This window comes from Cricetulus griseus (genome assembly GCF_003668045.3).
Source record: "Cricetulus griseus strain 17A/GY chromosome 1 unlocalized genomic scaffold, alternate assembly CriGri-PICRH-1.0 chr1_0, whole genome shotgun sequence".
Taxonomy (NCBI): Eukaryota; Metazoa; Chordata; class Mammalia; order Rodentia; family Cricetidae; genus Cricetulus; species Cricetulus griseus.
In genome coordinates this window covers 209,434,843-209,506,931 of record NW_023276806.1, presented here as the reverse complement: position 1 = coordinate 209,506,931, position 72,089 = coordinate 209,434,843, and the positions used below count along the sequence as shown (strand labels likewise).

Below are 72,089 nucleotides of genomic sequence, written 5' to 3'. Positions count from 1 at the left end.
CTCAGGCCATACATATCCTGGGGGGAATTCTGTTCTCCCAGACAATGGCTTTGTTGCTGATGCCAAAGGTAGCTTTAAATCTCTATTGTTCCAATAAAACTTGAGTTTCAAAGGCTAGAGTAAAAACCTGCAAGCTCAGAGAGATAGAGTAGCAACTGGCTAACTCTCGTTGCTGGCTTCTCTGGAAGCCTCCCTCCTTCCACACAGCTCCAACTAAAATATCCACACCATGTTCCTCCCTGCTACTTCCTGTCAACTAGTTGCTAACCCCACCTTTCTGAGCCCAAGTTAATTTCATTTAACTAATGCAAATGCAACACTTCTTTGCATAGTTAAACCTTTGAAGCATAAACAAATGAAACACATCCTTGCTTAGTTAAATATTCCACAACAGAATAAGCCAGCCCCAATTAAATTTTTGTTTTCCTTTATAAGAGTTGCTGTGGTCATGGTGTCTCTTCACAGCAATAGGAACAGTTATCACTTTTTCAGATAAATTCTAAGTCCCTCTATAATCAAGCTTTATTAAGCTATTTGTCTATTCCTCATTACTCCCTTATCTAACTGATCATCCAGAAAGAGCCTTTAGTCTTTTCATAGAATGTACTTTCACACTTCGATTTCTTATCTATGTTGTTTTTCTCCTTCAAAAAGTAGATATCATTGTCTGATTCTATCAGACCTGATTTCCTTACATTTATCTCTTTTTTTTTGAGTGTGCAGGTGCATATATGTATGTGCATTTACATGCATGTGAGTGCACATGAGTGTGAAGGTTCACACGCACACATGTGCACATGCTGTCTGCCAAAGGTTGACATCAAGTATCCTCCTCAGTTATTCTCTGCCTTGCGTATTAAGGCAACATCTCTTGTTAAACACGAAGCTAGCTATTTCAAATAGTTTTCCTAATCATCTTGTTCCAGGGAATCTCCTGTTTTCACCGCCCAAGTGCTAGGATGACAGGGAGGCTTCTCTTCCAAGAGTGATAGAAATCTACTGAGTCATTTACCATGCCCCTGCTGCTTTGATAATTGCATAACATCCTATGATATAAACCTAATTTCTATGAGTAGTCCCCTACCAAGGGACAGTTGGCTGTTCCCAATTATGAATAGAAGATTGCAGGGGGTGGTGGATGCCATTATTTCTATGGGTATGGACTTCTGTAGGCTAAACTCTTTGTATAAGAACACTGAGCAGAAGGGAAATCTATTTGTAATTTCCATAGGCACTTCCAAATTGTCCTTCATCAAGAATCTGCTATTTTGTACTACTCTGATGATGGCTACATGAGTGACTCTTTCCCCTCAGATTCACTAGACTTTTGAGTTTTAATAATCTCACAGCTGAGAAATGTGAAAATCACCAAATTTGAATTTGCGATGCTTCTGTTGTAAATGAAGTCCTGGCTTTACTACAAACCAGTTTTTCATGGCTTTGCACAATTTTCTCTTGGGCTAATGATACCTTTAAAGATTCATTTCTAGCTTCTTACTTCTGAAGAATTACCTACTTGCTGACTTGCTTGTCTTTTGACTTTGCTCATAGTAGTTTTATCACTAGCTTTTTGAAAATGTAATCAGTTTTGTCAACTTGAAAATAGCTCCTGCATTTTTAAAGAAATATAGAACTCTGCCAATCTAATTTTAAAAAGAGATGCTCTTATTTTTTCCTTAATCTAGTAATTAAATGATTTTGTTTAAATTGATGAGTTTATGTTGGTATATGTTATAGGGAAAGGATCAAATTGCATCATTTTCTAAATAGAGCTGTTTGGGTGCTCTGCAGTATGTATGTGTCCTAGTTTGATTTTTGTTAATGTGATAAACGTATTTTTTCCCTCTAAGTCATCTGAGAAAGAAGACAATGCAACATCTTTGGGATTCATAACATATTCACTGGGAAATGAATAATCTCTCAGTAGAAAATGAAATGATATGTACATAAAAATTAATTTTTATGTAATTAGCATCTTGCTATGGGCCAAGAAATGCAATATGAAGTGAGTTTTTTTATTAATTCACCAAAAGTAGAACCAAGAGGTTGAAATAAATTATACACGTATTTCTTATTATCTTCGATGTGTTTTAATTTTATGGTTACAGAGACACTAAACCTTAACATCCCCTCCGCCCTCAAAAACAGAACCAGCCAAATCAATTGACTCACTTGCCTTTGATATTTTGGAGCATCAGGTATATATGAACAGTGATACAAGTTCTGTAATAAATTAAAACATGCTATATGATAAGAAATTTGTTATGCAATTTCTTTTTCAGGAATCCCAAAAGAACACATAGGCCTTATTTGGCATATCTTTCACATCATTAAACTGACTAATTCATATGTTTAAACGACAGAGCCTTACACGTTTCTACATCCTTGTATGGTAGAGGCAAATGTTCTGCCTTTCAAAGTGCATTCACAGAAAGGTTTCAGGGATTAAAAGCCTGAGTTTTAAGTGGATGGAATCCACATCTCCTTCTGAACTGTAATTGATTTTCTTTTTTACCCAACTATCACATTAAGAGCTACACTAAAACAGTCACCAATAAGCTGGAGCTGTCCCCTTTTAGGACTGATAGACCCCATGATAAATATGTTAGGAGCTTTTGCTTACACTGAGGCCTACCAAAGATTCAAATTTATATATAGTTAGGAGGCAATCTTAAAAGTATGTTCTATTAACCGTAGCCTCCTGTGCTCTCAGGAAAGACAATGCTTAAAATGGCAGCTTTTTAAAGTAAGGAAATTTATTATATGATAACTTCATAGATAGAAGAACCTTCTGTCACAAAGTAAAATTACTATTTTGCTGTAAGTGGTATACACAGTAAAGAAAAGAGTTTCTGTTACAATTAATATAGAATTGAAATATTCACGAGCTCTGAGTCTTGAAGCAACATCATCCAGCATGTATGTACAACATTAAAGCTGAGTTCTATTTTCATATGCAGATTCACTGTGCTTACTGTTTTCCTACAGGAAGAATTATAATTACATTATTCAGAAAATAAGTTTCTACGGTGGTGTAGAGGATGTAAGATGTAAGACTTGGTGACATTTGTTTAAGCTTGGTTTTTTTTTTCTCAAAGTATTTCCATAGCTACTTTGATTACAGAATAAAACTTTCAAAAGCCCTCATTACTTATTTATAAAAGATATTATTCTACCCAGGGAACACAAGGCTGTAGACAGTAATTCCACAAATATTACTAAGCACTTACTCCATTTGCCCACAAGGAAATATTTGTTTTAAAAATAATGAGAACTTCCAGGACACACAGGGATTCCTAGCCAATTGCTTCAGTAATCCCCAAAGTATGTCTCAGACTTTTATTTTATAATTCTATTTCTCACATTGTTTACTAAAAAGAGAAACATATACTGGCCATTATTATTAAAATTTAATATCATCTTTTAAGAGAAACAGACATTATTCCTTTTAGCTTTTTTTTTCCCTTTTAAACATTGCTTCTAATCTAAGCCAGCAATTTATAAGGAATTATTTCTTGCTCTGGGTTTATATTAAAAATAAATCTTAGTATATTTTGGTGTAGTAGTATGCAGTCTTCTCAATCAAAACAAACAAAAGGATTGTATTCTTAGAATAAAAAAAATGAGGATTTTGAGCTACCATTTGCCTCCAGGTTATAAAGGACAGGAGTAACGCATGGTACTGGTGGCCTCTCAGCTTGCTGAGAAACAGTGGTGGCTCTCAGATCATGATGAGGATGCTTCAGACTTGAATGTGTGACTGTGCTTTTCCATCTGCTTGGAGGAGATGAGACCCAGAACTGTCTGTAGCCATTTCTCCTGTGATACCTGGAGGAGAGGAGCACTGCAGTGCAGCAAATAGGCGGGTAGGGATGGAAAGAAACTGTGAGTTAGTTCTATTGGTGGTCAAGCCTTCTCTGGTGTCCACAGCTGCTTTCATTGCTCCATGCAGCCAACAAAACCTCACTCAGCTGGGTTAGATCAGTTCAAATTGTGCCCCTGAAACATGCAGTGAGATCACGAGACCGACATCCCAAATTAGAATTTTTCAAATTAGAGACCTTAACATGTGGAAGAGGCAGGCCACTTTCATGAGATAGTGACCTGTTGAAAGATTGAGTTAAATCTTCCTTGGTACACAGTATGTGTACCAAAGCTGTGACTTCTGAGCAGTCTGTACCTAGTGTCAGGGTATAGAATGGGCTGGTGACTTCTTACAGCCATCACTGGTCCCAAGATCAAGAAGAACTATGATTACAAGCACAGTCGTTAAAAAGAAAAGTCATTCAGATGGTCAACAGTTTGAAGAAGAGAAGCCCTTTCCACCTGTGTCCAGAAATTCAAGTTAATGGAGGGTTAAAAGGCATGCATCCTGCTTGATTATAAAGGCTGGATACTGTCCTATACTAGTGCAGTATGTGGTTTCAAGTGCCTCTTCAAGAGTTGGAGGAGTATGAGTCACCAAATCCTGCCCAGTCCCTTTTCAAAAAAGTCCTCAATTAAAAAAAAAAAAAACAGCAATGGGTCAGCCAAGGGACATGATAAAGTCTTCATTACCTCAGTCTGCAACAGTGACTTCAGTTTTAAAAGTACTTAAGTGAAGGTGGATAGAGACACAAACTTACTCCTGTGCAATTGAGTCTAGTAATGCAAAAATTCTACTCCGCCCACACATAATAAAATAGTGACTAAAATACCTCCCATCATCTCTTTTTCCTTTATGATGCTGATGCTTCTCCTACTGCACAGTGTGGTCTGTGCTCTCTTTGATTCCAAGTGGAGCCTGATGAAGTCCATACAGAAGAACTTTCACCTTACTTTCTAGGCATGTATTAGAACCCAGGTACCATGACATCCAAATGTGTAAATCATCTCATGTAGAAAGAACATACAATAACCACCATCAACTAGGGGTATGTGAACACACCTCCAGATAATTCCTGTCTGACCAGTGAGGGAGTAGCCTTTCTCAACTAGGCTTTAAGTCATTCATCTAAAACCCCAGAACAGAAACAGGTTTTTCTTTTGTATGAGATTTCCATGAAGTCTGTGAGATCCAAAAAATGATTCAGTAGTTGGACAAACAACATTCAGAAATGCTTTTACAGTCATGTTATGGTTCTTATAGTGAAGGTCATAGATAAAAATTAGCAAAGAAGGTCCATGTTGGAATCAGAGAGAGAACAGCCGTGAGCAGCCCACAATCTACCCGGTAGAGCTATGCACTCAACATTCAATTCTCCTAGCCATGATATGTTACCATTCTGATAATATACTGCCAGCCAGGACACTCACTTGGGTTTTTCTGGCAAGGATTTTCATCCATACATTCATACCTACATGGCCAAACCTACTCCGCCCTTCATCACTCAAAACGTCAAACTGATAACCCTATTTTGACATTGTTAGTATGTATTATCTGGTGTGGCTTAGGATCTTGTCAGGGTGGGTAAGCTGAGGGTTTAGAGGTTGTTCTCTAGAAACCAGTCAAGAGGTTATCTTTGATTTGGGATATAGAGGGTTTAAATCCCCAAAGTCTGTAAGTTAACCTTCTATGGCACACAAGTCTAGTCCATAAAAATGACACAAACGTCCACCTAGCGCTCTAGAATATGTACTCTTATAATCCAGATACCATACTGGGACAAGGTTCAAATTGGTTCATGAGAAAAGAACATTTACAGAGATTCTTGGTCCTGACTAACAGCTGGCATCAAGCAGATATGTAAGGTCACCACTAGTTGGTTTTGGCCCCCAGCCAGATGACTGGGACATTCCCAGTCTTTAAGACGTCTGGCTGAAACTCCACATATCAGACAATATTACTTTGCATTGCGCTCAGTCCTAATTCCTGGACCACATAATTTCTAAGCATACCCACATGGCTGTTTTATGCTACTGGCTTTGGGGTGATTTGTCTTAAGCATTACACCAGTGGTTCTCAACCTGTGGGTCCTAAACCCTGTGGGGTCACATATCAGATTCCTGCATATCAAATACTTATATTTCAATCATAGCAGCAGCAGAATTGTGGTTATAAGGGAATCAATGAAATCACTTTATGGTTAGGGGTCACCACAACATGAAGAACTATTCTAAAGGACCTCAGCATTAGGAAGGTTGAGAACCACTGCCTTATAAGTTCAAGTTTGGTATACCAAAGTACAAAGAAACAGAGTGCCAATGGGCAGGACTAAGAAGGATCCCACAAGGTTTTGAGAATTCTATATGGAAGTCTAAACAATTTTTGGGAAAGAGTTGTCTACAGCTAAAATCTCAGGGAGACTGTTTGTAGGAGTTTAAATTTTGGAGAACATTACACAGAGCTGGGAAAGGAAAGAAATGTTAGACAATAGCAATTAGTATGCAGACATCATTGTTTTCAGTGATATACATGATAAGAAAGATGCCCAGAATTTGACTATTACACAGTGTGTCACCTGACTGATTCTCATCACCTGTGATAAAATGTGAAGAGGAAAAAAAGTTAAAGCATGAACTGCTTAAAATGGAGTACTACATTCTGTTTCTTTCTTCTTTCTTTTTATGTTTGTTTTGCTGTTTTGTTTTATTTTGTTTTTTCAAGATGAGATTGCTTTGTGTAGCATTGGCTGTCCTGAAACTCACTCTCAGGCTAACCTCAGATTCACAGAGATCCACAAGCCTCTGCCTCTGGAATACTGAGATTAAGGGCATGCCCCATTGATGGGGGAATTCCTTCTGTGTATATGTTTGTCTTATTGGTTGATAAATAAAGTACTGTTGGCCAATAGGAAAGCAAGATAGGTGGGACTATGAGTCAAAGAGGATTCTGGGAAATGTAGTAAAAAAGAAGTCTTGTGATACAGGGAGGAAGTGACATAGCAGGCTGACTCATATATAAGCAGGAACAAGAAAGAAGTCATCTTCTTGCTCTTCTTCTTGCTCCTGCTCTCTGCTCTGGAGCCGCCATGTGATCCCGGGAAGAGGACACCAGCAGATGAAATAAGTCTTATGATTATGGTTGATAATTAAAAGTAAACTAGCAGATGAGAATTCCTAGTTTTTGGTCAAGCAGCATTGTAAACTAATATAAGACTCTGTGTGTTATTCTGGGCTCCCATGTGGTGGTGGGGCTTGGGCAGATGGAGTGAAGACTTATTGTTACACCCCATCAATGCCTGACTTTTTGTTGTTGGTTGGTTGGTTGGTTGGGTTTTTTTGTTTGTTTGTTTGTTTGTTTGTTTGTTTTTGGATGTTTGTACTTTTTGTTTCTTATACTCAGAGTTTAAAAAATGACTTCAGAACAAACTCAAATTGAGGATTATTAGGTACATGATTTTGGTAAGACACAAGCAATAGCTAACCCAATATTAACAAAATGTAACTCAAAGAGAGGGTATCCCAACGATCCCCCGAGTGTGTTTCATAGATAATTTGCATAAAAAGAAAGGTTTTCCAAGAATATTAATGTGCTAATCCATGAAAGTCTCGCACTGGAAACACAGCTAGGAAAAAAAGATAATCTGACAGAGACTTGTAGGTGTGACCTGGACGCAATAGAATTAGTTATACACAAACACACAAGAAATCCACAGGTTTCAGAAGTAATTGTAACAGCAAAATTTGAAAGGGACTGGGTCAATATGAATCGCAGAGGACTTTGACCCCCTGGCTTCTGAAGTAAGAGAATGAGAAATGGAGTACTTTTGATAGAAAAGCAATGACTTGGAGAGCAGAAGCAAGAACTATACAGAAGAGGAGGCAGGAAGATTGTATGAGTCAGAGAAGGCGGAGGACACAGAGGAAACTCTACTTTCCAAACTCAACAGGAAAAGGACTGATGCACACATGACCTCACAGAAACTGTGGCAGCACACACAAGGCCTATACAAGTTAAAGTCAGACCGGTCCCAGTGCTGAGAGACTAGACATGACTTCCCATCCCTAACCAAGAAGCTGTCCTAGTGACAACTGTTTGCAAAGGACTTCATTTTCTCCTATGGCAGGGATCCATACCCTGTAATAAACAGCCAACACAAAACGAACTCAATGGTATTTTTGGGACTTTTTGTCTCATATTCCTTTCCCTGAGCACTTTTGTTTTTGTCTTACTGGTCTTTTGCTTATATATCATGATTTCTGATTGATTTTGTGTTTTTATGGGCTTTGTTTTGTGTGTGTGTGTGTGTGTGTGTGTGTGTGTGTGTGTGTGTGTTATGTTTTTCTTTTTCTTTTTTCCCCCCATTTATTTCTTTTTTTTTCTATTTTATTTTTTGCCTGTTTGTCTTTTAAAGGGGGAGGAAAGGCCTGGATTTGGTGGGTAGGGATATGGAGAGGATCTGGGAGAAGTTGGGGGAGGGGAAACCATGATCAGAATATATTGTATGAAAAAAATTCAATTAAAAAAAAAAAAACAGCCCAGCAGCTTGACATTATCTAGAGCAGGGAGAGGTGCTCATTGAGAAAGAAGCACAATGCTTGGTGGATTTCAGAATTGCTACAGAGCAGTGACTGCCGCACTCACTTTTGCAAGCAGATTCTAGGACTGTCTCATAGAGTGTGTGTGTGTGTGTGTGTGTGTGTGTGTGTGTGTGTGTGTGAAGGACAGGTGACTTTACCTTTTACTTCAGAGCCTTTCCAATCAAGAATTGCATTCCAAAGGCCCCAGCTAATTAATCACGCCTGAGGATTACCTACACCTTGGCTTGACTTAGATGTTACATATTAGAATCCAAGATGTGGGAATTTAAGGAACTTAGTACAGAAATGATACTGTATTTGACATTCAGGAAAAAAAAGTTAGCCCCTGTGTTTACAGCTGAGCAGGCTAAAGGTCACATTTTTCCCATTCCTCACACTCTTTTCCCCTTGACTCTCATCAAACTGGGGTGATGAGAGTCTTTGTCTTTTCCTCTTAAACATGGGCAGGTCTTTATGATCATCCCAAACAATAAACACAACAGATGAGACAATATGGGTTGGGGGAACAGATCATTAGTGGATCATGAATTCCACTTCACTTACTTCGGATATTTTCTTTTGAAACCCAGCCACCACGCTGTGAAAAAAGCCTGGTAACCCCCTAGGAGAGAGCAAGTCACTCCAGTATCACTTGCCAGTCCAGCAGAGCCCTTGTGCAGGATCTCAGTGCTGCCAACAGACAAGACATCCTTTCCTTTCCTTTCTTACTGAAGAGCTGTCAACAAGGCAGATGCTTTTTGGTTGTTTTCATTTACTGTTTGAAGGCAACTGATAATACAAAATAGATTATGGGATCCTGTCCAACAATGATTCTCAGCTGGAAATGGTTTTGCTTCCCAGAAGGTATTTGGCAGTATCTAAAGACAATTTTAGTTGTCTGGTGTCTGGTAAGTTGACTTCTGAGACTCCTATACACAGCATAGTCTTCTACCATACATGCCAACTGTTTCAAAGCATACTGATTGAAGTTTTCCCTGACATAAGAAATGACAGACTGTTACTGCAGTCTTCAAGTCCTCCCAAAGAACAAAATGGATCATTTCCCTCTAGCATCCCAAATATTTCAGCCTCCAAATGAACTGCTTTCCCATAAAGAAAATCTCAAATGTTTCCTCTGTGGAAGATTTTCATAGAGGACAACTCATAAGAAGAAAAAAATCAAATCAACCCCCACAAAACTTCTGAAGTGAAAATTCATTGCCTCTAGACTGTAATACCAAGGAATCAGCTCCACTGGAACTTGTTAGTTCTGATGATTGAATTCTCCCAGGGTGTAATTTTGCTGTAGGACATTGTGAAACATAACTGATCATTTCTGTTTTTTTTTTTTTTATTATTGAGCTTTATTTAGTCTGGCCTGCTTATTGCTCAACCCAATAGCAGTCAGTTCATTTGCAGTAGGTCAAATAGTAACCTCCAAAGTTCATAACCATCCAGAACCTCAGAATGTGACCTTATCTGGAAATAGTCTTCTCAGATACACTTAGGATGAGATCACACAGATGTGGGTGTGCCCTGAGGCCAATGACTTGTGTCTTTATAAAAAGAAGGAAGAGATTTGACCATCAGCATACACAAAGAGAAGATGGCCATGGGATCGGGGAGGGGCAAACTGCAGGGATGCCAGAGAATGGTGGGGATTGCCAGCAGATACTCAAAATCAGGAAGACAAGGGACAATTCCTTCATGGAATCTTCAGAGAAAGGATGGTCCTTTTAACACTTTGGTGTTTGTGTTTCCAGTTTACAGAACAGTGAGAAAATGCATTTCTGTTGTTTTAAGCTACCCAATTTGTAGTCATATGTTCTGGCATTCCTACTACAGACCAACACAATCCACTCTATATGATTTGAGTATTGGTTATATATTTAACCATTTAGTGAATTGTTAAGGGATGGAGAGATGGCTCACTGTGTAAAGCTCCTTGCCACCAAATCTGATGATGACCTGAGTTCAACCTCAGAGAGAGAACATGTTCCTCCTGGAAATTGAACTTTGTCTTCCAGGAGCACATAGAGGCACAAACACACCTACACCCTCCTCCCCCCAAAACAATCACTCATACAATAAAAATAAATGTAATGTTTTATTTGGTTAGTTTTGGGTTTTTGTTTGTTTTTGTTTGATTCTTCAAGGTAGTGTTTCTCCATGTAGCTGGATTGTCTTGGAATACTCTTTATAGACCAGGATGGCTTTGAACTTAGAGATTCACATGTCTCTGCCTCCCAAGTTCTAGGATTAAAGATGTATGACATTAAACAGAAAAGACTTGAGTCACATGTAAATCAAATGAATTTGGGTCATCCATAGAGCTTGGGTTTAGAGCCGGATGCAGAAGTTTTATTTGGTTATAAGACATACATTTTGTAAAGGTAGAGGAGAGACATTTTGGAGATATATGCATAGAGTTATGTGAATATCAGAGAATAGACATAATTGGCACTAGTTATTATTTTTGTTTCAAAGGTTTTCACGAACCATTCTGGACCTCTTATTCTGAGGAGTTTGGCGGTACTAAAGGAATCCTATCTTTGTACTTCATCCCATCCATTACCAACTCTTGTCTTCAGAAATAATTCTCACCTTCATTTTAATGGTAATGGTAATCATGTGTTTTCTTTTAGAGTTTAACAGCTCAAATGTATGTTCCTACATTGTATGACCAAATCTTGGTGTTGTCCTTGACAAACAAGTGAAATGCTGTGTGGTTGTGTGGTCATGGTGTCTCTTTGCATCAATAAACACTCTGACAGAAGTTGGTACCAAGGACTGGGTTATTGCTGTCATAGGCCTGACCGGGTTTTTGATTGGAGGAATTGGGACTTTGGTACTTTGGGCAAGGAAAGCAGTGAAATGCTTTAAGCAGAGCCTAAGGGCCATACTAGAAGGAGCATGGAAGACAATGGCGCTGATAATGAATTGAACTGTTGGGAGGTAGCTCAAGAGGTTTCAAAGGAGAATTTTAGTATGTTGCCTAGAAATTGTTCTTCTGATATGTTGGTAATGAATGTGGCTGGTTTTTGCCCTTGCCAAAGAAGTTTGCCTGAGGCTAAAGTGGGGAGTTTTGAATTAATTTCCTTGACAAATGAAATCTCAAAACTGCCAAGTATAGACTCTATTTTGTGGTTACTAGTGTTAACTCTAATGAAGATATATACTGAAAAGGAGCAAGCTGAGCACAGAAAAATATTTGAGGAGAAAAGGAGTGCCAAGAATTGGAATGGAGCTAAGTCCTGTATTCAAGGAGATAAAGAGATTAAGAAATGGAGAACTCAGGGCAAAATCCCACCCAACTAAATTTCCAGTTTGTGAAAGGAATTAAAGTAAATCTTAGAGCTGGATGTGGCAGTAAATTCCTTTAATCCCAGCACCCGGAAGGCAGAGGCTGGCTGATCTCGGAGTTTGAGGATGGCCTGATCTACAGATCCAGTTCCCGGACAGCTAAGCTTAGGCAGTGAAGGACAGAAAGCTGGGGAAGATGTAATTTAACGAAGGGGCCATCTTCTAGCCCCAGCAAGCAACAGAACTTGTCAGCTTCAGCCACAGGGTTCTGGCTTTAGAGTCAAGTATAGAAGAAAGGCATCATGGACCTTTCTTCTATGACTAAGGAAAGCTGCTGAGGCCAGGCATGTGTCTGGGGTGTCCCTGAATGGAGAGGCCATTGTGTGAAGCTGTGAAGTTGAAGCCTGGATTGCCTTGGAGACCTCAAGATGTTAGAGATGCAGAGCCATGGGATACCTGCCAATGAGAGCTGTTAACAGGGAGTGGAACCAACCCAGGAGAAAGAGGTGTGTTGCAGTCAACAAAGCTGAAAGGAGTTGGAGATCTGAAGAGTGTTTTGACATCAGGCATGGAGATACAGTGTTTGGAGTCTGCCCAGCTGTTTTTGGTTTTGCTTTGGTTCAGTATTTCCTTACTATGTGCCCTTTCCTACATTTTGGAATGGTAATGTATATACTGTGCCATTATATGTTGGAAGTATGTGATCTGGTTTTTTATTTTGATTTTATAGGAGACTACTTAACTTTAAAAAAGATTATATGAATCTCAGACTTTGAACTTTATTTAGACTTTTAAATAAGTTTGAGACTGTTACACGCTATGAAGATTTTTAAAGTTAGACTAAAGGAATTTTTCTTTTTTCTTTTTTCTTTTTTCTTTTGCCTTTGATATGGCTATAAGTCTTTGTGGGCTAGGGAGTGGAAAGTCTGTTTGGAAAAAAATGGCCCCAAAGGGAGTGGCAATATTAGAAGGCATGGTCTTATTGGAGTAGGTGTGGCCTTGTTGAAACAAGTGTGTCACTCTGGAGGTGGACTTGAGGTCTCATATATGCTCATATACACCCAGTGAGGCAGACCACGCCTGTTGCCTGCATATCAAGATATAACCAGTATCCATGTCTGCCTATACGCTGCCATGTCCCACCATGATGATAATGGACTGAACCTCTGAAAACGTAAGCCACTCCCAAGTAAATATTTTTCCTTTGAAAGAGTTGCCATTGTCATGGTGTCTCCTCAGAGCAATAGAAACCCTAACTAAGATATGCTGTCTTAAGGTCCTTAATGAATTCTCTCCCCATCTTGTTTTCCCCCTTGTAATTTTTCCATTGAAACCCTGGTTAATCTGTACGGTAGAATTTTCCCCAGTCAGTCTTGCTGCTTTGACATTCATTATTGAGGAGAATATTTTCTTGTACCCAAGTTATTTACTACCAAGTAGGAGCTGTGAAAGAAGACTAGAGCAAATTTAGGTGTTATCCTGCTGGAGCCCTTGGGGAGAGTGTTTGGAACATAACATTTAACTCTCTTGAGAGGGTAGCAGTCAGTAATGATGCATCTGCTCACTGCATGTTATGGAATGATGGTATTCTATTCCTTCTGTATTAGTTCAGCATCTTCTGAGACACTTTGTAATATTTAGTTTTATAGAATATTGAAGTTTTCAGAAAGACTGGGTAAATCCTGAATTAACATCTTTACTTGTTTCTTTAAATGATTATTGGGTTCCCTAGCATTCTCTAAAGATAGTTCATCTAGATTTATGTATATATTATATATTATATATATAAATATGACTAACATTATTAATCTATATATATATATATAGATTCATTGATTGAAAAATATTTGGTGAACTTCAAACTTCTGTAATTAATATCATTATTAAAGATCCCTTTTGGCCTCTGGAAGACACTTCCAGCTGTCTCCTGACATTGTTTTTAGTATATTTATATTCTGTGTGTACATTTGGATGAGTATATTTTCACATGCATGTAGGAGCACTATACCCACACACAGAGGCCAGAGGAGAGTGTCTTGTGTTATCCCTCTGCCTATTGCTTTGAGACAGGGTTTCATCCTTGAACACAGTGTTCCCAATTTCAGCTTGGCTGGAAGCCACATGCCCCTAGAATCCTCCTGTCTCCACTCTTCTCAGACCTGGGGCTATGTAAGCAGTTATGGTGACCCTGGATGTGTTAGCTGAGGGCCGTGACCTAAACTCTGCTCCTTATGATTGTTGAACAAGTATTCATAACTGCTGAGCCATCTCCCCAGCCTCCCACTTCTGACTTCTTTTGGAATGACACCAGAAGGCTTGCACAACTCTGTCTTCTATGAAATGTTCTCAGCTTATCCCCGATAGATATTTTCTGCTGGGGTCAGTTATTTTTCCAAGAATCTCCAGGTTTCATTTACTGAAAATTTTTATTTCAAATTCTTGGTCTGTGCACTGGGGATATTTATTATCAGTAGGTTATTGTTTGTAAGCCTTTTGTGGGAATACAACTAGTATACATCAGATAAGTTAGATAATAACAGTCAAATGCTAAACTATTTTAGTTTTAGGATATTGACTTACTTTTTCTTTTTAAATCCATACATACAATCCCACTTCTTTTTCTTTTTTATTTGTTCTTCTGTCATTATATCACAACTGCAGTCTCCTCTCCCCCAGATCTTTTCCTCCTCCTTTCCCTTCAGAAAAGAGCATGTCCCTTAGGAATATAAATCAAACATGGCATATCAAATTATAATAAGACTCTGCATATCTTGCTGGACAAGGCAACCCAAGCTTGAGGAAAAGCATCCCAAAAAGCAGATAAGAGAGTCAGAGACAGCCACTTGTTCCCACAAGAGGAGCAAGATAAACAACCACAACATATATGCAGAGAACCTAGGTTAGACCTATGCAGGCTTCCTGATTGAAGGTTCAGTTTCTGTGAGCCCTTATGAGCCCTGGCTAGTTTATTCTATGTTTTCTTGTGGTGCCCTTGACCCTTGTGGTGCCTACAATCTTTCCTTGACATTTTCTGCAGGATCCCCTAGGCACCACCTAATGATTGGCTGAGGGCCTCTGCATCTGCTCGCATCAGTTCTGGATGAAGCCTTTCTGAAGACAATCATGGTAGGCTCTGGTCTATGAGTACAGCAGAGTATCATTAGGAATCATTTCATTGACTTTTTCTCGCCAGTCTTGTTTAGTTCTATCCTAGGTCTTTGGGCCATCCAGCCTCTGGTTCCTGGCAATCCAGGTTGTGTCAGGTGTGGACTCCCTCCCCTGGGGTGGGCCTCAAGTTGGAGCAGTCACTGGTTACCCACTTCCAGAAGTCCTGTCCCACCATTATCCCAACACTCTTGAAGGCAGGACAAATTGTAGGTAGGTTTTGAGGCTGAGTTGGTGTCCCAACTCCTCCACTGGAAGTCTTGCCTGGTCACAGGAGGTGGTCGGTTCAGGCTCCACATCTCCCGTTACTAGGAGTCTTCAATGGGGTCACCAGCATAGATTTCAGGGAGTTTCCATTACACTAGGTTTCAACACCACCCTCAAAATGCACTCCAGTTCCAGTCGTTTCTTCCAGTACACTCAATCCCTCTACCCCACTCCCACCTGACCCTCTTCCCATCCCCACAGTCTCCACCTACCCCCAGTTCACCAGGGAAATCGATTCTCTTTCTCCTGTATGTCAGTCCCTTCCTAGGCCCTCCTTGTTACTTAGCCTCTCCAGGTCTGCAGGTCAAAGCACAAGAATCCCATTTCCTTTTCTTTCTTTTTTATGTTGGTTTGTTTGTTTGTTTTTTCAACAGGGTTTCTCTGTGTAGCCCTTGCTATTCTCAAACTCACTCTGTAGACCAGGATGGCCTTGAACTCAGAACTCAGAGATCCGCCTGCCTCTGCCTCTGGCTCTTGAATGCTGGGATTAAAGACATGCTCCAACACCACCCACCGAATCACATTTCTTAAAGTTGCAGTAAGTGATAAAATTATATGATCCCATATCTACATGCTGTATTTTATGTTGTGCATATAACAGATTGATGCTAATACTATCAACAACAAGCATACTAAAAACTTTTAAAATTCTATATACTGTATTGCCACTTGCTGTGTAGGCCATCTATATTGTCAGGTCAGAAGGGGTTAGTGTACTCTTCACTTCCTGTCAGTAAGTCTTGGAGATCAGTTTATGGCCAGCATCTCCCAAGAACTTGGCTGTTAGAAGCTCATTCTGTACAGATTCCTTAGCAACACTTGTAAAAGTCTCCCAAGTTCTTGGATGACAGTAAACACTTTTTCTTTTTCTTTCTTTCTCTCTTGGTGTGTGTGTGTGTGTGTGTGTGTGTGTGTGTGTGTGTGTGTGTGTGTGTGTATTTGTTTTCCAGTATCTTGCTTGAATATCTTATTTTCTTCTGGTCTCAGGGGTTACTGTGGAACAGACTGATGGTAGTTTCCATTCTCCAATAAATCAAATGCTTTTTTTTTTTTTCAAACTACCCACAGACTCAAATAATTTGTTTTCCCCACTGTTCAAAGATACACCCCCCTCCATGTTTCTATGTGCTGGTTTTTCTAAGTCGACATTTTCAGTTATTTCAGTTATAATAGTTATTTATTATACTAGCCCAACATCTAGTTTTAAATCATTTTGTTATCATCATCATTATAATTATTTAGTAAAGCTTTCTTGATTTATATTTGGGGTTATGTTCTTTTGGTTTGACTTTCTTCTCCTGCGATTCTGATCATTTTCAACACCTTTCATTCTTACCTCATTGTCTTTCTTTTCAGTATCTGTTACTTTCTCTAGAATGTTCTAGCCGTATAAAAATTTATTTTTATGCACTTTTTTTTGACCAGGGCTTGGTGGCACATGTCTGTAACTCCAGTAACTCCATCCTCTTGGAAGGCAGGCAGAAGCAGAACAGCAAATTCAAGGCCTTTCTGAGCTACTGAGTAAGTTAGAGGCCACCCTGAGCAAAGACTATAAAAGTGCTGAGATACTGCTCAGTGGTACAGCACGCACCTCACATGAGTCCTCTGACCTCAGTGTACTTTCCACAGTTCTTAGATATATGACTCTTGTATTCTTGTGAACTTTTCACGTTATTCTCCACTTACATAGTATCATTTATCTTTATTTTTTTTCCTGAGTTCTATTACTTTTTTCTTTTGGGGTTGCTACCCAGCTCCCAAATCAAAACACAGAGACTTCTTATTTGTTATGTTAGGCCTTATCTTACGCTCACTTTTTGCTAGTTCTTATAACGTAATCTAACCTATTTCTCTTTATCCACCTTTTGCCTTGGGGCTTCTTACTTGCTTTCCTTCTGTATATCTTGCTTTCACTGCTTCTCCATGGCTGGCTGGCAGCTGATTGGCTTCTAGCCCCCGGCATTCTCCTCTTTTTCTCCCGAATTCTCTCCTCCTTTTGAGCCTAGATTTCATCTATTACTTATTCTCTCTTCCCAACAGTCCCACCTATCTCTCTCCTGCCTAGCTATTTGCTGTTCAGCTTTTTATTAGACCAATCAGATGCCTTAGGCAGGCAAGGTGAAACAAATACACACAACTTTACATAAGTAAACAAATGCAGCCTAAATAAATGTAACATATCTTTCCATTGTTAACAAAGGCAGCATAAACAAATGCAATGTATCTTTGCCTGGTTAACATAATATTCCACAACATTATGCCTAAGGTTTTATAATAATAGTTCTTTACATATATCAAGTGTTTCATTACTTTGATCTTGTTTACAATAATAGATCACTGGCTGGGAAGATGGCTCACCAGGGCCAGAGCTCAATCCCAGGCACCTGTGAGATGGAAGGAGAAACTGACTCCAACAGGTTGCTCTATGACCTCCATCTGACGCTGTGAACTCATGCCCATTCCATTGCCACAAGTTAAATACATAAGTAAATGTAAAAAATGTCTTGAATTAAAATAACAGCTCATCATTTTGTTCTGCCCTTATAATCTGTAGCAATGTTTTCCTGATGTATTTTCCTTTTTTTTTCTTTTGATGAATTTGTATTGATTTTTGCCTTCAGAATTTACTGCAGCTCATTTTCAGGCAATACTCATTGTTTTTGTTTGCAATCAGACAAGGTTTAGAAACATTTTTGCCAACTTCACAGAGCCTAGTCTTAGTTTTTATGAAGTGTTGAGAAACTCAGCAATGTTTGGGGGGTGGGCTAGTGCTACTAACAGGGTAAAATGTAAATTTATAAACACGCTTTAAATATTTTAATTAGAATTTAAATAGCTACATGCAGTTAGCGTCCACCAAACTGGATACTATTTTCTTTATTGTCTCTTGTCTAGTGCTCACTGTTGACGTCTCAGGAAGTAGTTTCCTATTATGGATCTTTATTAAGAAGGGATAGAGGGAGAGAGAGAGAGCGAAAGAGAGAGGAGAGAGAGAGAGAGAGAGAGAGAGAGAGAGAGAGAGAGAGAGAGAGAGAGTGTCCTGGGTCCTAGCCATTAGTTTTGAGATAGTGCAAGGGCTAGATGCCTTCAGCCCCTTGAAATTTCAGCTGCCTGGAAAAATAAACAAACAAACCAACAAAAACTGGCCTGAAATTCTTCATAGTAAAAGACCAGAGAACGTTCCAGTAACCTTCACCAGAGAACGTTACCAGCCACTACTTCGTTATCTCCTCCCTTCCCCACAGCACAACTGTTTATATGTATATATCCAATGCCTCTTGATGCCTTGGCCTCATCTCTAAGTTTTGGTTTTTATGAAATAATTTTTTACCTGCTTTTACGATACATTGTCCCTGGACTTTTGGCAACTAGCTGATTCATTTTTACACTGGGTTCATCAGTGTACATTTTCAAGTAGATTAAAGATTACACTGCTACTGGCTTGTCTTCCTCAAATGCTTTAGAACATGTATTATTGACATAAGGTTTTTCCATTAAGGAATATATCATATACATCATGGGATATGTTTTTAAAGGAAGAAAGACCATTGACTCACCCACCAAAGACAAATCACTACTGACATTTTATATAGTTCTTTCGTGACCCTTCTTTGTGCATGGTATTTTTTTCATGGTTGTGAAACTATTGGATATACAATTCCATGTTCCCCTTGTTCCTATGATGTAACTGTTACCAAAATCCCTGAGTACCATAGTTTCATAGCTGCGCTAAATCTACTATGTGGTTCATCCATTACTGGCTAGTCAAGCTCCAGTGTTTGGGCAGTTTCAAAGCATTCCACATGACCATTTGTTCTGAGACATATGGGTGCCTGTTTCCTATTGAAGTATGTCTCCTATAGGACAGCCTGGAATGTTGTCCAGGCTGCTAATGAGTAATAATAGCTATAGCAGGCTCACAGAGTCATTCCTGTGGGAAGTGTTAAGCAATACTTAACTTCTCTGTGGAGGCTCCATGTTAACAATTGAAGAGAAAGATGCAGTCTCCATTATCTTGAAATCTTACCTCATTTAATTCAGAAAACTTTGCAGGCATTCCTTTTTGTATTTAAGTGTGTTCAATATGTATATTATTAGATGCACACATGGGCAGAGTGGTTGTGAGCAGGTGTTGGAACCAAACTCAGGTCCTCTGAAGAGCAGCAAGTGTTCTCAATTACTGTTCCATCTTTCCAGTCCCATAGGCATATATTTTTGTGCATGTAAACCTGTGTATACATCACCTGCATCTTTGGCCCCACCCCTTTCTGTTGGTTACTAGACCCAGACGCCACTGGCCTTGCAAGTTCGGTACATATAAAATTGAACTTCTTGGTTTTCTCAAGCTTTCTTCCTTGTCCTCTTCTGTTTTATACAGAAGGAAGGTGTTAGATCTCTATACCTGCAACACAGCACAGTCCTAAGATGTGAAAAGAATTTCTTGTCCCCCTAAGTCCAACATGACCTCCCTTTTAACATCACTTGCAAGTCATTCCAACTCTCCGGTCGTGTCTCATTTGGGCCTTATACTAACTAGTTCATATAGAATTTAGCTAGGATGGTTTTATCAACCTTCCCTTCTACTGCTTTGCCTTTGGAGGTGTTTGGGAAATTCTCAACCCTTCCTCTCTGTGACATCTGCCCTATCTTTCAGTTTGAGCTTCAGTTTGTGTGTCCAGAGGAGGCCTCTCTACTGGCATTGGACTAAGCTGATTGGATCAGGTGCCCAAACTCCAAGTTGGGATAACAAGAGTCTTTCTATTGCCTGGTTTGGAACCCCATTCTAGGTCTTTTGTTTAAACTGAGAAGATATCCACCTGAGAGCCAAGGCTGCCTTCTTAGAGGTGGGGAGGTACAGAAGACAGTTTTAGAAGGAAAAGAAACAAAGCTGATCCAGGAAAGCAGAGATGAGAGTCCATATGCCCCTGGAGGTCATATAGTGTCTGCATCTACTCACTGCCAGATATATTTAACTGTTAAATTTTGTAACAAACCCATATCCTGATAATATAATACCATCTTGTTTTTAAGTTAACAAACTAGCTCACCCGGATTTCTGTTACTTGCAATCAAAAAGGGTTTAATTACAACATAAGCTCCAGCTAAACTTAATACCAGCATGGGACAGTGGGGAGGGGCATTCCTTCACTAGCTGAGGAACTATTGGATTTGATAAAACTTCTGGGAGAGGAAAAGTCAATTATCTTTAATGAGCTGATACCTCATCAGAGACTGGAATGAAATAACCCACTAAGTTAAAGTGGAAAAATATTACATTTGGCTTACATAGAGAACTCTCTCTCTCTTTCTCTCTCTCTCTCTCTCTCTCTCTCTCTCTCTTCTCTCTGTGTGTGTGTGTGTGTGTGTGTGTGTGTGTGTGTAAAATCTAGAATATTTGCTATTTTTTTAAGGATAGACTTTCAAATACCAGTGTATTGACGTCTCTATGTGATTGATTTCTCCTCTGCCAGAGGTCATGTGTTTGGCTGATGTTCCATGAGTTTTGTGGTGGAGCCAAGCCAAACATTAACCACAGTACTTCAGGAGGCACAAAGGGAGCTATGGTTAAATAATATCCACCCCACAATTCACCAACAACGCACCTCCTGGAAGTTACCAGTGAGTGTTGTTTAGTACATTTCACTCTTGATCGTCCTCTGTAATTTCACACGTTAGCTAACCCTCCCTGAATTTCCTTTCTTGGTTGTATGGATTTGACTCCTTCACCTCTGTCTATTCTTTGCCTAGCTATTCATCTCCTTTCTGTGCTGGTCCTGGCTTATTGGTTGTCTTCCATATCTTCTATTTGACTATCCCCTTAGCTGTTGTTGTCTCCACCCATGGCCTTTAATTAACCCAGGTAGGCGGCTAGCTTACCTAAGTCACCATTCCAGCAGAGGCTTTAACTCTAAACTTTATTATATTTTGGTGCTTCACTTCCACATTGCAAGTTCCATACCTTTTAGCTGTCCATCTCTGCAGTGACAAATGCACAGGTATAAAAAACCCTACCCTGCCCCATATATCCTTTTTTCCCTGAATTTTCCACAGAGATGATCATGCTAGAAATGCTTGCCCTCTGCCACCAACTTTATCCAATCATCAAACCATGCTGGTTCTAGCTCCTTGACATCGCTGCTCTTCAGCAATTAAAGAATTGATTATGGACTTCAGTTCAACTCTCCTAACATTGAACTACCTCATTTTATTTTCTATAAATCATCTACAAATGATTTACAATAATCTAGAGTTAGCAGGATGGAAAGTTCAGTTAGAGACCACTGAATTCCAATGCCATCCTTGCTAATGCTACCCACCCAAAGTGATACGTCAAGGGCTTGCAAGAAAAAGAAGAAAGACAAATTTTGATGGTTAAAAAAACAAACAAAAAAACCTACCACTTCCATATCGTTTATTTTTCTTGGTCATCTCTGCTATTTCACACAAAAAGAGGCCCAAGTTTTTGTCATAGCATTTGCTTAATGCCTTACTTTAAACTGATTTACTGGACATCTGTTAAACTTTCTGGAAAAGCAGAAATGTTATCAATGCTAGACCTCATCAGAGTGCATCAGCACTTATAAGGGGGCAGACTTTGCAGGCCAACACCTCCCGGGTGGCTTGGGAGAATGATTCAGAATGCTTTACCTCGATTGAATAAAAAGAAAAAAAATGATCACAATCTATTTTGGTCTTTCCATTTATTGCATATGGAAACATACTTCTGCTAAGGCAAGAAAAGCAAGGTGTACAAGGTGAATTTTGAAGTGTTTTAATTGCCAAATTTCCAGAGGTAAAATGAAATGATATCTGGACCAAGTACCTGAATTATATCGGGGATTTTATATTTGATGTTGAATGTGTATTTAGAGAGACAAATACACATGAGTAATGGAGATACCAGATTAGGGGACTGTCTGACACCTGGCCATTAGCACTCACTACTGTGAGTGGAAACTGAAGGAATTGGCTTGGGGCTTCAGAGATGGACAGTTGTTAAGGGCTCCTGCTGTTCTTGCAGAGGACCTGATTTTAGGTGCTGAAGCCCAAGGCTTCACAGCTGCCTGTAACTCCATCCGCAGAAGATCCTACCCATTCTTCTGAACTCACAAGTGCACGTACTCACACAGGCACATAATACATTTTTTTGTTTTGTTTTCAAAAGAAAACGCTCATTTGCCTAAATCCAAACACTTTTTTTCCTCCACATCCTGGAGAAGTTACCGTGACTGAAGCCCGAGCTCTGTTTTCAACATGCTAAGGCATTTGGCAGGTATCTGCCTTCAGTTCCCTGCAAAGTGTGAGAAGTGACTGAATCTCTAGACGGATCCCCCACTCCCCACCCCCGCCCCGTCTCATCTCTACAAGCTGAGGGTCTTCGGTGCAATTGCTCTTAAATTAGGGTATGAAATGGACTGGGTTCTGGTGGCCCAGGCTTATGTAACACTGGTGCTTGAAACATTAGAAGCAAGAGCAGCCTCGCCTTTTTAAACTTAGTAGTCACAAAAGGCAATTTTCTGTTTCCCAAACAAATACTCCCCTTACTTCTGCAGAAGTTCTTTTGAGCCTCAGTTGCTCACAAAACAATATAGGAGTCTTCGTCAGCATTAAGGACGTCAGAGAAGATTCTTTGGCAGTGTTCCGGACTCTGGAGCACTTGTGATGCTGACATCTCCACAATTCAATAGTGAAATCAGGCTTGAAGTTCATCCCTGGGATGCCTAAGGAGCTCCATGGCTCCTCTTGGCCCTAAACATCAGCCAAGAAGTTGGTTTGGGGAGGATCACGCCTCTTGACCTGAATCAAAAGTGCCGGCGACACACAAGCACAACCTACCCAAATGGAAAGGTTTGGGCCTGGTCTGCAGCTGGACGCCAGCCGGTCACACCCTCCCTGGCGCTAGGCTTTTGGAGAAACTGAGTCCGGCGCCCACCGCGGGAAACTCCGCAGGGCCCCGCCCCCTCGCGGCCCCGCCCCTCACCTTGCGGGCGCCGTGCTCCGGCCGCGAAGGTGCGTGCGGCGCGCGCTGATTGGCGGCTTCCCCGGCGCTGCCCCGCTGCCATTGGCTACCAGGGCCTCTTTGTTCCAGGTCCCAGCCGCAGCCGAACCGGGCTGCGGAAGTTCGAGGGCGCGGGGTGAGTGGCTGCGGCGTCGGCCCCCGAGTGAGTCCCCGCAGCGGAGATCGCGGACGCGGGACCGAGCCCCTCCGACGCCCAGCATGGACCTGGAAACCAAAATGAAGAAGGTGAGTGGCGCGGTGGCTCCACCTGGGCGCGGGAGCTGCCCCGGGTTCCCGGGTCCGATACAGTAGGTGCCGGGCGGGGACGACGCCGCGGACCCCGAACCCCGGAGCGGCTGTCGCAGTGGGGCGGGACCCTGACACCCGCTGTCAGCGAGCCCGAAACTCCGGAAAACCTTTCGGCCACGCCTTCCCTAAAGGCCAGGGTGAGGTCTGGGCGATGGCTAGTGACACCGCTTCCTGCCTGGGGAAGCTGCTCTCTGGCGGTTCAGCGATGTGGCTTTGACAGCCCGGGCCTCCTCCCCCCGAGCCGGGCTGCCCCGGGCTCTCTAAAGTGGCTGCTGACTAGTGACACTTCCTTCACACCCGCGCCTGCTGATAACTTCTGAAGTGATGACTTTGGGGCGGGGGAGTATGGTGTGTGTGTGTTTCACTGATGGCCTGCGTGCCAAAACACTGTCTCCTCCTTGCGGAGTTGGTGCTAAGCGGTCTTTGCAGGTGCTGGGGCACACCCTCACGACTGTTGCTGGTATCCAGGCTAATAGCCCTACCTGAGGAGCTCCGGGATTTTGGGGGAGCCTCTCAGGTCGCCTGGGAGAACGGGGTGGGGAGCAGACTATGACTCAAAAGAACGCTGACATCACATTCTATTGTAACATTCGACCTTAAAGGTCTTGTTCCTGGGAATTGCGCCTGTGTGCTTTGAAGTAAATTTAAGCTAGTGGTCATTCATCAAGTAGGGAAGGAAGCTGTGCAGAGTAAGACAGAAAAGTTGAGGAAACTTTCTTCCCTGCGTGCCTTACAATTGCCGGTTCATCTTCCAAAGGGCAATTTCTATTTTGTGCCCAGAAGTGAATTTTTTAAATTGTATGCAAATATAAAGTATGAGGGTAGGAAGCGATTGACCAATAAAAATTTCTGGACCTGGGAAACAGTTCCTTTTTCCCCCCTGATTACAATCAGCTCTCAGAAGGGAAGTCAAGAACATGAAATATGTTCTTGTCTCTTCCTGTCTGATAGTTAACTCTCTTAGCATGTTTGCTGGTAACCATGCTTCCCACTTAGAAAACATTTGGTGGGCTGTGCAGTCTTCTGCTGGTGAACACTGAACTCATTGAGTTTTAATGGAAGAACTACATCAGGCATTTGTCTCGAACGGGGTGTGTTTTTTGCTTAGAAATACTGACCTGAAAACTTTTCTGTAAAATGGGCATGAACAGGCAAATCAGAGGCTTGTTAGGCTAGTGACTCTGTTGTGTATAATACTGCCCTGGCATATGTTTGTCAAACCCCACAGGATATAAAAACCAGAAGTAAACCCTAATGTTGGATCTGAACTTTGGCAATAGTGATGTGCTAGTGTGTCTCATATGTGGCCATTTCTGAAGCACAAGGTTGGTGACAGAGACTACTGTGGAAGTGTGCTTCTGTTCTGTTTTGCTGTGAACCAAAATACTAGTTTTAAAAGATATATATATATCCTCTTTGAGACAATAATTCTTAGAGGGAAAGTCCAAAGTTAAGAATTATTTCACCTTGCAAGGGAGTAGAAAAATGCAGATATTTATAAGCACTTTCCTGAAGTCTGGGTTATAATAAATCATTCTTTTGAAATGTGGAATAGCTGTCCTCCTCCATCTTCCCTTGACTTTAAAAGGATGTCTTTTCAACCAAGTGCCTCAACCATCACTGGAAGCTCACTGCTTCTCATCCTCCCTCAAGAACAAAGATTTCAGAAATTTAAAGAAAATGCAATAACATCCATAAAACCTATTTTACGATGCTGTCACTCTGGAGATGTTCAGAGGGCCTCTATCAGTAGATGACAAAGACACTCCAACAGTGTCCCATTTGACTGCAAGCTAATTTTTAGTGGATTAGATAAAAGGTTCCCCAGTGCAAAACACTTTGAGATTCTGGGAATCCGTTTTAACCTTTAAAGCATGCTCTCAAAATATATATTTAGGAATTGTTTTATTTAGAAGTTGCTTTCTAGTGCATTTAAAGAAATATTGTAAGATTCTCTGACTCATCACCAAGGCATCTCCCCTCATTGTCACATCTAGGTAATTGTCAAAACTTCTTAGGTTATCCAAGAAAAGCCATAATTTGAATGTGCCTTCAAAGCAAAGGCAGTTTGGAAATGGAAATATAAGGCATTTAAATAAAAACCAACTTGACTTGTAGCTTCCAAGTGTGGTATTTTTCCTTTCCAAAGCCCTTGCATTTCATTGTTGACTCCAAAAAGAATTTTCCCCAGGCAGATGGAAAAGGTTATTTATCTCCCATTAGCATTTCCTGTAAAAAAAAATTATAGAGGGAAGCCTTTACCTTTTAAAATGAGAGATTTCTCCATGAAGTTGCCCTTGGGTTGATTAGCAGTTACACACCACTATCACGGGCACTCTGGGTTTCATAATTGCTGTTTTGCTGTATTTTGTTTTGTTTGAAGTAAGTGAACTGTTGCTAGGACATAGAAGCTGGTTTGCCTACACAGAGTTTTGTTTTAACAATATTTTAGATGAGAATTTGACTTTTATGTTCATGCCCTGTCCTCTGAAGCCCTCAGCTGGACCCTGTCCCTGCATCTTGCATCCCTTTTACTCTGTGTAAGTAAAAATCTGTGTCTGATTGCAGAAATAAACAATGGCTCCAAGAGGTAGAAACAGCCTCATTTTCATGGTAAATCATGGCCCATCACCAGCTGTTTTCCCTTGGAGTTGCTTACTCTCTCTGAGAAAATCAATGTTTATTCAAAATATACCAAAGAGAAAGACTCCAGTGACTTCCAGTATACTGCCTAGAATTGCTTGTCTGGCTTTAATTTTACTGTATTTTGTAAACCTCATTTTAAAAATCTATCCTAATATATTACATCCTTTTCTTGGGACTCTTGGTTTCTTTAACATTACTTTAACAAGAATGAGATGCATCTTAAATATTGAAGGCTACAAACAACAACAAAAAGTCCCTCTCTGCAATCAGATTTGTTTAAAAAGCTTTAATTGTTATCCAACAGTGGATAGCAAGTCCAAGGGACTGGAGCTGAAAAAGCTTCAGAACCACAGAGATTTTTGCATTTGGAAATGAGAATTAGCCTTTTCTCATAGGTAGCCCCCTAGTTAAGTGAAAAAAGCCAGTGTGTGGGAATCTGGGTCCTCAAATCTAGTTTCCCTGCATGAAGCCTTTCTTGGTGTAGGAAACTGTTGAGAAAAAAAAAACTACAATTCTCACCAGGAAGAGAGGGGGGGGGGCAGGGAAAGAAAGAAAGAAAGAGAAAGAAGGGAGAGAGGGAGGGAGAATGAGAGAGGAAGGAAGGAAGAAAAAAGAAAAATAAAGGAGGAAAAACAGAAAGAAAGAAAAAAACAAAGAAAGAGAAAGAGTGAGTTTATTCTGGAGACAGTTTGAGTGACCATGGCCCAGGAATACAGATTTAAGTTACCCTAGATTCATAAATCAAGGCAAGTTCAAAATACATCAGAGATGCAGTCATATCAAGATGGGGGAGGTTTTCTGTAGGTCCAAGATGCAAGATGCTGTCTGATGACATCATGTTGAGAGGTTTTTTCTAGGCCCAAGATGCAACATGCTGTCTGATGACATGCTTAGCCTTTGTGTTGGTAGAAGCTAGTCATTTGCTAAGTTAATTGATCCCAAAGGTTTCTGTCTATTGTTAGTTCAGACTCAGATGGTCTGGGAATGGCTGTTCCAGAGAGCTAGAATTCTCCCAAGGTAAGGTAATTAGCTTCAGGGCCTTTAACATTCCAATCTCTCCATAGTGCTGACATTCTAATCAGCCCATCACTCTCTGCAGACACAGCTTGTTCCAGGAGTTTTTGTTCACAAAGCATTGGAAACAAATTTTCTTTAAGAGTCACCCACCCCAGTTAAAGACAAGGGAGAGCTTGTCTTTAAAAGTAGGTGCTCTGAAGAAGAAAGTAAAGTGCCCCTAGCGAAGCCTTTGTGTCTTTTCCTGTTGCTGTGGTAAAATGCTCCAAGAAAAATAATACAGCAGAAAGGATTTATTCCAGCTCATAGCTCAAGTGTACCGTGTTTCATGTGGGGGAGTCAAGGTATGTGGAGCTTGATGGAGTTGGTAATAGCAAATTCACAATCGGGAAACAGAGAGCCTTGTTCAGCTCCTCTTTTCCTCTTTTCCATATATAGAGTCCAAATACAAGCATAGGGAAATGGTGCTACCTTCCTACCTGAAGGAACTGAACAAAGATGATCACCTGCTGGCATGCTAAGAGGCTAATCTCCCAAGTGATTTAGATTGGCGTTAAGCAGACAGTGAACAGAGCTATGCACTCCCTACTGAATAACATTGTTTATGCAATGTTCATATTCCAAGTTCAATACTAAATCTTATGCATTCTCCAAAGTCTGTCTTATTGTAACTAATTCACCCTCTCCTAGGAAAGCCCCATTTCCTACCTATACAGAAAATTGTTGACTCTAAATTCCCAAGGCATATTTCTGTAACTCTTAAAAATAGTCCATCTGTAAATTGCAAATACATTTGTAGCTTCACCCTTTCACCTAGATTTTAGGCTTGAGAGATAAATTTAGATTTTATAAAACTTGACTACTATGATTATTGTTCAAAACAGTCTTATGAGAGCCATAGTCCCATTTTGAGGACTAAGAAACCTCAATTCAGATTACTTAGTCTGCAAATGAAGAACCTTACTATAAACTTGAACCATTATCCTTAGAATTTATGTTCCTTTTATCATACCACCTACCTTTTGAGTCTCCTATCACCCAGCTTATTCACCACATTAAAGCATCTATATCATACAAGTAAAGTATAATGCATTTGGACAATCTTACTTGCTTATTTAAGGAAATTATATTTGTCTGGGCAATGTTGGCTCATGCCTTTAATCCCAGCACTTGGGAGGCAGAGGGCAGGAGGATCTATGTGGGTTTGAGGTCATCCTGGTCTACAGAGCTTGTTCCAGAACAGCCATGGCTATACAAAGAAACCATGTCTTTTGGAAAAAACAAAAAAGAAATTATATTTGAAGAAGTGATTTCCATACCAATAAAATTACCAACTACCCTACTGGTTTTCAGGTTGTGTGCTAAAGACATGTTTGATGCATACCCATTAGTTGCCAGATAGAAATCTACTAAAGTAAAAGGCTCATGAAAAGGAATTTCTGAAAGACTTTTACAAGTAAAGAAACTCTAATAGTATATACCTCATCATATCTTCTAGAATTCTTCCAATTTCTCAGTTTGGGTTGGGAGCTAAGAAAGTCATGCTTTCTTTTTTGTTGTTGTTGTTGGTTTTTGTTTTGTTTTGTTTTTTCGAGACAGTGTTTTTCTGTGGCTTTTGGAGGCTGTCCTGGGACTAGCTCTTGTAGACCAGGCTGGTCTTGAACTCACAGAGGTCCGCGTGCCTCTGCTTCCCGAGTGCTCCACCACTGCCTGGTGCAAGTCGTGCTCTCTTGTCCATAGTCACTGTGACCCTGAGCAGTAGCAAGCCTGTGATGGGCTCTCTGCTTTAGGATGTCAGCCACAGCATCTGGATCTGCAGGGGTCCTGGTGAGTTCACCTGTGGTACAGGTGTCCACACTCTGGGTAGGAAACGCATTTTCTTATGGCAAATGCTCCAAGTTTCACTGGTGTGGTAGACCAGATTCTAACAGCAGAGCAAAAAACAAACAACAATACCGGGAGACTCCTTATGCTGAGGAAGCTATTAATGTTAATTTCCCTTCTGCTTACAAAAACTTCTGTTAAAAAGCAGTGAGAAACACTAAAATGCTGAGCTGTCTCTTGAAGTTGTTATGGAGATACTCAGAATGGAGTTAATATAAGGGACCATCCCTGTTTGGAAAAGGGTTACTTAGTAGGGCTTTCTTAGTTGCTACTCTGTGTTCTTTCTCTGAGAATTAGAATAGCACTTGGCTACTCATTAACGTTCAAGGCATATAGGAAACTCATTTTTATAAGATGGTGAAATGTCCAGGGAAATTATATGGGTTGTGATTAAGGAAACCTCAAAAAAAAAAATTAGAGAAGCAGTACTTATCAAATTTAAAACAGGTTGCAAAACAGCATTTGCAAGATTTTAATGAAAAACAGTGTCACTGGTCTTGGGGTAAATATGCACTCAAGCCCTGTGTTAGAGGTTGAAACATGAAGATTTTTTTTTTCCAACTACCCAGCTATAGCCCTCAACTCTCCTATAAAACACCTATAACTTGATCTGTAGTAGATGCATCTTTTTATTTTCTGACTTTCACGCCCACCTAACTTCCTGTTTAAATAATTGTCTGGAGAGATAAAAAGGTATATGAGGTCACAGTGTTCTAGCTCTCACTGCTTTCATTTGGTCCCCAAAGTGAAAGGGATAGTTTACCATGTCCACTTTCTCTAATGTTCCCCCAGTCTGCTGAGGAGGGGTTGGGCTGGGCTGAGGCAAGGCTTAAGGGTGGAGAGTGTTTGGCCTGAAGCCAGCCGGGTGGGGGACTGCAGAGATCTGCCTGCTCAGTGACATAATGCTACTACTGGAGAAATTAGTTGTCGCTGAAGCACTGACTCATCCTCAAATCAGGAGTGATTGAGCTTGTATTTCTCATAGTAACATTCCAACTACCTTACAAAAAACTATAAAAAGGAGTTTCCGGGAGTTTATTGCAAAGTTTCTTATCTGAACAGTGGCGAGCTGAGCACAGAAAACTGGGCAGGAAGCCTCAAATGCTTTGCTGGGGAGGCCACTAATAAGCCAACGCCCAGGAACTTTCTTTCCTTGCTTATGTAAACGTGCTATTATGTTTCATTGCAAAATGGCCATGCAGATGTTAAGGTAGACTTTTGGTTTTATATGGACATATCATTGTGACAACCTGGCAGAGTGAGTCACAATGGTAGAATGTTTTTTGTTTTCTTTTATGAGGTTCTGGCCTGCAGTAAAAGTAACTGGGACTCAGCAAAAAGTTATGCTTTGTTTTACATAGAGAATATTTAAAGTGGTTTACATTTAAGATGATAGATTTTAAGCTGGATTTCTGCCCATATCACTCATTGATCTTATGTGCTCTAGAATACTAGGGTGTCAGCAATGGTAAGAAAAAAAGGGGGGAGAGTCTGGAATGAGAAGGAGTCAAGACAAATATGTAAATTTACTACAGTGCTAGCTAGGCTGGAATGAATATAATAATATTGTCTTTTTTCATCTGGTAAGAAACAGTCTTAAAGAGAATCTATCATGGGCTAATTTTGTAAAAAGAGCAAAAAATGAGATACTAAAGTAAAAGACACTGGGCTGTTGCTTTTGTTTTGTTTGTTAAACTGTCAAAGGCCTACTGGCTCCTGTTGCTCACACATACACTTCTTTGTATGTCTCAGACGGGACAGCTGAGTCATGATTTGCCAGGTGGCACATTTTTGAAGAGCACTGCAATAATAGCAATGCAAACAACTGTTATTGAGTCCCTGGGCAAAAGTCATTAACTTTAATTGGTTAGACTGGGAGTATTGTATTGAGGAAACAATTCCTATAGATAAAATTTCATCAGGCAAAGAAGGCATTTCACAGGAAGATTAAGTAGGATGCAGCAAAAGTGCTGGGTAGTGAAAAGTCAGTAGGTACATCCATGCTTGGAGTTCACACCCTTAACAGCTTCTCTTTGACCTTTCTAAAGCTAAGCTAAGAGCATGGAAGCTTCAGCAATTTGTAATTTTCCCCAGGGCCTGTTTTAGTGGCGGCAACAGGAAGCTGAGCTACTGAAGCAGTCTGGCCCATGGCTGTGGCTCTCTGTCCCATTGCTCTAACTTCGATTCATATTTGATAAACTGTTTCAATCTGCTTCTAAGAGGAGGACACTCCATATTGTGGGCTAGCTGTTGTTGGCTGGACTCCCAGCTGTGGGTTGCCATCACCCTGCCACCAAGCGTTTGTCCTCGTCATATCTCCAGTCAACTAAGGGTCCCGTTTGCTCTGCAACGATGAATAAGCAAAGAGAGACTTAGGGTCAGCAACTCTGAGCCTGGGATGTTAGATCCTCAGCCTTGCTCTATAGTGTGAGAGCTCTGCCAGGGGTCCAGCAATGACAGCAAGCAAATAGCTAGTAAGCAGCTCAACAGCTCCTCAGCAGCCAAAGTAGTAACTTCAGGGGCCTTCTAGAACTTTCCCCGTTGCTAGGACCCACACATAGCTTTTCTATACTTTTGTCTCTTTACAACCCCTCACCTTCACAGCCACAACTCTCTATGGCCCTTCTTAGGCTCAGTTCTTTGCATCTTTTCTCTCTGCTTGTCCCTAACTCTTGAGCTGCTCTCAGATTGTTGCTGGGTACGCCTGGGGCCAGAAGCTTGTTGTTGAGTTGCCAATGTAGTACATCCTACCTGTGATAAAGACTACGAGTGAGCCACCAAATACTCTTACTGTGTCTTTATTGGAGTCGGGGCTGCAGCATCAGTGGGTAATGTACAAGGGTTCTCTTGAATTGCCCCTGGACTGCTGCAAGGGAAGGAAAAAGAGCGAGGCAGTCCTGCACACACTCTGTCATGGATGGGCTAGATTCTCCTCCCAGTCAGAGGGGGAATTTACAGGAGATACCCCAGGATTCTGAACAGTGTCTTCTGAACCTGAAGCTTTGATGACATAATCAAAGTCTCCTGAAGCATAGGTGCAGTTGGAGAGGCAGCTATGAGAGCCGAAATGCTCCATGTGTTTGGAACAATGTCTGTTTACCTTGATAAGTTTGATTTCTCTGTGTTATCAGTTCAGTCTTTGTGAGAAGCCATGAGGGTGTGTGTTTGTAGTTGTGTCTACTCTTTATGAGATAGGGTCTCACTTTATCTAATAAGCCTTGAACTTGTGGAGGTCCACTGGCTTTAGCCTTCCAGCTTCTAGGATTACAGCTATGAACCACTATGCTTAAGTTTTTTTCTTTTTTGAGATAGACTCTTATGTAGCCCAAGCTGGCCTTGAACATTCTGTGTTACTGATGGTGACCTCATGTTCACTTCCTTCTATGTCTCAGAACGGGCTGGCGAGTCATTGTCAGCGGCCACATTTTGAAGAACACTACAGTAATAGGAATGCAAAAAATCTCTTGCTTCAACTTTCCATGTACTAGAGTCACAGATGTCCTCCACCACACCATGTCTAGCTGTTAAAACAGCCATACCTGTCACGATGGTAGTTCAAGAAACTTCCCCTGGGTCTGAAGGGGAGTTGAGTGGCTCCAGTGGCCCCTGAACATGGTGGGACTGAAGCTGTGGCTGCCCTGCTCCTGGGAACCTCCTGGAACATTAGCAAGCAGTCCAGACAGACTCTGGAACCATGGAAAGCACATCCACAGTTCCCTAGCTGGCCTTCACCTCTGTCCCACCTGGGTTACTCTGTCATGTCTGTATTCACTGCCACTGAGGCCAGAGGTATGGAGAGCATCTGACAGCTGTCAGTCAAGTAGCCTTTGAGCAATGGAACTGCCCAGCAGCCTTATTCATAATGAGGGAACATATATAACAAAGTTCTTACACAAAATTAATCTTCTTTTTCAGTCAACTTTATCTAATAAGCCTTAACTTCTGACTAAATATCCTTAAAGAGAATTGGCACCTTCTGATTTATCTGACTTAAATCATCAAGTACTTGAAACAAAGCGTTGGGATAGTAGAGGGCAGGTAGTCTTTGGGCCTTCTAAAAGTCTGTGGAAGAATGAAGAACTTTGCAGTGTGGCTTGCTTGATTTTCAGAGGGTCTGTTTCTAATCTGGCTACTTTTCTGCTGGCTTTGAGACACAGATCTCTCCAAATTCCTCTCAGCCAGGCCATGCTACTTCTACATTGCCTGAGGAAATGTGGAACTTAATTCCTGTGACAAATGACCGAATGCCTGAGGTTTTTAAGGGAGGTTCAAAGTTGGACCTTTCAAATACTACAACAAATTCAAAGGATGCTACAGAAATGTTCAAGCTGTGGTGCAAGGGTTAGAATATGTCAGTGCTAATAGGATGCAAAGTTGTCCAAAGAGGAATAGGCCCAGTGTAAGGGAAGGGAGGCAAGCAATATTTACCCCAATTCCACATCCTTCAAGACATCACGGACACGGCAGTAGAATTGTTATTTCTTGTGACGTCTGTGGACCAGATGAATTTAGTCAGATAGCATTGACCCCTGCCATACTCTTCTCTGTAAGATGGGGATTTAAAGGAAGCCCTGCAGAGCTTGGTGTTTCCACTTGTACGTTTGAATCCCAGCTTTGATACTTGCTTCTTAATCTGGACAGGTGTGTGTTGGCTTGTTTGTTTGTTTGTTTGTTTTACTTCTTTCATTTTGATCACTCTGAACTGCTGATAGTGTTCAATAATGTTTTTAAATTTTCTGATAAGGAGGCTTAGATGGTTCCTAGTGCTAGTAAGTGAAGGTCTAGAGAGCCAGAATTGTATCAGTGTTTGTAGTGTATCCTGGAGTCAGTTCTTGGTGCTAATTCCCTCTCTCTGTGTAGCTGTCAAAATTACTTACCCATCTAAACCCTACCCTATGCTCAACCTCAACTCTCTAGGTTACTGTGAGTGCCAGCATAAGGGGCACTAACATTTAAAGCACCATGTTTGGAGCCTACACATAGAAAACAAATATATCATCACTACCATCATCACCAAAAATCCCAATCTAGAGGGAAGAAAACCATATAGAGATCTTCATGCCGTTTAATAAGTACCTGCTGGAATAATTAAGAATTTCGTGATGACATGTTGTCAGCCAATTATTGTGAGTTGGTGCTTTCCTGAACACAAAGAAAGACTCTTTTAAAGCTTGGTAACCTGGGATATGTCACATGATTGAATTTGTTTTCCTATTAAAGCTGTGTCAAGTTCTCAAAATGAACCACTGATTCCATAGTGTCAAGCATCAGGATAGGGAAATGGCATGTCTTTTAAATCAGAATCTTCAGTTCCTTTGGTTAGTTACAATTCCATAGCTCCTTGCAGTTCTTCCTATTAAGCCCATCCCCCCTTCAGTCTGTATGGTTATGTGACTTTCTTGTCCCAATAGGGTATACTGATGTTGTAGTGCCAGTTCCATGCCTGGGCTTCAAGAGACCTTGCCTGTCTCTCCCCAATTCCTTGGAGTCCTGCTCCTATCTGGGAAGTACACCAGGCCAGCCTCAAGGAAAATGAGAGACCACAAGAGACAGATGAGAGGTCTCAACAGAAGCTACCCAGCACCACCTGTCCTGGGGTAAACAGAAGCATGACTGGCTGCTGGTGCAGCTAGCTGATGCCAGCTCACACAAGGTTGAAGCATGAACAGACTAACTAGCATGATCAGTAAACAACTGTCCTTATGGAGTGGGTGGATTCTTAGGTTTTTAGGCACCAAATCTGGCACCTGTCTGTTGCTGGGATGGAGTTTTGTTTTTTTGTTTGTTTGTTTTGGTTTTTGGTTTTCCAAGACAGGGTTTCTCTGTGTAACAGCACTGGCTGTCCTGGAACTAGCTCTATAGACCAGGCTGGCCTCGAAGTCACAGAGATCCACCTGCCTCTGCCTCTGGAGTGCTGGAATTAAGGGTGTGCACCACCACCACCCAGCTACTGGGATGGAGTCTCATCACCACCCTGTAGTGAAAGTACCAAGAGACTTGGAGGTGGCTTTCCTCATTGTGAATTATTTGCAGTATGTAGTAATTTCTGCAGAGGCAAGAGTCAGAGTGAGTGGACCATAGCTTCTGTAACGTCATTGGTGACTTGGGAATGGGCCCGATAATCACTTCACCTTAGTTTCTTTGTTCCACCAAGATAAAGGGAAACTGAGTTAACATGAAATTGCAATTTGATTGTAGTTATAAATTGAAAGTGTATGCATGCTTTGAAATGTCCTAATTTTCTTGAGCCATTAAGCAAATGTAAATGTGCCTATGCATCTTCTTTAGTGGGGAAACTCTCCTGAAATAGTCTGTGAATAATGAGCATAGTATATATATATGGTGAGCCAAAGCCTTCTCTCTCATTCGTTTTCCTCTTGCATTAGGGAGAAACTCAGAGCTTGGCTCCTACACCCCCCACTGAACCACGCCCCTAACCTTACACCACTTCTCTAATCCATCAGAAGTTAGATAACAGATCCAAATTCGTTACGGCACACCATATGCATGCATTCAGAGAAAGGGATGGTGTGGAAAGTCTGGGCACTAAGTAAATTAGCAAACACAAGCAAAAACAAGGGTTCCAAAAGGAACTCTTCTTCAGTTCTCTTCTCCTCTCCTGGTATCTGAGTTCATTGACTGTTCCGTGAGAATTTATTTTTCTTCTTCATGACAGTCTTTGCCTGCCTTCCCTGTGCCTTCTTCTTTGGGCCTTACTCCCAAGTTAACTTGAATTTCCCAGCTTCCTTGGGCAGCCCCCTGCACAGCTCTCTCAGACATTACCATAAGCCTTTCCTTGGGTGGAAACATGCCTGAGCTTCCCGTGTTCCTACATACACTCCAATTACACATGTGGGGGACAAGGGTCACCAAGTCACTCGACTGTGCGGTCGCCTAATGTGTTACACTGGAGTACTCCTGTAGCATTCATTATGCTACGCACCTCACACATGTTAAGAATGGTGGCACCATTCCAATTCTGGGGTACAGTGTCATCATAACTCTCCCCAGTGTACCTGTGTCTGAGTGACTCCTGTTTTGAGCCAGCTGTGGCTGTAGTGATTGGCACAAGACCAAATTAGGAACATTTAGGGAACTCCAACCATACCTTTTAGACACAGGTTCTGAAAATCCTTCTTAGAGCTAACGAACAGGAGGATTCGAGGACATGTTAATCACATGTCACTGTAGAGTGTTTCTGTGGAACCAATCTTAATTAAGATGTGATTTCAGCAACAGTCATAGCCTATTAACTGTGACATCCTTACCACTTGCACTGGGTTGTCTCGAAGTAACAAATCCAGGGTGGTGGTGGTAAGGGGATTTTCCTAGTGGTGCTTGCTCACAGAGGAGAGCTTTTGGAGGTCGTGGCACATGTAATTTGACAGTAGTCACTAAAAGTGCTTCTAAGGAACCTGCTTAAACTATGGAGATAGATTACAATTTTTCAATTGTTCACCTGGAATATACAAAACCTAAATTACATTGTCCCTAATACTATTCTGTGGCTAAATTGGCTTTTGAATGCTCGATTAAGAGTGATTGGCTGTAAGTACTCCCTAATTTTAGTCAGACTGAAGTCCTGTGTCCATTTCTTTTTCCAGCTGGATTTCTGTAAAAAAACTTACACAGACACTTATACAAAATCTTTCCTAGTTTTTACTTGTGTTTTTAAAACAAAACCCTCATATGTTGCAGAATTGTGGAGGTTTTCTCATAAATATATCACTGTAATTTCCTAGCAATCAAGCCTGACATTTTATATAGAATTCCATAAACATTTATAACTTCACATGTATGTATATGTATAATTACTTATGCTTGTATGTGTGTGAGAAGAAGAATATGACACACTACATGGCCATGAGGATGTGCATGTGATGGAAGAAGATGAGGCAGTGGTCACAACCTTCTCTTGATTTTGCCAGATGACACACTACATGGCCATGAGGAGAGTTTGTGCATGGACCCTGGCTGCAGACGAGGGAGCAGCCTGGCATGTGCAAAGGAAGGAGAAGACCTGAGGCCCTCAGTGAGCTGATGAGGCAGTGGTCACAACCTTTCCTCTTTTATCTTTCTCTCATCTATTTTGAAATGGGTGAGAGAAGGAAGGTTTGATCTTCTAAACTGGAAAAAACAAGGACAAACAACAAAAACAGATACACCTAGAGGTTTTACTAGGGATAATTCATTTCTGCTTTCTTACCTGAGAAAAGTTGACAAAGTATATAAATGTTGAAGAGGGTTCTTTCTTCCTGTTTTAGGTCAGCATTTGACGAAACTCACACCTTCCCCCTTCTTTTGGATATATGCATATGTGTGTATATATGTTTACATATATATGTATGTGTGTGTGTATATATGCACACCCACATACACATATGGTAGAGATTGGGAAATGGCAATGATCTGAACATCCAGCAGTTTAAGACCTTGTGTCAGAGATGAGTCAAGACTTAACTGATTGGAAGGGGTGGGGCTTCATAGAAACTGCTCTGTCACTATGAGAAGCATTGTTTAGAAATGTTATTCATTTGTCTTTGACCTGCAATATAAATCACACACATATATAGATGTTTGTCTGTGTATAAATTGCATGCATGTGTACCTATGTGTCTGATGTGTGGGTAAATAAATGCACACACAGAAGAGAATATAGAATATGTGCATTTCGTCTCAGTTTTCCTCAGGATACTTCATTCCAAGGCGATTGAACAATCTTAGTAGCACTTGCTCCCCAGGGAAATTTGGTTATAAGGCAGCGCAACTCATATGATCTCACCCTGAACATTGTATAATATCTTCCAGATCCAAATTGTCTCCAGATCAACCCAGACCATGTTTGAAATACCAGATGTTTCTACCCTTCCCCTTCCTCCCCCCAATTCTCTTTCAAGTATCTGACATGCGATCCCTCTGCTCTGGATCAAGATGGTCACCTGAAATGTTGCCAGCATATCTGGTTTCTTGACACTATGATTATGGAGAAATTGATGCCATTTCCATTTCTAACTCTAAAATAAACAGAGGGAAGCAGGGGCTTGGAGACTCAGATCATGGAAATGTATGCTGAGTTTTGGAGCCTACAGTTATAGCTACTGAAAAAGTCTTATTCGTGATGAGTATTTCCGTATAACTACTATAGAGTGACTGTTATTCTTTTAGAGGACCTTGACGGGTATTCTCAAAGCCCAGCTATGATTTTTCCAAATATAGTCAATCCAGAGGACCTGTTTTTTTGGACAATGAAGAAGAAAAATTAACCTGGCATATCCTTCTATTGACAATGGCCAGAATGTGTTGCTAAAATTATATGAAGTAGACAGCTTCAGCACTTGTATACTTATGAAAGACATGTGTTTTGTAGGCACCAGTTGTTGATTCTGTAGGGAATGCCATCACCCATTGCTGGTGAAATAATGATGCAGGACAGAATTACACAGTGTCACTCCCAACTGGTGTTGCTTGTGTCCCATATGTACTTTACAGACTGAAGTCCAGATGACTGTGGCCTGTATGAACTGATCATACGCTGCCATTGTCTATTTACTGATCATTTTCTATTTACCAATTTAGACTTGACAGGTTGATGTGGCTAAGAGAAGATAAAGTTACCCAACATATGATTTGCAATCACAATTTCAGAATTAAAAAAAAAATGTTGAAGCCAATATGATTCAGTTCTTTCCTGATCCAGACAAAACCCAGAGGAGAAAAAATGATTTCAGAAATCCTTGAATATAGCTGGTGACACTGTGGGACCAGGTCACAGTTTTCTTGACTCCTCTTCAACAGTCTTTCTTCTTTTTCACAGTTCTCTGTTTTGTTAGTTCTCTAACATTTACAATAATACGGTTTTCATATTAACTGGTGAAGCTCTTACATCACTGTTAAATATAATCACACAAATCTTAATGTTCCCATGAGTCCAGGGATCTGGCTTTCATTGTCTAAGTGGCCAGTTTGCCTTACCTGACAAGGAGCTAACACTTAGGCCTCCTTTTCCTTGCTTCCATCCCATCCTACATAGCCCTATGCCCTGAGTATCATTAGATAACACCTTCCTAAAAATTCCTTACCGAGAGTTCTCAAGAACAAAGAACTAGGCAGAAACAAGCCTGTAAGACGTGGGTGTTCAAAAATAATGATCATCGCCAGGTGGTGGTGGTGCATACCTTTAATCCCAGGACTCAGGAGGCAGAGTCAGGAGGATCTCTGTGAGTTCAAGGCCAGCCTGGTCTACAAGAGCTCGTTCCAGAACAGCCTCCAAAGCTACACAGAGAAACCCTGCCTTGAAAAACAAAATAACAAAAACAAACAAACAAACAAAAGATCATCTCTTTTGTGAAAAGGACGACTCTGTCCACTTGGGGGTGGTCCCTTCTCTTTGCCCAGCAAAGGAAGGGAAGAAGTGTGGTGAGGATTCTGGGTGTTAGGTTTCAGGGAATCCTGATGATGGAGTAAAGGAGAGAGAGAGAGAGAGAGAGAGAGAGAGAGAGAGAGAGAGAAGGAGAGAGAGAGAAAGGAAGTATGTATGTTAGGAAAAAAGTTAATGTCAGTCTAGTTCATTTCCATCAATAGTATACTGCACGTAGCTCATATATCTCGTGAGTCCAAGTATCTCTTGTTTAACATGTCATTTGGGCAGCCATGTTGTTGAGATTTCATGAATGCAGTTTTTCTTTCATATCCAGATGGTACTGTCCTGCAGCAAGCATCTGGTCCTCTGGCTTTCACAATGCCCCCCTCCCCCATGTTCCCTGATCCATATTGCAGATCTATCATTGGACTTGGGTACCCCATAGTCAGTTGTTCGCTACATTGTGACCAGTTGTGGACTTCCATAACAGTTTCCATCTTGTACAAAAAGACACTTCTTTGATGAGGGGTGAGAGATACCATTGTCTGTGGGCATAAGGTTATCCATGTAGACTACAGTTAGATATTATACTCAGGAGGAAAGTGGCAGTATAGATAATTGTTTGGTTTACAGTACCAGGCATAAATCTCTAACCCCCAACAGGTCTAAGTCCAAGTAGATATGTTCATTACCCCTCAGATAAATGTACCACTATTGCACCGTCGTGGATTCTCACCAGGCTGGTCATTGCAAAATCTAGATTTATGGTAGGATAAGCCTGTTGATTGCTCCTCTCCCTTGGCAGCCTTCATAACACCTTTGGGTACTATGACAGCTAGTCCTCAGGGACGAGGCCTCCAGGTAAGTTCTAGAATGCATTGACACTTTGATCTGAGCAAATGCTGAAAACTTTTCATCTCCAATGAAATCATCTTAAAAAAAAAAAAAAGAGTAAACCTGTCAGTGGTGACAACATCTTTCAGGCCAACACTCAGAGGTGGAGGCAGGTGGATCTCTGTGAGGTTGAGGCCAGCCTGGTCTACAGAGCAAGTTCCAGGACAGCCAAGGCTACACAAAGAGACCCTCTCATGAAAAACAAAAATAGAGAAAAGAAGAAAGAAGAAATTGTACTTGGGTCCCTGGGGGGACAGAGAGTTGTTGTACATTGTGACCATGTGAGCCCCATCTTTTCTAGAATGTGGTAAGAGAAGAAGAATTTGTGAAGGTTTCGAGACAGAATCCACTTGACTAGGTGTTTCTTGACCCTCTTGACATTCCAATGCATCTTGTTTGTTAGGCTTTGAATATTTTTATATTAATGGCTACATGCTGTGTGATTGCTTTTTCCAGAGTCCAGGTCTTGGTTTATTGAATTTTTCAAATTTCTTAGAATTCAGATTCCTTTTTTTTTTTCTCCCCCTTAACAGATGGGCTTAGGTCTGAACAAGGATTTGGAGCCCCCTGTCTAAAATGCAAAGAGAACTGTGAAGTTCGAACTACACTTCTGGAGGTGAGCTCTTGAAACGGTAGTATGTTAGCGTTTTATCCTCTTGGACAGTGGACAGTGTGCTTGCTCTCTCTTCCTTGAGCAGCCGCTTAATGGCAGGTTCTCCATTCATATCATGAAGTGTGACAGTGGGTTGGACAATAACAACTGTACATAGAGTTGCTTGATTTATTTGCTTTCAGATTTCTTGCCCACCTCTTCCCAATACTGAACAATGTGGAATCCCCGAGGACTGCTGATTATCTTGTTACTCACAGTTAACTCCTAAAGGCTCGTGTCACCTTTGCAGGGGGCACCCAGTGTACATTTCCTGTCAAGCCCCACTTGTCAGGAAGTGGCTCTAAGTTGAATGGCATGCAGGGCGGTGGTGGTGCATGCCTTTAATCCCAGCACTCAGGAGGCAGAGGCAGGCGGATACCAGTGAGTTCCAGGCCAGCCTGGTCTACAAAATGAGTTCCAGGACAGCCAGAGATGTTACACAGAGAAACCCTGTCTCAAGAAAAAAATTAAAAAAAAAAAACTAAGTAAATAAAGAAATAAATAAAACCTTCTCTCAGGGGTAAATTTGTTAGGGAGAAACTTTCAGGATCTTGAAACTTTTGAAAGAAGTCACTTGTTGCCAAGTTTTAGATGATGTGCATGTATCTGAAGGACAGAAGTCATGGATCAAAACTGTTACTTCCAGTCGATCTTTTTTGTAGCCTGTAAATCTAAAAAAAAATGAAACCTGCTCTTTCAAAGAACATCAAAGTTCTTCTACAGGCCTCCTAGGAGTTCGAGTCTGCATAATGTTGTCAAGAAAACTAAAAATCAGTTCTAGGGTGGATAATGGTTGCCCTGTGGCAGGTTTTATTTATTTATTTTTTTAAAAATACTGAGGATTGAGCCCACAGCCTCATGTATGCAAGGCAAACCTTATTCCTCTGAGCTGTAGACCCAGTCCATTTTGAACTTCATTTAATGACTACTTCCATGCTTTATATTACCGTAGAACACTAGAATAAAAAAAAAAATCAGTATCCTTTATGGCTGCATGTATACAGTGTAAACTGAAGAGAGATATAATAAAATTTTGCATATTTGTCTCCTTTAAAGCTTGCATACTTAATAAGCCGTAGGTAATAGACAAAAATGTCCTAAAAAGTGATAGCAACAGAAACTTCAGTATTTCCAGAGATTCAGTTCTTTATTTTTGTTGCTTATTTTCAGAGAGCTTAGAATTTTCCATTGAGTTTGTAAATTCCAGAGTTTAATAGTGGTCATGCCTGTAGAGAAATACAAAACTAATATATTGAACAGAAAATAATTTGTCAGTATTAGAAGCTATCTCCTGGTATTTCTAAAAAGACAGAATCATACATGCTCTGGTCTCATCGTAAAACTCTGGTGTTTGCTTGGGTTCTAGTCATACACTTTTTCAGATTTCTTACAGTATTTAATACACATTAAATGTATTGTTTGAGGAAGAACAACAGGTGTTTGTTTTTCACTTCCTGTTTATTGAACCCATGGATGAGGAAGGAACCTAAAGACACCAGGGTGACCATTTCACCTTATTGCCATTGCTTTTCTTTGCGTCTACAGTTGACCTTGTAGCGGGGCACATCGCCCCCTGCTGGACACAGTGATTTCAAGCTTAAACTAATGCTTTCACTTAGGCAATCCCATAAACTGCTCATGGGATTTTTAAAGCTCATTCCCAAGAGATATTTCTGTTTATGTAAATCAGGTTCATTTTGAGTAACTAATTGCTCTGCATCACTTGCTCTTCTCTCCTGCAGATCACTATCATCTGATGATTTCAAATTGTTAAAATACTGGCCAGGCAAGAGCAAACCTTCATGGCACGAAAACCTGCTCTTTCTTTAGTTTTATCACTCAGGCTGCTTTGATAAACTGGCCAGAGTCTTAGAGTCCAAGCGTCATAAATATTCTAGGTTGGCCTGCAACCCAGCTGGTGCTTACATGGTTCCTCCAGATGATATTTCTTAGTAATGATGTCATCCTCATGGCGGGGGTCCAGGCACATTTCTCCAAAGGATTCCTCATCATTCCCCAACTTCCATAACTGGAAAACCAGATCAAATGACATTGACCTCTGGGTGCAGCTAGTTTTCAGTATTTTTTAGAAGTATTTTCGAAGTTTTATTTATTGATTTTATTTACTTACTTATTTTATGGGTATGGGTATTTTACCTGCATGAGTGTTTTCATACCACATGTGTGGCTGGTCCCTTCAAAAGCTAGAAGAGGTGTAAGATCTCTGGAACTGAGGTTCCAGACAAGCAGAAGCTGGCAACAAGACCTTTGCCCTCTGGAAAAGCAGCAATTGCTCTTAACCACTGAGCCATCCCTCCAGCCCCCTTTTGGTATACTCATAATAACATATTCTAGACCAGTGGCCCTAAGTGCAAACTAAGATGCCATCTGCAGACCAGAGTCATGGGGTCCCTTAATCACCTCCATCTTCATAGTCAACCTTGACATCTAGGATTCAGAGTCTGTACCCCTTTACCAGTGCAGGCACACCCCCTACCCCCACAGCCACAGACTGGTATGTTGACAATGGTTTCAGAGGTACTATTGTGGGCTTCTTAACTGCTTAAGAACCCTCTGTGCACCCAGAGAAGCTCGAACCCTCTTCTAGAAACAGATGGAAGCAGATGCAGAAATCCACAACTAACCAATGGGCCAAGCTCCTGGAGTACAATCAAAGTGAGGGCGGATCGATAGTATGAACAAAGGAGCCAAGACCATGATGGGGAAACCCACAGAAATCAGTTGACCCGAGCTAGTGAGAGATCACTGACTCAGGTCTGACAAATGGGGAACCTGCACAAGACCGAACTAGACTCCCTTAATATAGGTGACAATGGTGCGACTGGAACAATATATGAGGCCACTGGCAGTGGGTCCAAGATCTAACTCTAATGCACAAACTGACTTAGTAGAGCCCATTCTATGTGGAGAGTTACCATGCCCAGCCTAGATACAAGGATGTAGGGGTGGAGAGGTGCCTTGGTCCTGCCTCCACAAGATGATGGGACCCACTTGGTAGACTTCCTAGGGGAGGTTTTACATTCTCTGTGGAGCAGATGGGAGGAGGGGGGAGGTAGAGGGAGTGGGAGGAAAGGATGGAGGGGAACTGGGTTTAGAATATAAAAAAAGAAATAAAGAAAATGCTATGCAAAAATAAAAATAAGCAAAAGAAAAACCAAAAAAAAAAAAAAAAGAAGAAGAAGAAGAAAAGAAAAATCCCTCTGTACACTCTGGGCCTATTCCTCTATTCCTTTCATCACATTCTTTGGCTTTAGCCTTTGTTGGCAGGCCTCAGCATCTGGCCTCCACTTGTTTATCCAGCTCTTTCCACCTTCACTCTAAGCATCATGGACTCCCAACTACTTGTTCCATGTTATTTCCCCGGATTCTCTGAATTTCTTACCGCATATATCCATGCCTGGAAAGATACTACTTCCCGGCTCTAGAAACAGAAATTCTTAGATTATGCTCTACCTCTATTGCCACTGTATTTAACTAATAGCTCCAGCTGCTATAACAAAAGCAGATTCAGCGGAGTAAGTACAAATGTGTTTCTCCAGCCATTGTGAAAGCTGTAAAGTCTGCCAAGGGTCTGCTTTCTGAGTTCGTAGGCAGTCACTTTCTCATTATGCCCTCCCATGGCCAGTGTATGTGTGCATATGCACACACACACACACACACACACACACACACACACACACACACACACACAGGATAGAGGGTTAGCCATGTATTGTATACGGTTTCCAATCCCATCAGATTAGGATCCTTTCTGTATGACCTCATTGATCCTTAATCACCCCCTGGAAGCTTTAATTTTAACCGTACTTTTGTTGGCCAGTGGGAGTTCAGCATATGAATTGGAGGGCGTCGATGTGATCTGTGGCCCCTCCTTCCGGTGCTTCCACACATTCCTGAGTTAGAGATCGTTTCTCCTGAACACTGCAGAGTATTTAGCCTTCACTGTGCTTCACCCGTAAGCCTCTGGCTAGTCCTCCCTTGGCCTCCTTGCTGAGGATAAGGAGCCGACCCTATACAGTCAGCCTCTTGGCACAGCGGAGTGCCTCATATGGAGCATGGGTCCAGAGAGGTGAATGGAAGTTGAGAATGTGTCATGAACCGTTATAGGAAACTAAAAATAAATCTCTGTGCCTATAGAAATTTATAGGGTAACTTCCAGCTCTGCTTGTCAAGTGTCATTTAAATAGCAAAACTTGAGAAAATGTTATAATGACTTGCTTGTGCCAGTGAGTTTTTAATATATATATAATTATGAACCAATTCTATATGCCACATGTGTGATGGTTTTCTTTTATGTGTAATCGCTTGCTACAAACTGAGGGAGTAAAAACAGCACCTGTGAGTTAACTGGGCCTCTGTTCTCACATTTATGAGCTGGGGAGGGAGAACTGACAGCATAGCTGATTCTGTTCTTGGCATCTCAGAAGGCCAGTATCAAAAGTGTTGATGTGTGTGTGTGTGTGTGTGTGTGTGTGTGTGTGTGTGTGTGTGTGTGTTTAATCTCATTGCTCATTCCTGTTGTTTGTAGAATTGTATTTTCGTTGTTGTTGGACAACTGAGGTCCCTGTTTCCTTTTGCCTTTCACATGAGGTTGCTGTCATCTTTGGAAGCCACACACACACCTTGACTTCCAATCACTTCCAACTTCACATCAGCAGTGCTTAGAATCCTCCTATGCCCCTAATCTCTCTGACTTCTGTTTCCTTTCCTCTTTGAGGCCTTGAGTGATTAGAGTAGGTCTGCCTGGACACCTCTTCACCCATGTATCAAATAAAAAACATATTTATGGGACTAATACCAGGGGTGTAAGTCTTAGGGAAGCCTTAGATTCTGCTTATCATGGTGTTTTATGCCCTGATTCTTCTTCCTAGCATTCCTAACACCATTGTTTTATGTGGGAAAGCATGCTTTCCAGAGTAAATAAATGCCTTATCAATTTGATGGCTGACAGAGGAGGCAGAGCTGAACTTGAACCCAAGGCTTGGCAAAGTCCTCCTAAGCACAGTTCCAAGATTTTAAAACATTTATAGCCAATTTTTTCATGCTGAATATATGGGAAGATTATTACAACCATAATCACTTACATATCATGTAAGCAATAGAGTTACACTTTTGCCTTACTTGTGTTAAAGCAGTTACATTTTACAAAAGATGAAATTACTTCATTGTCGAATACATGTCGTAGAATTCCTAATTGATTTAAAGCTGGTAGAAAACTGAAGATTTCCCCACCATAAATGGAGTAGCCCTTAGGTTGAATTCTGTAACAGAGGCACACACTCCTGCCCATATATGTGTATCCCTGTTAGAAAAGGGCAGCTTCCAGCCCTTTAAATTACGGCTTGTGGCGGTGGCACAGCCTTGTCTTACATTACCAGAACAGCTGGCGGTGTGCCAGAGCGCTCCAGCTTCCACTACTTGCAATGAAAAAAATCATCGTTTTTATGAATTGTGATACAAAAACCATTGCTCTCTCAGAAACTGTAAATGTCTGTGTTTTGCTTTGTTAAGGCTTCAGAAATTCCATTCTCTCTTCCTTGGATTTAAGAAAAGAGTTTTTAAGTTATCCCATAAAAATTAAGTCTAGAGCCTGAGTTTGTTCTCTCTCTCTCTCTCTCTCTCTCTCTCTCTCTCTCTCTCTCTCTGTGTGTGTGTGTGTGTGTGTGTGTGTGTGTGTGTGTATTAGGTGCTAATTTTAAAAAATAACCTTTCATTTCAAACAATAGCCCTCCGCCAAACACAGACGTTAGAATTTCAAAGTCTAATTCTCTCTTTCTCTTTCTCTCTCTCTCTCTCTCTCTCTCTCTCTCTCTCTCTCTCTCTCAAGTAAAAGAAGACTTTTAAACTCAGCTTAATTCTGAATCCCACCAGCTGCTCCCCCACGTATCTGACTCTGTAGGGTAAATTGTAAGAATTATGAAATGATTTAAGAATAATTTTTAACTAGTGAAACAAAGATCTCCACAATATCGAGATCCTGGCACCTATGCAGGTTTTGTAGGTGGCTTGCTGGAGTGGTGGCTTATCCCTTGTGGATCTGTGGTCGGGAGGGCTGAGAGGATATGGTCACTCCAGCTGCTGCAGTGACGCCATCCACCTGCCCTTTCTGGGTCACATTTTACCAAGTGCTCAGTCCTAAGATGATCCCTTGGGGGCAGAAGTGCAGAAGAGCTGGACAGCAGTCCCAATTTAAAACTGTGTATTAATCAATAATGGGGTCTCTCCACTTAGGAAACTGGGCATCAGGATGATGCAACAATTTCTTACTTCTTTTCTTGTTCACCATAGCTGTCAGCATGTTGTTTAACGATTTGCTTGACAACAGTATAGTGTGTAGGTAAAGGGGTTGGTAGGAAAAAGAGGCTTCATTAAAAAATGAATCCTCCAAGGGATGACCAAGCCATGTGCTAAAACTACTGTAAAGGTAGCTCTTGTGTTCTTGGTCAGTGAGACTTTTTACTTGGTACTTTGATAGTAAATGTAACTGTACCTACAGTTTGCCAAAACTCTTGTTTACAAACCATCAAGTATCATTTCCCTTATTGGGTCTTTTGTTGGTCATTAAAAGAATCCCCAAATTCCTTATTTTATGGTACACATATTTACCATTGCAAACCTCCGTCACCGAATCCAAGGTCGGAGTCACCTTATATGTCTGTTCCTATAAGCAGTCACTTTGCTGATTGCTGGAGTTCCCGGCCTGATAAAGGTCTGTTTACTTGCCTTGAGAGTTAAAATCCCCCCCATTCCCTCTCTAGCAGTTATCATTGTAATCTTGACCCAAGCACCAGAACATAATTGCCTTGGGTAACTGCAGGCAAGTAAAGACCACACTGTAGAAGGGTCTGATCCTTTCCACTAGATGGGGGTATGAGGTAACCAGATGGAAGAAAGGAGCTTTTATAGCTGTAATAAAACACATTAAGTCTCCACAGATTTTTACCAAATAAAGTTTCCTGAGCAATATGTGTACAAGAAAAGCTATGTGTCCGTTCATGCCCCCCCTAACTGCCCCATCCTTTTCTCTCTCCTCTCTCTCTCCTCTCCTTCTCTTGTTCTCTTCTCTCCATGGCATACCTAGTGTTTCCAGGTTATGTGCTAGAAAGAATTTTAAGGAAACTGGAGACATGAGAACATATAATTATTTAAGAATTTGTTATTTGGCAAAGATATCTATTTGATGCTTAGTGCTTAGTTTTTCCTGGTGCTGGTATAAAGTGTTAATTTTAAAGCAGAAAACCTGTTAGAATCTTCTTTCTGCTAATGCTTTGTACCTTTATGTGACCAGACCTAGCATCAGGGCATAACTCCAGAATGCTTGCTTGCTTTCAGATGAATGCTCATTGCTTGTGTTTCATTGATTTTTCTTCTCACTGCGCTGAAGAGTACCTACAGGACAGTATGAATTCTACCTTCAAATCTTAAAATTAGTTTCCTGACTATAAAAGTTGCTCAATGTTTGGTGGATTGGGGTTAGGTGTTCTGGGTTTGTTTTTTTGTTTTTTTGTTTTTTGACAGTCATGCTATGATTTATTACAAAACCAAAACAGAAAGATGTTATTAAGAGAGTGGAAACCAGCTGTGATTCTCATCCCTACACCCCTTCCAAGCTCTCCACATCCCTCGTGGATGTCAGATGGTGAAGGGAAAGGGGCAGCATCCTGAGTCTCATGGCGAGATCCAAAAAGCAGTGGTGATCAAGAGAGACGTTGATGCTATCCCTAATGGAAAGTGGGCATTCACGTGATGTTTCCCCTCTCACTCTTTATTTTTATTCCTTGTGATTTAGAGTTATTTGGCCTTTCCCCACCATTTCCTGGATGGAATGCATCCCCCAGTAATTGACCTTTCATCCTTTCTGGTATGAGCATCTAAGATTTAATGTTTTGTTAGTGATCTGTGTAATCTAGCACACATTTAATGATCTAATGCTAATTTGTGGCTGTAGTGACCTCCAGTTCGATGTAAGGTCACACAATGCTTTTTGAAATGCTCAACTCCATTGCCCTGTATTTCTATCAGAGCTTAAACTTTAATACCACAGAATTCCCCTGCCCCTTTCCAATTCCTCTGTCACCTTTTCCAAGTTGGTCCTTTGCCACACACCTTCTGGTTCTCAGTCTCCCATGCCATGCTTTCCCCAGGAGGGGAAGGTGGTTGACAATTTTTACATTAAGTATTGCTCCCTGAGGGTTTGGTTTGGTTTGGTTTTACCAGAATAGTTAACACTTTTTGTTGTGTCTTGCAGTCTGCTTGTTAACGTTATTCCATATCACAGGCAATCCAAATACCACAATAGTTTAGTTTTGAAGACAGTCTGCCTTTCAAATTTTCTGACCCCCCTATTTCAAATATATTTCTCTTTTATATTTTAATTCTTGATGAATTCTACATTCATCTTACCATCTTTTTTATTACCAAAATCTGTTTGTTTGTTTGTTTGTTTGTTTGTTTGAGTGTATATCACTAAGCCTAAATCAACCACAAAGCTTAGTTAGATTTGCTTGTAAGAAGATCTGAAACCTCTCTGTTTGGGCTCTACTGCTTAACGCCCGACTTCCAGCTGTAGCATATCTAACCGGGACTGCTGCAAAGACCACCAAACTCGTGAATTACATTAAAAGTAGCCACAGTACTGATGTTATTAAAAACCACACTGATAACTCAATGCACAATTAACATGCAGACCTCAAGTATGTTTTATCCTTAATCCAGTCTCTGCATGGTAAGTTGTGTGATATTTGAAAGAGTAGATGTGTTCGTGTTACTAGTTTTCTGTGATTCAGTGACATATAAGTGCTATTGTAATGAAAGTCCAACTCTGCATGGCATGCCTGCAGGTATCTTGCTCTCCAGCCTCATCAGTTTCTCACTTACTCACAACCAGCCTTATCTGGTATGGGACCTAAGTGAATATCTCTTTCCCAACTTAGGACCACTGCAAATACTTCTCTTTCTATTGGTGTGTTGGGAGCCATTTCTTTTCCTTTCCCCAACCACAAATACACACTCGCACACCCCCACACTTATGGTTTATGCAGCTTTCAGGTCTAAACTTAAACATCACTTTCTTTTGGAGTCCTTACCAGGTTGAAGTAAAAATTCTACTGTCATGGTAGCCTGTTTTTCCATTCCTGGCGTGAATGCAATTAAAATATGTCTATGTGTGTCTGTCTAATCGTCTCATCAGGAAGTAGATTTTAGAAGGTCAAGCCAGGCAGTTGTGGCACACGCCTTTAATTCCAGCACTGGGGAGGCAGAGGCAGATGGATCCCTATCAGTTCAAGACCAGCCTGGTCTACAGAGTGAGTTACAGGACAACCAGGGCAACAGAGGACAACAGAGAAACCCTGTCTTTACAAAACAAAAAAAAACAAAAAACAAGACAAAAACAAACAAACCAAAGGCTAAATCTGTGGTTTTCATTGGGTCCTGGTCTCAAGCATGTGCTTGACACAAGGACACACATGTAGGTTGCATAAGTGAATATCTGATGGAACTTAGAGAGATTGGTGGAACAAGGCTCTAACAGATATCCTGAGGGCAGAGGATCATTGATTCATTTGTCTTATTTTGAAGTCATGGTGTCGATATGTAGCCCTGGCTGGCCAGAAACAATACTAGGCCATTTTTCTCTTATACACAATAGAATACAGGACAGGGAATGGACAAGTGTTTGAAGAGATAAAAGGAAGGAATGGGGAAAGAAAATAAAAACAGAAAGGAAGGGGAAAGGAATAGAGAGGGAAGAGAACTGAAACTGGAACAGGAAAGGAAACTGAGAAAGGCTATCCTAAATGTAAGATTATGGTCTTTTATGGGGTAAAGGATATGAATGTCCTACTCACGCAAGGAGAAAGACAATGGAATCTTAACATGTAATGAATAGAATGTGGGATCTCTCTCTCTCTCTCTTTCTCTCTCTTTCTCTCTCTCTCTCACTGTTATCTGCATTTATTTTTCCTGTGTTATGATTTTTTGTTTCCTCAGTTCCTTCTGGGATATCTTTCTCTTCTGTCCACTTGTTCCTTGTCTGTGAGGATCATCTCAGTGTGGCTGGGGAGCTCATGTGTGGGTTAATCTGGCCACGAGCTCTGTAAATTCACTGGGGCATCTTAGGTGCTTTGTTCACTGGTTATGTTCAATGATTACAGAATCTACATTTAAACCCCTATGTTTGGCATCGTTCTCTGCATTTTGCACTCTTTTTTGGTGACCGACTCTGTGTCCAGTCCCACTGCTTGGCCTGGGCACACCTAGCAACTCCATCATATACCTCTGGAATGGCACATATTGCTTCCGTGAGACAACATCTTTCAGATACTTGGTGGCTTTTCAGATGTTCATACTCTTCAGTATGGGTGGTTTCAAGGGTGTTCTTAATATGAACATCAGATACTTTCAGATACTTGGTGGCTTTTCAGATGTTCATACTCTTCATAGCCTGGGTAGTTTCAAGGGTGTTCTTAATATGAACATCAAGATTTGAACCTCTTGATTTGTATGGTTTTTAGGGTCTTGGGGGTCAAGAGAGTATCAAACCATCTTCACAGGTCATCTCAGGCCACTTACAGGGCGAGGGACGGAATGTGGAATCTCTTGCTGTAATAGTTTGGACAGCTTTATGTATGGTGAGGTAGTAAGGTGTAAGAAACTAACACCACATGGGTGATCCTCAGACTGGCCATTTTGAGCATGAGATTTCTATTTATAACCTAATTTTTCAAAGTCTTACAAAGTAAGGGTGTGCTTCCACGTGTCTTTCTTTCTTAAGTTTATGAGTACTCATCTCTCCCCATGAAAGAAAGTACTTGCTTTTTTATAGTATTCTGTATAGTACCTTTTAAAGTATTTTTAGGAACCATATAGGACTGCACATGCTTAGTTATCACTAATTAGGTGTAGCTGGTCATTTTGTGCTTTCCTCCCAATTATAGAAAAATATGCCGTAACTGTAAATGTGGGCAAGAAGAACATGATGTCCTCTTGAGTACTGAGGAGGATCGTAAAGTGGGGAGACTCTTTGAAGACACCAAGTACACCACCCTGATTGCCAAGCTGAAGTCAGATGGGATTCCCATGTATAAACGCAATGTCATGATACTGACCAATCCAGTTGCGGCCAAGAAGAATGTCTCCATCAACACTGTTACCTATGAGTGGGCTCCCCCGGTCCAGAACCAGGCATTGGTAAGTACTGGGGGCGGGCAGGGAGGGGAGGAGGCTTTTTGTTGTTATTGTTGTTACTAGACTGTTTATTTAGGGCAGTTTCTTTTGTAACACAATCCACCATCACACATCTGTTGTTTTTCTTGAGTTCCCATTATACTGACTTTAGGTTCCTATTACTATGTTTTAAAATATGTGCCTAGATGACTCATAGACTTGTTTGATTACCTAATTTACCTTATTTTTAAAGCAATTTTTTCTAACAATTTTAGTAATTATGTGAAAACTAGAAAAAAAATTGGGTGCTTTATATCAGTCTTCCCAATTTTCTGGTGTACTCTGAAGACTTTTTCTAAGATGAGAAAGAGTAAATAGAATTTCTGACTTTATTTAGAACTGGACAAAAATGATCCAACATTATATTTCTTTTACTATAAAAGGCAAAAAATGTGATTTTGCACGCCTTCCATTATTATGACAACTAGATGAAGCATTGGAGCGTCAGTTAGGTCTTTATAGTAAATCTACAAATGATGTTTGTATTTGAAGAAGCCTCTGATCCACACGTACTCATAATGATCTACCCCAAATCTTCCCTATGGCCACAAATCTGTTGATTTAGCACAACTGAATAGTAGTCAATCTAAATATTCTTAAAAACTGGAGATAGGGGGTTAATTTCCTGGAGAAAACGTGTTCATTATTTTCATAGAAACCTGTTTTTTTATGCTTTACTATCTCTCGATGTTTATGGTAAAAGGATGAGACTCCCTTCTTCTTGAGTCAACTTGTTTCTGGAGTGTGCTATAAAAGGTTGAATAATCGCATTTAACACTGGTCTCCCCGTGCTCCAGGCCCGGCAGTACATGCAAATGCTGCCTAAGGAGAAGCAGCCAGTGGCCGGCTCGGAGGGGGCACAGTACCGGAAGAAGCAGCTGGCCAAGCAGCTGCCTGCACATGACCAGGACCCTTCTAAGTGCCATGAGTTGTCACCCAAAGAGGTGAAGGAGATGGAGCAGTTTGTGAAGAAGTACAAGAGTGAGGCTCTGGGAGTGGGTGACGTGAAGCTTCCCTTGGAGATGAATGCTCAGGGTGACAAGGTGTACAGCCCTGCTGGGGATAGAAATACCTCGACAGCTGTGGCTGACCAGCCCAAGAAGACCCATTATGTGAGTAGTCATGGCACACTGTTGGCCTGTGTTGTGCTTGTATAGCGTTTCCTTTCTTAGAACTTTTTTTTTTGTGGGGAGGGATACATTCTTCTGTTTCTAACAGGAGTAGGCGAGGGAAAGAAAATGAGTGAGAATTCAGTTTAGATGTACTTCAGAGAGTTATTCTGTTTGGGATGTCTATTGGAAGCCAAATTTTCTGATAATTATGAAGAATAATTTAAGTTTATGTGCTCACAGTAGTTGACACTAGCTTTTGCTCTCTTACTTGAATATAACATACCCATCTACCATCTGTCATTAAAAATCTTTGAATGCTTTATTTAGTTATTTTTATGTGTATGAATGATTTTGGCCTTCGCATATGTGTGTGTACTACATGCCCACAATGCCCATGGAGACCAGAAGAGGTTGTGGGATGCCCAGTGGCTGGAGATACAGATAATTGTGACTTACCATGTGTGCGCATGCTGGGAATTGAAGCCAGGTTCTCTGGTAGATCAGTCTGGTGCTCTTAGCTGCTGAGCCATCTCTGTAGCCCCAGCATCTGTTTATAATTTGTGTTAATTAACCAATTAATGGATGAAGATTTTGTTCCTGTATCGTTTGACTCAGTTTGTCCTTTGACAATTTCACACACATATATAACACATTCTGGTCGCTCCCATCCCTCTCATCTTCCTCCCATTTCCTGTTAAGCTCCCATGTCCCTTTCTTAGGTTCATGTATTTCTGTTTTGTGATCCACTGAGTTTAACCAAGGCCATGGGATTGGAACTATGCATTGGAGCCTATGGGCTTACCAGTGGGTGCCCATTCCCAGAATCCATCAGTAACAATAGTTCATTCAGTAAAGGAGGGACATGGCCCCTGTGAGCCCTCCCCAATGCATGATTGACTGTTGACTGGCCCAGTCTTGTGCAGGCCTAGAGCAGACTGCCTCTGATACCTGATTGCTATGGCAGAGTCATGCCCAGAAGACAACATTCCACAGCCCTTCTCTCTATATCTTCCAGTTCTTAATAGTCTTTCTACCCTCCTTCCAAGTGCTGGGCTGAACACTCATCATCACATATCCTCAGCTGCCTGAGCAGCCCGAGTCTCTGCATTCATCCCGATTAAGGCTGAGGATAGCCTTTGTTTATGATCATAAACATGAACATTTAGAAGGCAGTTTGTGGCTCTGCCAACACAGCTGAACAACAGTAGTAAGTTCTTCCCTAAGGCCTCCTGAGCCCTGGGTTTTGACTGGGTTTCTAGTAACAAGTACGAATTTCCCTCTTATAGAGCAGGCCTCAAATCCAATCAGAGAGCTTATCTTTACACAGAAATAAGAATAAATTATGCTTAGGTTAATCTAGTTTTGCTTGTGAGACCATACCTAAGATTCAGACTTGATGTATGCAGTGTATTGACAAGGAGTTTTAAAAGTCTCTGTCAGAGAGATTTTTGTTTGTTTGTTTTGTAATGACTTGAAGGTACAGGAGAATCACGATACAGATGAACAAAGCATCAGGCCTGAGCTGACTGTAAAGTATTTCTTAGAGATACAATTAGCACATCTATTAATACAGTTTAATCCTAAAAAAAAAAAAAAAAAAAAAAAAAAAAAAAAAAAAAGTTTACTAACAGCTCTCAGATAATCGTGTCTGAGGGAATTGACATAAAATTGAGGTGAAAAATACTATTTTCCCTATGAGTGACTTCCTTGCAGGAAACAGTGCTGTGTGGTACATAGGACAAAACAAGTTGGTCAGGATAGAAAGAAGCTGAGCAATTCTATCCCATGGACATGACCGTTCTTTATTGTCATTTCCGTAGAAATGGCATCTCTTGAAGCTGTCGCTGGGTCAGCCCTGAAGCAGGGTGCGCTATGCGGGTTTGCTGGGTTAGCCCTGATGCAGGGTGCGCTATGCCCGTGCTCTGACGATCGTGTTTGGGTTCTTTGTCCTAGTCCTGTTACTGCTGCAGAGACATCATGAAGGAAGGAGACCCAGCTGTCTATGCTGAAAGGGCTGGCTACGACAAACTCTGGCACCCAGCCTGTTTCATCTGCAGCACCTGTGGTGAACTCCTGGTCGACATGATTTACTTCTGGAAGAATGGGAAGCTGTACTGTGGCAGACATTACTGTGACAGCGAGAAGCCCCGCTGTGCTGGGTGTGATGAGGTAAGTTCTCCAGGGCCATCCGCTTGCAGCCTCACCCTTGGCCCCACATGGTTCAGTCATCCAGGCCACAACAGGCATTAACCAAGCACACTAATCATGCAGGAAACTTGGTTATTTTTGACTTTGGGCATCCTGAGTACACTAATGACAGACTATCAGAAACAAAAGATGAATCGATTTCGATAATAAAACCAAACCTAATGTTACCATTTTCAATTGTTGAGCCCCAAGAAGGCATTTGTTCTTGTCGACTTAAATGCCTGTCTGAAGAACCCAAGTTCATGTCACTGTGGCATGAAGAAAAAAATAGGCCTAATGGATTTTCTTTTCTCCTCTGGCCAGCTGATATTCAGCAATGAGTATACCCAAGCCGAAAACCAGAACTGGCACCTGAAACACTTCTGCTGCTTTGACTGTGACAACATCTTGGCAGGAGAAATATACGTGATGGTCAATGACAAGCCTGTGTGCAAGCCCTGCTATGTGAAGAACCATGCTGTGGTAAGAAGCACAGGGACACATTTGCCTCAGCCCGTTAGGGGCTTCAGTTTCTGCGTCTTCCTTAGACCTCCTAGAAGTGGGAAGTCGAGAGCCAACCTAGTAGAGAGAGAGCGCGTGTGTTTTCTTCATAGGCGATTTAAAACCAGCCAGTTCAAGAGCCGTAAATGCACTGGCTGCCTGGGCATGTGCCATGTAGATTGTATATGATGCTTGCCAATAAATTCCTAACTTAAAAATACCCTTAATAGAAATGAATTTATTCTTACTACCACAGATCAGATTCCATTTAAAATGGTTTCTGGGGCTTTAGAGTTGGCTCAACAATTAAGACAGTTAAGCAATTAAGAGCTTGTTGCCCTTCCAGAGGACTGAGGTTTGACTCTGAGCACCCACATGGCAGCTCACAGTTGTCTGTTCCTCCAGTCCCAGGGGTTCTGATATCCTCTTGGGCCTCTTCAGACACTAGGCACACACATGGTACACAGACATATATTTCAGGCAAAACACTAATGCACGTAAAATACTAAAATGAATACATTGGAAAAAATTTAAAAAATGGTTTCTGTGTACATTACTAACTTACCCACTTGTTTAGCTTCCTGGAAATGATTCAGTGACTGTTTCTTAAACTCTCATGGAGTTGATCTAGTACAACAAAAATTGGCCTGTAGTTTTAGATTTATTGTGTGAACCATTCAGGTGCTTGATGTGGGAATGTATTTTTTTATTGCATCCATCGTGTTACACAGAGCTGTTGCTTCATGCTAGCCAAGAGATAGTAATGTAGATACAGGGTGAAAAGATGACCATATATAGTCAGGCTCGTAAGCCAGGAGTATCAGAACGATAGGCTCCTACTATTTTTTATTTTATTTTTTTTTAAGTTTTAGGTCCCCCTAAGCTAGTACATAGGGGAAACTCCTGGGTAAAGGAAACGTGTGCCTATGCAGTTTTAAAAGTACGGTTCTTTGACAAAAAGGCAAGTTTTGATGTCTACCCATCTTCAGTCTTGACTCATTACCTCAGGCATTTTCTCTCCACATTGCCCTGTCAGTCCACCTCAGATCCTGAAGACAGCACTAATTCAGACTTCCTTGTTTGTAAATTTAGTTAGTGTCATCACAAATCATCCACTGCTTCCCATAGTCATCTTGTGTAAAAGCCATCTTCGTGACAATGACAGATGATATTACCCAAATGCAGGCGTGACCCCAGGCCTTTGTTTAATGCACCCACCCTTCTTGACTTGCCCTCTGCTTGTTGTAGTTATCTAACCCAAATTATACATTCCCAAGGCGTGTAACTTCCTGCTTTAGTTCTTACATCCATTGCCTTTTGCTCATTCTCACCTATTACTTGTTTTATATACACACCTACGGGTTTCCCCAGACTCATTTTTTTTGACATATTAACCAGTTTATTATAGGGAGACTAAGAGAGAAGAGAAACAGGGTAAATGGCTGACCACCATGGCCAGTTGAAATAGAGAGAGTGTGCAGGCATAGGTGGGAGAAGAGAAGAGCAGAGAGAAGAGCAGAGAGAGAGAGAGTAAATGGGCAGGGGTCTGTATTTTAAAGGGGTCCTCTGCACCTGCATGCACACTTAGTTCCCATAGAACCCTGGGCTGACCAGGTACTGCCTGTTTTGCCAGGTAACAAGGGCAGGCCAGCATAATGCCTGAATCTTTCAATCCCACCTTTACTTATTATTAAAAAAAAAAAAAAGTGGGGTGTTAGACATGGCAGAATAAGGAATAAGGGCATCAAATTCTCAAGACTGCTTCCTGCTGACATGGGGGCCTTGACCATCTTTGGGGGACCTGAGAAGGTTGAGGTGCTGCCACGTCCTGGGGTAGCTGGTTGTTTCATCGCAGTCCAGGCTGTATGGAACTCCCTGGCGCCTCTTAGACCTGGCAAGATGTTGGCAGAGCAGAGGACAAGGTTAAGTTTAGAAAAAATTTTTTTCTTAGGTCCTGTCACTTGAGGGGAAGATTGTAAGATGAGGGAGGGCTTCCCGAGGAGTCCCAACATGAGGGAAGGGAGTCCTGGAGCCAGGGAAAGATTGAATAACTGGAGTGAATCTGACCTGCTTGTTTGGATCCAATTCAACTCCCTGGAACTTACAAGAATCCTTAGAGTTTGTGGAAATATAAGAATTAGACACATTAGCAGTATATTTTGTTAGAAGCAACTTGGCTGAAAGCATTAATATTTGTCCTAGAAAAATATCTGTCAATTTTAAAATGTTAATGCTTTCACCCCAGACTCATTTTTCACAACACCTTTTCTGGTTCCCTACTCCACCTCTTTCCCTCTGACTAGCCTCTTTATGTTCCTGTGTGCACGTCCGTGTGTGTGTGTGTGTGTGTGTGTGTGTGTGTGTGTGTGTGTAGCAGCTGGAAAGTAGAGCATGCCTTTTTATCTCTTTATCTTCAGTATCTTCATTTGGGAAATACTGGTACACCTAACTTGTTTTTCTCTTCTCATTTGTTCGAGGCTAACCCTGGACTTTCCTTTTCTTAGAACATGTTATTAAATAACTATATGTATTAATACATTATATAACCTAAAATGTTGGTAGCTTTCTGTACAGAAGAATGATATCATAATATGCAGTTTTTGTAGGATGTGTGATCTTTTTTGTTTTTTTAAGAATTAAATATAAATACATGAGGGCAAGCATTGTTTTCTCTGTTCCCAACTGTTGAGCAACAACACAGATACCCATAATTATGTGCTTAGTCAAGGTTTAAGCAGATGAAACTGCTCCCTCCTGTTGAAACCTCTTCTCCATATTATTGTGTCTAATCACAATAATAAATATAATAGTTAATATGCTTGAAAAAGAAACAGTTTTGAAATAGAATCATTTAATTTTGTAATACCCCATTGTTTCTTTTAGAAGAGTTACTTTGTCAGTAAAGTAAACCATTAGCTTTGCCTAATATTAAAACAAGGTATCTTTATCTCATCCCCACAGGAAATGTGGTTAAGCGCCCAGCATACTACATGATGCAAATCTTTGGAGATCACTTCACTCAGTGCTAATTTGTATAGATACTTTAATATTTTTAAAAAAGTGACAGAGAAAATTTATTTTTTAGACCTGTAGAAATGTCCTCAGTCTAAACAGGGATTTCTGAGCTAAACGTTAACTAGGAGGAGGCATGAGATGGCCAGAAACCTCTATGTGTTGGAATCCCAGGACTCAGATCTGGGAGTTCACCGGGCCCACCTGCCAGAGAGCCTATACAACAAATAGAATTAGCTACTGCACATCTTGTGTTCATATAAAAGCAGCAGAACAGATTGGGGAAATAGCTCTTTGAGCTGTGTGAGGTTTATGAACACAGGAACTGCACTGCCAGGCACACTTCGATAACGGGCATCCCCCCCCCAAGGGTCCTGGCTGCACATGTATGTAGCTTTGAACTTTTCAAATACGTTTCCTGATACAATATAGTAGTTTGCTCTCTTTATATATATATATGTTCAGCTAGAATACTCATGTGCTGTGTGTATGTATTCATGTGTTTGCCTCATTTGTATATCTGAGTATGACATACATAGGGCACTGAATGATGGCCTGGGAATAGAGTACAGTTAGTACAGGACTTGCACAGTGTATAGGAAGCCCTGGGTCTGATCCCCAGAACCGTATAGATCAGGCATGATGGCGCCGACCCATCGTCACAGCACTTGGGAGATGGAGGGAGAAGTGACGGGAATTTGGGGCCAGCCTGAAACCTTGTGCATAAAACACAAGCTGAGTGGTGCAGGGGGTGAAAGTGTTGAAGTGCATGGCATAGATGACTGATCTTCTGGCAGAATGGAAGCTAAAGTAACTCGAAGTTATGCTGATGGCGGGAACTCATTATTCTCAAATATTGTCAGTAGTTTTAATTGAATCCCTAACTACTTTGAAAATGACTTTAATTTACTGCTGTCTAGAAATTAGTGGCATTAATAATCCGTGTCGTAGCTATGACATGTCCGTGTGCCATAGGTATGAAATTACCACTTCAGAGCTTCAGTGGGTGAGGGAAAATAGTGTTATAAACTTCCTTTTAATGACTTTTATAAAATCCAATAAAATGAACAGGAGCCAAATGCAGTGCTTCTGGATTTCCTGTCACAACGCCCCATTTATGTCACCATAGGGCCATCTTAGGAGCATCTTCCACCCGTTTGCCCTTTACCTGCTGTTTCTCACCTTGCTCGGCATATATCCATCCCTGCTGGCTGAAATAGTGCATGAAGATGTCACTGTCACCTGTGTAATTTTTTAATATCATTTTCAAACTTAACATCTGAAGACTCAGGTTCAGCTTGCCCTCAGGTGCCGGTATGGCTGACACGGTCGCTCTCTAACCCTCTTCTACTTACTGTTTTCCCGAACAGGTGTGTCAAGGATGCCACAATGCCATCGACCCGGAAGTGCAGAGAGTGACCTACAACAACTTCAGCTGGCATGCATCCACAGAGTGCTTCCTGTGCTCCTGCTGTAGCAAGTGTCTTATCGGGCAGAGGTTCATGCCTGTAGAAGGGATGGTCTTTTGTTCCGTGGAATGCAAGAAGATGATGTCTTAGGAGGGAAGCACTGAGCAGGATTGAGCCATAGCTATCCATAGTGGCCTGCATTTCATGAGAGAATGCAATTTGAAAAAATAATAAAAGGAAAAAAAAACTATGTAGCAAACCAGAAGATTTTGTCCAAGATTTTTCTTTGTTTTAACCTTATGGATTTTTGTCCACTGTAATTTTAAATTACTGCTTTAAGCCTATGATTTAAAAAAAAAAAGTAAAGAATTGTAGTTTTCCTTTCCACACATGAAATCTTTGAGTCCGGAAGCTTGAATTTAATCGATCTTTATAATGGAAGACCCCCTAGTGCCAAATAATATGTATCACTTAAAAGTTAGTGTCCTGGGAAAGATGAACATGTTGGCTCCTGTGCTTTGATTCATATGGAAAATGGAAAAGACATTAGATGATGGTTCCTGGTGTGACACTCTGCACTTAGCCTGTCTCGTGAACCGTGACCAGGCTCAGTGAGTTCCTTGTGGCAGATGCCCGTGGTGGTGCATGGTGGGTGTTCCAGTGCCTAAGCCTTTGCAACTCCTTCTTGAGGCAAAGGAGACTTCTTCTTATTGCATTTCTTTGTATTTACTTGACCTCTCAGTGTTCTCTTTTTTCCTCTAGTAACCTCCATTTAAGGCCTTGAATGTTTTATATGTATGTGGCAGAACAATATGCAAACTTTGCTCTTAGAGATTTTTGTTTTTTGTCTAGAACATAAAACCAGACTATTCATTTAGTTCTCTTTGAAATCCAAAGAATATGCATAGATTTTATACCCAGGGAATTATAGCTTGTGCTGACGTCACTTGCCTGCCGTGCCGTACTTGTTTGCATGATTTTTACTCTTATCTGATGGAAACTCTCTCTCGCTACCTCTGAGCTTGCTGTAGACACGGACTGTCTTCTTGCCTGTACACTCCCATCATGGGGTATTTTTTAATGTTTTCCCCTTGTATGCTTTTATACATAACTATGCACTATAAATATTAAATGGAATGTCTATTATATATGTTATCCAAAATAAAGTCTCTTTCATTTTAATAATTGTCTTTTTTCCACATCCTTTTTGCAGTTAAGTATCTAGTACAGCAGGGGGCGATGTCTCCAAGGGTAAAAATAACCCTGACAAAAATAAAGGCCACTTCTGACAGGACAGAACAGACATGGGTTTCTCAGTGCAGAAAAAGAGTGAGTTTCAGGAAGCCTTAAATCAGGACTTGTGTATAATCATAATCCTTGCGTCATGCAGAAGATTTTTGTTTTTTGTTTTGTTTTTCCTAAAGGTGTCATTATTTTAGTTAAACTTTAGAAAGAGAATCAAGTACTGCATTTCTAGTTGTTCTGAGGACATTTAATTTTCTTTATTTTTTGTGTATAATATAATATATTTTGTGTATAATTATATATATATACATATTAGATGAATATCTAATATGTATATATATATATTAGATGAAGTCTCACTGGGTAGTCCTACTAGCCTGCCTTGGACTCTCAGCTCTCCTGCATTGGCCTCCCAAGTGTTAAGATTTCAAGTGTAATTCCTTATGCCTAACTATAAATACGGTCTTATAAAATTTCCTAGGGATTTTTTTCTAGATTCTAGATTATTAACAGACCGTGTGTGTGTGTGTGTGTGTGTGTGTGTGTGTGTGTGTGTGTGTGTGTGTTTCTTTAGTCTGAAGCTGGTTTTGTTTTGTTTTGAGATAGGGTCTCATATATATCTTACAAAGATCTCAAAATCACTATGTAGCCAAAGATGACTTGAACTTCTGATCTGGTTTCCTCTGTATTGTTGCCCAAACTCAGGAGTTTTGTGCATGCTGGGCAAACACATTCTGCCTCCCTCCCTCCCCCACCTCCCCAGGTCTGAAATATTTCTATCTTAGTAGTTTTCATCTTCCTGACACATACTCAAGACAGTTGGTTTGGGTTTTTCTTTATTTGTTGATTTTTCTTTTGTTTTCAGTTGCTGTTTTTCTGTGGAATACCTCAGTTGTATGTGTTACACACATACACAGAGTATTTACATAAATACTTAACAGTTACACTGTATCCCCTCTGCATTGTGCCAACTACAACAATGCAAAGTACCATTTGGAATTTGAACACATACAACAGTGTTGAAAGGGGTGATCCCATCCTACATTCAATACCCTATAACTACCTCTTTACACTTATCTTTGCCTTGTTTTGTCTCAATAGTAACAGATATTTTCCAGTCCATTTTGTCTGTAATGTTTAATACTTTTCCTAGACATTGGCAGAGTGAGAGTAAAGATGAATGGAACCCCCTTCACATGACCACAGTAGGCTCTTCCCAAATCTGCTGCGCTGACCCTATGCCTCCAGCTAAGACAGAATAAAGCAGACACTAAGGGTGTCATTCACTAAGAGAATGACACCCATCTTTCATGGAACAAATGAGGAAGGGTGGCATAGATCAACTAGGCCTGGTTCTCCCCTGAATAGCTTGCCCTTACAATACAAGGTCAGGAACTCCTTGGCTAAGAGGTTCTCAAGGTGCCTGGAAGTTCTTGTTAGTTGGTGCCCTAGTTTACCTCTGTTGCTATGGAACACCATTGCCAAAAGCAACTTCTGTGAGTCATTTGGGTTATAGGTTAAAATCTCTTATTGAGGGAAAGAAAGACAGGAACCTAGAGTCAGGAACTGAACCAGACTTTGGAGGAATGCTTCCTAGTGGCTTGTTCCCTTTGGCTTGCTCAGTTAGCTTTTGTACACAGCTCAGGCACACTTGCCGAGGAATGACACTGCCCACAATGGGATTGGCCCCATACACCCATTAGCAAATAAGAAAATGTCTTACACGCAAAGAAAACAGAAAAACAGGAATAATAAAATGCCTCAGAGACATGCCCCACCTGCCAATTCCACAGAGAAAATTTTTCAATTGTTCCTTCTTCCTAAGTGATTATATCTTTATCCTATAAGAAAGTAAGAAAGTGCGATGCTAATTCTATGGGATTATGTTTCCTCTAGTACTGAGGATATAGCTCCCTTCCTGTTGCACAGCCATTTTCTCTGAATAGGAAAAGACCCTTATGACTCAAGAAGTAAACAAATTTCATAAGTTAGGGCCTCTCCCTGATGTTGTGGCACAGTGGTTCTCAACCTGTGGGTCACAACCCCTGAAGGGACCTGTATCTAGTATCCAGCATAAGACACTCCTGATCAAGTTATCAGCACAAAAGAGATTTATTTGCCCTCAAGGGACAAAGGAAAGGGAATCAGAGACAAAGATCGGAGATAGAGGATTAAGGAGAAGGGAAAAGAACAAGGGAAAGAGAGGAGGGGTAGTTGCCCCAGAGGGACAAAGGACTGCTTCTGCATAGAGAGGAGACAGACATGGCCCATAGGCAAATGACAGTTTGTAAAGGTAAAGGGGGAAAAGCCCATGTTAGGATGAATTGGTTTGTTTTGTTTAGGCATGTTAATTAGGCAAGTCAAAGGGGGCTTTTGGACGTGCATTGGTGGCTCATGCCTTTAATCCCAGCACTCAGGAGGCAGAGGCAGGCAGATCTCTGTGAGTTCGAGGCCAGCCTGGTCTACAGAGTGAGTGCCAGGATAAGCTCCAAGCTACACAGAGAAACCCTGTCTCAAAAAACCAAAACGGGCGGGGGGGGGGCTTTTGATAGCTAGCTTCAATACTTTGATAACTGGACCTTGGTAGTTAGCCTCAGTGGAAGAAGTGGCCAAATAAAGGACTAGACCCTGGTGGAATGTAATCTAACAGTTTTTAACAAGGACTAGTGAATGGGGGTTGAAGGACCCTTTCACAGGGGTCGCCTAAAATCACTGTTGGAGCAATGGAACATTAACTAATAGTTATCTTGCTACAAACACCAACACTAAGCCCTTCCCTGGAAATTGAAAAAAATAGTTTTATCTGGATTTATGCATTTCTTTACCCAAATGTGAACAACATAGAATATTTTTATTCAAATTATCTGTTTATTGGTAAAATAATACAGTTTTTTTTTCATTAGCACCTCATGTGAGTTCATTTCTCAGACACAGAACTCAGATCATTTTGTTTTTGATATGGCAACAACATCACTGTAGTTAACAGTAACAAAATCCATCCTAGAAGGCAGCATAGAATCATGGCTAGTACTTAGGGCAAGACCAGAGATGTCCTCATTCTCCACAGAAGCCACTATCTTCTTTATTAAAAGACATGACAGTTACCTTTGTTTTCTTGTCCCCTAAACATCGGCAGGGACTCGAGAGCAGAGGGTTCAATGAGGAAAGAGAAGGGAGAAACTTCTTGAGGTCCAGGAAATTCAAAAGGAGTTGTTGAGACAGTGTTAGCATCAGTTTCTGAAGGATGTTCAAGTGATAACATAACACCCTCCCTAGAGGCTCAGACCACCCAAAAGTGAGTGAGCATGAACTCCTTCACGGAGTCCACACATATACATAACCTTGGATACAAGAATGATTTGGAGAAATCGACAGAATTTTGTGATTCAACCCCACTTAGGACATCCAAGTTTCTCTAGTGACATGTTGGCCTTCACATTGTTACGTGTCACTTTTATCTTTTGTCTTTCTTTTTTAACACTAGAGATTGTCTTGTCTTAAAAAGCTCTAACCGAACCACAGTGACTGAAGTCTCTACGCATATATTTCCAAATTGACTCAAGTGTTTCAAGATGAATTTCACCAAAGGCAAGAGGTTCAGTATTGAGTCATTCTTAAGCAATCTGTGACACGTAGTGTTTGAGCTCTTCCAACTTCACCATGGTTACCAAAGAGACACCACCACCCAAGAAGAGTTTTAAGCCCTTGTTTCAAAATGCCCTGGCATATCTGAACTTGTCTTCTGAGTTTGTCCTTAACTCCTTAGAATACTTTATGGCTGTCCCTGGCTTCCTAAAAAAAAAAAAAAAAAAGTCACTTGTTAGCCATTTCTTATTTGCCACCCTCTGTCCTGACCACTGCTGACCCAAGTGCTCATTGTTAACTCTTGCCTTTACTGAATCTCACATCTATAAAAACGGCCCATTTCCCTGGCTTATGTAGAGAGGGGGTTTAGCACACAACCTGACAGGCATTCTGGTTTGATTAATAGAATCCTTTTTTCTTCATATGTTTACCAGATGCTTAAATACCTGTGGCTAATTGTTCTGTCCTTTCACGGGGAGCATGCCATTGTAGCTTCTATTTAATCTAATTATATATTTTGAAACAACCAAAACAAAATACCATTAACCTTTATACTAGTTTTGAATGGCATTTTAAATGACATTTATAAAGGCTGCTATTGATTTTTCCTCAATGCTGCATTTCCCTAGGATATCTTGACCTTCACCAATAACAAAAGCACCTTGTACCCAGTTACCGTTGCTAGAGTCAGCCACTATTGCATGTAGACATGTTGGAGTCAATTCTCCATAAATACCATCTGACTGACAACTGGTATAGTTCAAAAGAAATCTGGGTTTAGGAGTTGAAGCAGATATCTGGCCAAAACCCATTGACTCTCCTCTACAGTTACAGCTGGATTGGATGGAGGGCAGGATGGATTTTAGGAAGACAGGAAAACAGGCACAAGTGTTGTTTGAATATCCGTGAGTATGTTGAGGTCATCACACAATGACCACAAAAAAAGCAAGAAAGAATGAGCCAGGAACTAATGTTATCAAAGAATATGAAGGAATGTTCTGGAATACATATATGCCAAGAACCACCTCTCTCTATTATATGAAGCTTTTTTTTATCACACAACTTAGTAAACATTCTAGCTTGATGAGTCTTTTTCTCTCTCATGTCCTTATAAGATACTTAAATAGCTTTGTCTAATTAGTTTGCCCTTTCACTGGGAACATATCATTGGAGCTCCTACTTAACACAAAATTATTCCCCTCTCTCAAGACAGAGTTTCTCTGTGTAACCCTAGCTGTCCTGGGACTTATTCTGACAAGACTGGCCTCAGACTCCCAGATATCCACCTGTCTCTGCCTCCCTAGTGCAGAGATTAAAGGCGTGCACCACCACTGGTAGGCAACAATAACTAATTTTTAAACATTCAAAACAAAAATGGAATGGAATGGTTAGAAAACAAATAGATGGTAAAGCCCAATGGCTCTGTGTCACACTTTCAAAGTCTGTGACTATCAAAAACCAAAAGGAATTAGTACAAATAAGAGAGAATACACAAGGAAGGCACCTACCTACCTGCCTCATAGGCACCGCAACCAAGCTACCTACCTGGAGGAAAACAAAAAATAGTCTCTACTTGAAAGTCCTATAAGAGTAAAATTTAAATTCTAAACACAGAGGCATTGATAAATAAGTAGGAGTCCATCTCAGCTGTGAACTGAAACAGTTTTGAACAGAAGGGAGTCTCCAATTCACAGCAGTTAGATTTCAGAATGTCCAGAGGAACCAGTTCAGGAAGGGAGAGGGTCAGATGAGGAGACTAACAAAGCAGAGTGGGTGTCTACTTTCCAAATGAGCCAGAAAGCTCTAGCTGCCTGGGGTAAAAGGGCTAGAGGTCTGCTGAAGTTCTCCCCAGTGGTTTCCTAGAGAAAGGTGAGTAACCGGGAATGCCTTAGGCAACGACTGAAAACAACTGAGTCATCTGTAGTCAAGACTGTCAGCTAACCAGATTTGGCTCGGACGAGTTTGCGTTCATCTGTCCACTCTCCACGCGGCCTTCCATCTTAGGATTTGCCACTTCTTTAGCACCGCTCCCCTGACACCAGTGTAAGTGATAAGGGTGAAAAGAGGAAAATGAATGTTTTACACTCTCGACACGAGGAAAAATTGTTTCCAGAATTCCCCAGCAAGCTTACCTGCCTTTCTCTTTCACTGGTTACAAATAAGTCTTGTGTTTAGCCCATCACAGGTAAAAATAAATTGGAGATCTATGACTAACTTAGTTGCGATTTGGAAGTCAACCAAAACAAAAGTAGTTTTCTGAACCAGGAAGAGGAGAAATGGCTGTTGCCTATTTATTTATTCTTTTTCTTTAACAATTTTTTTATTGATTCTTTGGGAAATTCAAATTATGCACCCCAATACCACCCATTTCCCAGTCCTCCCATATCCAGCCTTCGCCCTTGAACCTCCCCCCAAAAGAAAACAAAAAATAAAATGAAATATAAATTAAGATTGAAAAAAAGTACATCTTGCTGACCCCTCTACATATCAAGCTACTCCTGTATCAATCTTAGCCTTCTCTCACACTAGTCACAGCAGTTGCTGTACTTGTGCCATTCTGCTCTGCCATTTTTCCTGCCTCTCCATCACATACTCATTTGTCTGAGTGGCATTGGGTGCTGTGGTATCGGTGCATCAGCACTCACGATAACCTTTTGCCCAAACAGCTTTTCATTACAATGAATCATTGGTCTGGTTCAGGGCCTCTGGATTTTGCTTCACCATTGATACCATACCCTCACTGGCACTCCTCTTGGATATCCTGCTGTTGTCCTGAATTATGGAGATCCTGTGGCTATGGTTCCACAGGGCTGGGGCCCCTTCTCAGGGCTCCCGAAGCACTGCCACTAAGTATTGGGGTGTGCCAACTCAAGACCCTGGATCAGGGAGTGGGTGGTAGGGAAGTTGGTCAGCCCAGTGTCAGCTGGACCTCCCTGTGCAGCAGCAGGCAAGGGGTAGGGCCACACCTTGAAGGGTAGGGCCCGACTGTTGCATTCCCAGTCCACAGAGGTAGCTGTGGTAATTATTTAGATTCAGTCTTCATCTAGAAGGTGTGCTGGCAGGCATGTTTCTAAAGTTTGGGGGATTGTGTTGGCTGGTAGGATGAGGCAACAACATCATTTGGGAACACAATTCTTAGGCAAGAATTCACTTAAATAGACAGCAAATACGTGACTTCAGAATAAGAGCCATTGTGACATCCTCAAGGCGGTCAGTTACTGGACCATTGCTTGCCCTTCCCAGCATCTCACTCCTTCTTCTTGATCTTTTTCTAAGTTTCTAAGCCACAGGCCATTACTCTTCTATCATACACCCCCCAAACAGTGCAATCTATTCCTGGGTTCTTACCATGTGGAGTACCTTGCTTACAGAAATGCGTGTTTGCGTTTCTCTGTGCCTAAGGTCTCCTTCACCATAGACAGCACTTCATTTCCAAACCAGCAGCTCTCACCAGGTTCATTGTAAATTCTTCTCTGGGCTTCCTGTGCCCAGTCTCACTCTTGATCTAATTCAGTGGTTTTCTAACTGGAGTGTGCATCAGAAGCACCTAGACGATTCCTAAAATAGGCATAACAGGACCCCATTTCTCAGACCTTCTGATTCAGTAAGTCCTGCGAGTGACCCAAGACTTCACATCCTAGCAAGTTTCTGGGAGACGCTGGTGTTGATGATATGAACCCACAGTTAGGAGCTCTTGTTCTGATCGAGTCTTTCTACACCAGCAACTTACAGCATCAAGCAGAAATCCAGCCCCTTCCAACCCCTCTATAATACACATTGTCATCTACATTGCTAAATGCTTACATCCCTCATGTCTCCGTGACTTTGTAAAGCTTGGTTCTTTTGGAAAGGTAATCCAAGACACTTCTTCACCCACCAAGTTTGGGACTGCTTTTATATGCTCACAAAGACCTTGACCTACACCAAGAGTTCTTATTATGTCATGACCCCACTTGAGCACAGAGATATAAATCAGGTATTCAAACACACTAGCAATCGATGGCAATCCTCAGCAGAGAAAAAGATGTTTGTTGGTGTGTGATGGCAGGCATCGGCAGAAATTTACATCATTTCTTAGAATTTTTAGGTCAAATTTTAAAATTAGCTACTTCTATCTAATTGTAAATGATAAACTCTGAGGATGAGACTTTCAAAGTCTTCATTCTAAGAAAGTGAGTATTGGCAACTCTGTCTAGGAAATACATATAGCAGTTTCACACACACACACACACACACACACACACACACACACCTTTGCAATCCAAGTTCTGCTACTGGGTGTCAAATTGGGGACAGAGAAGAGGGAAGCTGGCAGACAGCAGCAAACTGCTGCAGAATCTGGGACTTCATTCTGAATGTGGTCCCCATGCACTGTTCTACATTCACCAAGGAGCCCTGCAGGGACATTTGCCGCCATCACAAAAGACCCTTTGCAATTTTTAGTAGTGTCACTTCTTGTTATAATGATATTTTCTTACACACACATTAATTGTATTTTGTTTATCTTTGTCCATGTCACTTTCTCCCTTCAGTCTTCTCTCACTAGTCCCCTTCTGCCTTTACATCACACACACACACACACACACACACACACACACACACACACACACACACACACAAATACATGTGTGTATATATTTCACATATAAGAACAGTGACATTTATCTTTCAGAATCTTAGCATGGTAATTTCCAGGCTCACCTATTTTCATATATGTGTGTGTCATATATATCTTATATAGGTACATGTTACTAAATGTAGATTTCCCATCTGCTAGAAAACCTGGGCTATTTTGTCATTCTTTCCTCCGTTATCCTCTTTTGTCCTATTCTCTCTCCCTTTAGGCCCTTTCCTTCTCCCTCTCATCTTCTTTCTCTCCCACATCTCTTACTCTCTCTCTCTCTCTTTCCCCTCTCTCTCTCATACACACAAATACATGTGTGTATATATTTCACATATAAGAACAGTGACATTTACCTTTCAGAATCTATATCTACTTAGCATTGTAATTTCCAGGCTCATCTATTTTCCCACAAATAATAATTTAATTCCTGAGGTAGATGTATGAAAGTATCGTCACCCCTCCAAATAAAATAAGCAGGACCCATCTGAATGGGAGCACCAGGCAGCAGCCAGGCTGTCACTGAAGCTGCTTCTTTGCAGGATGTACATCCCTGGAGGATAAAATTTAGTATTTTCATGGAAGGCTGAAGACAGTCCATGTTTCTCATAAATGAAACTGTAACTTGGGCATTCAAATGATTTTGGGGGGGGAGACATCCCTACAAACCTTCTTAGAAGACATACAGATTTGCTGTTTATTTTTTTGTTTTTACATCCCAACCAAAGTTTCCCCTCCCTCCTCTCCTCACACCCCCCACATACACCTATCCTTTGTTTCTCTTTAGCTACAGGCAGGCCTCCCATGAATATCAGCTAACCATAGTATATCAAGTTGCAGTGAGACTAGGCACCTATTTGTTTATTAAGGCTGGATGAGACAATCCAGTAGGAGGAAAGGGTCTCAAAAGCAGGCAACAGAGTCAGAGACAGCCTCTTCTTCTACTGTTAGGAGTCTCACAAGGAGACCAAGCTACACAACTGTCACATGTATGCAGAGGGCCTAGGTCAGTCCCATGCAGGCTTCCTGGTTGTCAGTTCAGTCTCTGGGAGCCCCTATGAGTCCAGGTTAGTTGATTCTGTGGGTTTTCTTTTGGTGTCCTTGACACCTCTGGCCCCTACCATCCTTTCTCCCTCTCTTCAGCGGGATTTCATAAGCTCAGCCTAATGCTGGGCTGTGTGGCTCTGCATCTGTGTCTATCAGTTGTTGGATGAAGCCTCTCTGATGACAATTGGGCTAGGCACCAATCTATGAGTATAGCAGACTATCATTATGAATTATTTCATTGACTTTTTTTGCCAGTCCTCTTTGATTCTATCCTAGGTCTCTGGGATATCCCACCAATGGGTCCTAGCCCTCAGGGGTGAGCTCCCTCTTAGGGCAAGGGTCTCCAGCTGTGGCAGTCATTATTGGTCACACACACAATTTCTGCACCATCTTTATCCCAGCACATCTTATAGACAGGACAAACTGTAAGTCAAAGGGTTTGTGGCTTGGTTAGTGAGTGTCCCAGGCCCTTCCCTGAAAGTCTTGCTTGGTTACAGGAGATGGCCAGTTCAGGTTCCATATCCCCTATTGCTAGAAGTCTTAGCTAAGGTCACCCTCATAGATTCCTGGGAGTTTCCAATGCAGTAGGTTTCTAGCTCCTTCAAGAGAAACCCCCAGATTCCAGTTGTCTCTCCCAGTACTCTCTCCTTCCATCATTCCCACACCTAATCTCTATTGTTCCTGTTCCTACACCACCCCATTCCAGACCTCCACCCCTCCATGCCCCATACACTCCAATGCCTATTGTATTTCCCTTCCCTGTGAGAAGCATCCCTCTGCTTGAGGCTTCCTTGTTACTTAGCTTTTCTGGGGGCTGTGAATTATATGATGACTCTCTATTTCACAGCTAATATCCACTTATAAGTGAATACGTACCTTTTTGTCATTCAGGATCTGGGTTACCTCACTCAGGATGATCTTTTCTGGTTCCATCCATTTTCCAGCAAATTTCATGATGCCATTGTTTTTAACAGCTGAGTAACAGTAAGTTGTGTAAACGTACTACATTTCTTTATCCATTTTGCAGTTGAGAGACATACAGGTTGTTCCCAACTTCTGGCTATTATAGATGTACTGGCTGGTTTTGTGTGTGAACATGGCACAAACTATAGTTATCAGAGAGGAAAACAACCTCAGTTGAGGAAATGCTTTCATGAGATATAGCTATAAGGTATTTTATAAATTAGT

The 72,089-nt window shown here is 41.2% G+C and overlaps 1 protein-coding gene across 1 annotated transcript; it reads left to right on the top strand.

The window, feature by feature from the left end:
• The first annotated feature begins 33,240 nt into the window (after positions 1–33,240).
• On the top strand, positions 33,241–61,585 carry Tes (testin LIM domain protein). The gene is given in 8 exon segments (XM_035451398.1): positions 33,241–33,370; positions 40,817–40,877; positions 40,879–40,899; positions 51,894–52,146; positions 52,980–53,294; positions 55,248–55,463; positions 55,806–55,964; positions 60,365–61,585. Coding segments are annotated over 8 exon segments (1,344 nt in total). The 3' UTR covers positions 60,554–61,585.
• Positions 61,586–72,089: the final 10,504 nt, after the last annotated feature.